The 60,948-nt window shown below is 35.2% G+C and overlaps 3 protein-coding genes and 1 long non-coding RNA gene across 5 annotated transcripts; 1 reads left to right on the forward strand and 3 right to left on the reverse strand.

Moving 5' to 3' along the window:
- Positions 1-2,594: 2,594 nt before the first annotated feature.
- LOC103868712 (cyclin-A3-2) lies at positions 2,595-5,833 on the forward strand. 2 transcript variants are annotated; one of them, XM_033292075.1, is made up of 8 exons: positions 2,595-2,916; positions 3,016-4,127; positions 4,315-4,547; positions 4,628-4,780; positions 4,874-4,907; positions 5,002-5,151; positions 5,236-5,370; positions 5,459-5,833. In XM_033292075.1, the coding sequence occupies exons 2-8, from the start codon at positions 3,831-3,833 to the stop codon at positions 5,528-5,530; spliced, it is 1,074 nt and encodes a 357-aa protein (XP_033147966.1). In that variant the 5' UTR covers positions 2,595-2,916; positions 3,016-3,830; the 3' UTR covers positions 5,531-5,833. The 2 variants fall into 2 exon arrangements, with proteins under 2 accessions (XP_033147966.1, XP_009145034.1); XM_009146786.3 differs by having other exon boundaries at positions 3,105-4,127.
- An 8,724-nt stretch (positions 5,834-14,557) lies between these two features.
- On the reverse strand, positions 14,558-16,082 carry LOC103868775. Its single transcript, XM_009146843.1, has 2 exons — positions 15,262-16,082; positions 14,558-15,173 (listed from the first exon to the last, which is right to left on the reverse strand). Exons 1-2 carry the CDS (start codon positions 16,080-16,082, stop codon positions 14,558-14,560), a joined length of 1,437 nt encoding a protein of 478 aa, XP_009145091.1.
- A 19,568-nt stretch (positions 16,083-35,650) lies between these two features.
- Positions 35,651-52,361, reverse strand: LOC103868713 (GDSL esterase/lipase At2g19050-like). Its single transcript, XM_009146787.2, has 5 exons — positions 51,351-52,361; positions 50,791-50,915; positions 48,003-48,230; positions 44,593-44,839; positions 35,651-39,488 (listed from the first exon to the last, which is right to left on the reverse strand). Exons 1-5 carry the CDS (start codon positions 51,670-51,672, stop codon positions 39,280-39,282), a joined length of 1,131 nt encoding a protein of 376 aa, XP_009145035.2. The 5' UTR covers positions 51,673-52,361; the 3' UTR covers positions 35,651-39,279.
- Positions 52,362-54,503: 2,142 nt separating this feature from the next.
- Positions 54,504-55,520, reverse strand: LOC117134176. Its single transcript, XR_004458346.1, has 2 exons — positions 55,119-55,520; positions 54,504-55,000 (listed from the first exon to the last, which is right to left on the reverse strand). It is a non-coding gene; the product is annotated as an uncharacterized LOC117134176 (long non-coding RNA).
- Positions 55,521-60,948: the final 5,428 nt, after the last annotated feature.

The following is a 60,948-nucleotide window of genomic DNA, read 5'->3' on the forward strand; positions in this document are numbered from 1 at the left end:
TCTGCAAGAATCGGACGATGGTCTGATCCCCATAACCTCATATAATTTACATTAGAGTGAGGAAATTTCTCATGCCAATCCGCATTCCTACTGCCCTATCTAGACGACAGCGACCAGTGTCCCGACCTGCTCTCTTCCCGACCCATGAGAGCCTGTCCCCCGTGAGGGGAAACTCTTAACATTTCACAGTCATTAAGCATCTGGTTAAAGGGCATAAACGAGCTATCTGTTCGTTGTCTCCCTCCTTCTTTCTCATTATGACCTGTGATTTCATTAAAATCTCCTATCATGAACCAAGGTCCATTTCTTGTTGTTGAGAAACGCGTAAGACGTTCCCAAACTTGATCTCGTCTTTCTAACACAAGATCCTCATAAACAAATGTCATATGGACTTTTATTCCAATAATGATTGTCTCAATGTCAATCATTATGTTATTCGAAAATAAAACATTAACTTGAAATTCATCCATAAAAATAAAGCTAAACTTCCGCTGAGTCCAAGTGGCTCAACAGTAAACACATGATCAAATCCTAAGTCGGCCTGAATGTTTTGCAACAGCAGCCTCCTGTTCTTCGTCTCAAAAGGAACAAGTCCTGGGCGACGCTTTTGACACATCTCCGTAAGGCGTCAAACTATGAGTCGTTCCCTAACCCTCGACAGTTCCAACTGATTGTCCGCATTAATGATGTTTGGATGTGTTTTTGGAACCCATCAAACATCCTTGTGTGATGAACTTATTCCTTGCCCTTTTTGAAGATCCATGTCGCTTTTTCCTTTCCTTCCCAGCATCTCCGTGGTTTGATCTATCAGTAGGCTTAGGTGATCTTTGTCGTGGAGAACCTCTACGGAGGACCTCAGCCTTCTTATTATGAAAACCCAAAGGAGCTCCCATTTTTTTACTCGCCTTTAGACTCTTGGAGATATTAAGGGAATCTCGTGTAGCCACCTTAGAAACCACATCACGTGATGAGTTACCATTCTCCATTTCCATAAGATCCATCCCCAAAAGATCATCATCATTGACCTCACAATCTATCATATGTTCATCTTGTGGCACAGTTAAGTCCATATCACTTAGGGCTCCTATTATGGCCTCATCACCACCAACCTTGGGCGCGAAGAGATTTTGATACACCTCTATCTCTTACAGTCACATTATCACTCATATGAAGTAAATGTCGAGAAGTTGGAGTGACAATCTCACTCGCAAGTTTCTTTCCATGGCGAGCATCTTTCCCATCCTCCTCACTATGTTGTGCTACGTGTTGATCATTACCGCTATTTCCGATTATATCTGAACCATCAGGGATGATCGTAGCTTGAGAACCCCGCTCTGGCTCTTCCCTCCTCATATTATACGAACCATTGTATTGCTTAGCACACCATCTCTGCTCAACGTTACGGTTATAAGGTTTTGAATATTGTCGTGAGCCACCATACGAATGTGTCCTTCCATTCCCATCTCTCCTTCGCATTATCCTATCAGAGTGACTGTATCGGTTAGCTCCATCCCGAGACCGAGCATGAAAAGTCGCACCTTCGTGATGACTTTGATTCACATGATAAGACTCTCTCAAGCCCTCGCGATCATCATATCCTCTTCGGTTATCAGCATGTCTCGCCATGTAAGCTGAGCGAGAGTGATAATCAGAAGCTCCTTTTTCTCCCAACAAAGGTTGGAGAGAAGACTGCTCTGGGAGCTGAACCTGAGCAAAGACACCAGTTCTCCCCTGATGTTGCCCTTGCGTTTGCGAGCTAACTGAATTAGTCGAACAATAGCCTTTCTCATGGGAAAGAGCGCCACACGTTGTACAATGCTTGAAAAGCATATCATATTTAATATCTATTGTAACCTCCTCTCCCTTAGGTGACTTAACTTTCCTTTTGAACTTAAGAGGAACCCGAGAGTCAATGTCAATTAGCATGCGTCCTTCCATTAGCTCAACTGTATCAACATGACCTAGCCTCACACCAATATTCATCAAGTTTTTGTCCGTACAGAGGTGCAGAGGGATACCAGTAAGAGTAACCCAAAATGTAATGATCCAGGGGTAGTCATCGTGGACTATCGGTTCCCATCGTACCAGTACAAACATACAATAGTTATAATGAAATGGACCCATCCTGAGAACCGAATTAAGATCCTCCTCAAATGAAAAGTTAAACAAAAACTTTCCATTCCCTAGATGCAGTGATACGATCCTCTAGTCCCCACTGATGAGGCATCGCCTGAATCAGTTTTTTAACGTTCTGTTTCTTTGGATTTATGATCTTGCCGATAAGAGACATACGATACTCTTTTATGACAAATGAATCATCCTGTTCAGTTAAAGAAAGAGCTGTACAAGCCTTCTTTTCTAAAGCAAAAAAAATATTGTTGTGTGAATCTCTTTCCTTTTTACTTGTTTTCTCATTTAATTTCTACAACTACATCAAAAAATTCTACAAACTAAATTCTGCAGTAAAATTTCTAGAGCTACAGTCCAACTAATCACCCCTATTATTATGTAGAAAATAATTGACCCGATTTCTCTCTCTATTTTTTCTACCTTCTCTCTAAAAGTTCTTAAACTAAAGTTGCATCTCCGGTAGCCGGTGGGCTTGTGCCGGTTACCAATCGTTTTTGTCCTTTTGTTTTTTCTGTAATATAGTTCTTCGCTAGGCGATCAAAACTTCCGCATGATTATCTACTTCGCAAGGCGAGCTTTTGAAGTGTTCCTCTCTAATCTAAATCAGAGTAGCTGCTGCGTATCAATCTCATTTTTCTCTGATTTGAGTGAGGATGAATAAAGTCTATGGTTATTTAATCGGAGTTTGTTCGCCTTCTCCTTCTTGGTTGTGACTCTTGCTCCATTAAGCTTGGAGGCTTTGATTCTCTATCGTTACTTGTTATTCATCCTTGCTTCTTAATCTAGGTAAGAATCAATCTTCACTTTTAGTTTTTAAGCAGAGTATCTCCAAGGGTTAAGAACCGAGACGAAAGTGAAAGTGAAAGTGATGGTGAGCCAGTGTAGATTTCAGATTAGTCGGAGTTTGTCTATGAAGATGTTCTGGCGAGACTTTATTACTGACTCGTTGAAGTTTTTTACTGGATTTACACTAGCGAGTTGAAAAAGAAGAAGCTTTCAGGCTGGCAGCGATGAAGAACGGAAAGGCAAGTAAGCAGTTCAAATCGGAGATGGAAATAGAAGACTTTTCCAGCTAGTTTCTGGTGAAGTCTCTGGTCGCACCACCACTGTCTCTAGAATGTTCGATGGTCACGGTAGGGACACGTGTACCTCATGCAAGGAGTTAGTAAACGATGTTAGCTTTGTATGATGACACGCGTTTTAATCTTATCTTTTAAACTAGGCCATCCTTGGGCTTTTAAGTATTTGGATCACGGAATTTGTAACTGCTTGTAAAAATTGGACTTTGACCCCTTTTTTTTTCAACGGTTTTGACCCTTAATACAAAGATGTCGATAAAAAAATAAAAGAAAATAATAGACGAAAGATGTTTTAAAAAGGTGAAATATGTTTTAGAAGTGGCACCACCATTAGCAATCTTGCCGGTAAAAACAAATTCAGAAACAAATCCGATGAAAATAATCCCGCCAAACAATTTTTGTACCTCACCAAAATTTTGTTACGACTCCCAAAACAAAACTAAAAACCGCACACTGAGCGCGAGAATTTCAACTCGAAAGTTTATCAGAAATGGCGCTTTTGCTCTCTCCTTTTACATCCCCCTCTCTCACCCTCACATCTTGCTCCCCACCAAATCTCAATCTCTCTCTCTCTCTCTCAATTACTTTCTCTTCTCTCGGAATCTCTCCAGTTCCTAAATCATGATGGAGAAAGAGATCTGTGTGAGGATGACGAGAGCTGCGGCCAAAAGAAAGGCTATGGCCACGGAGGAGGAACGGGTCACCAAGAAGAGAGTGGTCCTTGGTGAGCTTCCCAATGTAGCCAATCTCAATCAGAAAAGAGTGATTCCGCAGCCCACAAAGAGTCTTGTAGCTCCAGCAAAGCAGAGAAAGACTGCCCCGGTGGAGTCAGGATCTGACATTGATGCTCGATCTGATGATCCTAAGATGTGTGGGCCCTATGTCTCCGACATCTACGAGTATCTTCGTGAAATTGAGGTACAAAAAATATTCTCAACTCTCTGTTTGGACTTAAGCATAGATTAGTTTCACTTTGAAGTTGTGGGTTTGGTCTGAAGAGTCTCAATTCAAGATTTTCTTTAAATTGATGATGATTATTATTGGATTGCTATGTGAAGTTGAAAGAGCTTTTTTTTTTTTTTTTTGAATTGGTGAAATTGTTCAGGTGAAGCCAAAACAAAGACCATTACCTGATTATATTGAAAAGGTTCAGAAAGACGTAACACCAAGCATGAGAGGTGTTTTGGTGGATTGGTTAGTGGAAGTCGCTGAGGAGTACAAACTCCTGTCTGAAACTCTTCATCTCACTGTCTCTTACATTGATAGATTCTTGTCCTTGAAGACAGTCAACAAGCAGAGGCTTCAGCTTGTGGGAGTATCTGCAATGCTTATTGCCTCGTAAGTATCTCTTGTTGCTAGTCATTGTCTTTGTATGAAGCTTATGAGCTTATTCTTTTTCTTGTTATCGGAATGAGTAGGAAGTATGAAGAGATAAGTCCTCCTAAAGTGGAAGATTTCTGTTACATCACTGATAATACATTTTCAAAACAAGATGTGGTGAAGATGGAGGCAGGTATACTTCTTGCACTCCAGTTTGAACTTGGAAGACCTACAATCAGTTCATTTATAAGGTTAGATTGGTGATGAGACACTGTGCTTTCGATGGCTTGTATTGTATGATTCATTGTCCTCATTTTGTGTGTGTTTTGCCTTTTTATGCGCAGACGATTCACAAGGGTTGCACAAGAAGATTTCAAAGTAAGCTCAACATAAAAAAGATTTGAAACCTGCGCTTTGTAACTTGTAGAGAGTCAATTGCTAATAGTATTCTCCTTCCACGCCTTTGCTGCAGGTGCCACACTTGCAGCTGGAGCCACTCGCTTGCTATTTATCAGAACTGAGTCTATTAGATTACAAAGCTGTGAAGTTTGTGCCATCTATGTTGGCTGCTTCTGCTGTCTTTCTTGCTAGATTCATCATCCGTCCAAAACAGCATCCTTGGGTAAGCATTTTCTTCTCATTGTCTTACATTTAAGTCTCTTGAATTAGATACTAATTTTATTTTGTTTTGATTGATGTTTAACAGAATCAAATGTTAGAAGAATACACAAAGTACAAAGCGGCTGATCTACAAGTGTGTGTGGGAATCATACATGACTTGTATCTGAGCAGAAGAGGAGGTGCTTTACAAGCTGTAAGAGATAAATACAAGCACCACAAGGTAATCAACATTAAAGTGATAACAGCATTTTCAACAAGATCATTTGAATAAGCATTGTTGATCGTTAATGTTGTTCCTTTTGTTACAGTTCGAGTGTGTTGCGACCATGCCTGTTTCACCAGATCTGCCCGTTACCTATTGGGAGGATGTTACCATTTGATCTGAACCACTCTTTCTTTTGTCTGAACTTTGCTATCTTTGCCAAATGTTGCTGAGATCGATTTGACGAAAGGTATCTCAATACAATACTGAGTAGTCGGTCAGATAGTATACAGAATCTACAGCTGAAGCTGGTGTAGCAAAGAACTCTTCGAAGTGAAGTGAAGGCAGCAACAAATAATTTGTGTTTTGTAATATGAAGATGTGTAATTTTTCATTCAAGTATCACTTTATATACATAATTAGTATATGTATCCTTGGAATAATGCAGTACAACTACCGAATATGATTTACGTTATGCTTTTTTGGAATGAATTAGTTAGTATAAGAGAAGTAAACCAACCTTTAAGCTTGAACCAAGAAAAAAGCCATTTTGGGAACAAAGAAGAAGTACGACACATGCGTTACAACACGGAATCACACGGATTCTCTTTTTTATTTTTTATTTTTTTATCTAGAATACGCCGTGAACAAAGCCCAACCTGTGCACTTTCTTATCTTCAGAAGAAGTCGATAAACATATACATAGAAAATGGGTTACACCCCTCTGCAAAGCCCATAAAATAAAAGATCCGGCCCTTTAAGCAGCCCGAAACGCCAGTTGGACTGAGCGGCTTCCGACCAAAGCAAAGGAGACCCGACCACATCTGCGACCTTTCAAGCTAGAATGGCTAAATGATACTGGTGAGCAGTACGTGAGGGAGCAAGTCACAGTTCTTCTTGCCATTGGCCACTATGAGGACGAAGTCCTATGCAACGTCCTTCCCATGGACGCAAGCCACATTCTTCTAGGACAGCCATGGCAGTTCAACAAGAAAGCAATGTATGATGGTTACACCAACCGCCACTCCTTTATAAGGGAAATAAAATCACTCTGGTTCCTTTAATTCTTTTGGAGGTTCATCAAGATCAGATCCAGTTGAAGAAGATTCGAGGGAAAGAACCTAAATAGCCGAACCTGAGGTTTCTCCTAAGAATTCTAATTTCTTTATCGAGGAAAGTCAGGCAAGGAAGTCTTTGTATTCTCAGCAGCCATTTATTTTACCTATGTATAAAGAAACTCTAATGGCTTCTTCTGACCTTGCACCGGAGATTCCGAGTGATTTGATAGATGTTTTTCAGGAATTTTCTGATTTTTTTTTTCAGATGAGAATCCTAAGGGATTGCAACCGGTGAGATGCATAGAACATCAGATTGATTTTGTTCCAGGTGCTACTCTTCCAAACCGTCCAGCTTATCGAACTAACCCGGTGGAAACAAAGGAACTTCAAAGGCAGATTTGAGAGATTCTTGAGAAAGGCTACATTAGGGAAATACTTAGTCCTTTGTGCCGTGCTTCTTTTACTTGTACCTAAGAAGGATGGCTCATGGCGCATGTGTGTTGACTGCCATGCCATCAACAACATTACGGTAAAGTATAGGCATCCAATCCCTAGGTTTGATGACATGCTAGATGAGTTGCATGGTTCCTCTGTTTTCTCTAAATTTATTTGAAAAGTGGCTATCACAAAATTCGCATGAAAGAAGGTGATGAGTGGAAAACTGCATTCAAGACTAAACTAGGGTTGTATGAGTGGCTTGTCATGCCATTTGATCTTACTAATGCACCTAGCACATTCATGCCTTTGATAAATCATATCTTGCGGTCCTTTATTGACCATTTTGTTGTTGTCTACTTTGATGATATTCTTATCTACAACAAAAATTTTAATGATCATAAACTGCATTTGAAATCTGTTCTTGAAGTCATTAGAAGAGAAAGGTTGTTTGCAAATCTTGGTAAATGCTCTTTTGGAACAAATCACGTGGTTTTCTTAGGCTTTGTTGTAGGTGCTGATGGACTCAAAGTGGATGAAGATAAGATCAAAGCCATCCGTGACTGGCCTAGTCCATCGACCGTTGGTGACGTAAGAAAGTTTCATGGCTTATCTGGGTTCTACCGGAGGTTTGTCCAGAACTTCAGTACTATAGCAGCCCCACTCACAGAAGTGATCAAGAAGAATGTTGGGTTCACGTGGGAACAAGCTCAAGAGGAGGCATTCCAAATTCTTAAAGAGAAGTTAACTCAAGCTCCTTTGCTTACTCTTCCTGATTTCTCTAAGACTTTTGAGATTGAATGTGATGCCTCAGGCATGGGTATTGGTGCTGTTTTGATGCAGGAAAAGAAGTCCAATGCGTACTTCAGTGAGAAGCTTGGAGGAGCCACACTCAATTACCCCACTTACGACCAGGAGTTGTATGCTTTGGTAAGGGCTCTTCAAACTTGGCAGCATTACCTCTGGCCGAAGGAGTTTGTGATTCACAAAATTCACCAATCTTTGAAACACCTCAAGGGCTAGCAGAATTTGAATAAGAGACACACACGTTGGGTCAAGTTCATTGAGACCTTTCCTTACGTTATCAAGTACAAGGAAGGTAAGGAAAATGTGGTGGCTGATACCTTTTCTAGGAGGTATGTTCTTCTTTCAGTTATTGAGACTAAGTTGCTCGGTTTTTGAATTTATCAAGGATTTATATGCAACTGATCAGGATTTTAAAGACATTTTCAGAAAATGTTCCAAGACGCCTTCTCGAAAATATTATCAAATGTCTGGAATTTTATTATTTGATAACCGCTTGTGTATGCCCCCAATGTTCTTTGATGGATTTGTTTGTCAGGGAAGCACATGGAGGAGGCCTGATGGGACATTTCTGAATCAAAAAGACACACAAGGTGGTTCATGAGCAATTCTACTGGCCGAGCTGATGAGGGACATGGAACAGATTTGTGCCTGATGTGTGGTTTGCAAGAAAGCCAAATCAAAGGCATTAAACCAAGGTTTGTACTCAGCTCTACCCATTCCATCTCATCCTCGGGTTGACATATCTATAGATTTTGTTCTTGGATTGCCTAGGTTTAAAGCTGGTAGAGATTCTATCTTTGTGGTGGTTAATAGATTCTCTAAGATGGCCCATTTCATACCTTGTCATAAAACCGATGATGTTGTGCATGTTGCTGAACTATTCTTTAAAGATGTTGTTAGGTTGCACGGAATGCCTAGGACAGTTGTTTCAGTTAGAGATTCTAAGTTCCTAAGCTATTTTTGGAAGACTTTGTGTCTAAGCTAGGAACCAGGTTGTTGTTTTCTACCACTTGTCACCCACAGACCGACTGTCAAACTGAGGTTGTGAACCGGACCTTGTCAGCCTTGCTTAGGTCCTTGGTTAAGAAAATCTTAGGCTTTGGGAAGAATGTCGTTTCCCTTATGTAGAATTTCCATACAATCATTCCATGCATTCTTCTACTACGTTTTCTCTATTTGAGGTTATTTATGATTTCAATCCTTTGTCTCCACTTGATATTTTGCCTTTGCCTTTGAGTGAAAGAGTTAGTACAAATGGGAAAAGGAAGGCGGAGACTATTCAGAAGCTGCATGAGAAGATTTGTGCCAACATTGAAGCCAAGACAAAGATCTATATGAGAAAGGCAAACAAGAAGAGAAACAAGGTCGTTTTTGAGGAAGGTGATCTTGTTTGGGTTCACTTAAGGAAGGAACGGTTCCCGGAAGAGAGAAAGTCCAAACTCATGCCTCGAACTGATGGATCATTTCTGATCCTTAGGAAAACCAGTGAATATGCTTATCTGCTTGATTTGCAAGGTAAGTATGATATTTCTCCAAGTTTCAATTTTCTGATATATCTCCTTTTGTTGCAAATGATCCAGATTTGTGGACAAATCCTTTTGAAGAGGAAGGGAATGATGCGCCTCAGTACATAGATCCGAACCAGGATGGCGATCATGTTGCTCATCTCAGCCCAACCGAGGTTTCCCCTTCAGATCAGGCCGACCGTACCAACCATGCTGTCTACCGCAATGGAGCTAAGGATTGATCCACGACCTGACGATGGAACTGACCGACCCACATGAGTTATTTCCCGACCAACTCGTCAAGTTAAGACTGATATTCGAGCCAGACTTCACTTGGGACGTGTGTGGGAACCGAAATTCGCACCGTCGATTTCTCTTGAATTAGGAAAGTTAGGAAAGCCCCAATTTCCCAGAGGTCCCGAATATCTGCTAAACCACACGTCAAGCAATCAAGAACACAAAAAGACAGACGGGAAAAATATGAGAATCGAAAAGAGAAGGAAATTGGTCTTATTCCGAATCTGCATATGAGCGTTACAACAAGGTAAACGTCTTGGCTGCTAGAGCTGTCGGCGAAATCCCCTAGTTCTAGCACCTAAGATTGCAGAAAACCTAATTGAGTCGCATGTCGAATAACAAAAATAAAAATTTGCCTAAATCGTTCTAAGTATTGCTCTGAGTAAAAATTCTTGTGTCCTCTCGTCCCTTCAGCTTCCATACCCTTATATATTCCTTCTAAGGCAGTTTATCGCTTCGCGGGAAATATTCCATTTTTCTTCGATCTCTGTAGTTATCTTCGGAAATTTGACATTTATCTTCAGAAACTTGACATTTATTTTCTTTTGGGCGACAAATGATAAACCATCATAACGATTGCGCTTGGTTTCATAAAATCATAAGTAGGCTCTTTGCCGTGTTCTGGCCTTTTCTGGGCCGTTTTCTGACTTTGGCGTTTTTATGATTTTATAATAAGAATGCTTCAGAAACGACGTCAATTCCGAAGAACATTCAAATTCCTCGTATAGAGTAGGCAACCTTGGGTGTTCAGCTAACTATAGCTGTTTTATACGATCAATCTGAATGTTCTTCAAGAAAAAACGAGTTCTTGCGGTTTTTAAATCGTAAAGTTCCAATGATACCTCCGACCGAGACGAAACAATAATGAGTTCTATGCAATCTCGAGAGAGGAGTTACAAGGACGAGGTGAAGACGGAGTTCGATCGATCCAGCTCGGCGTTCGCCGAATCGGATTGGTCCAGCTCGGCGAACGGCCGAGCTTAATCCATGTTCGATCCAGCTCGGCAGTTCGCCGAGCTGAATCCGCATTCGATCCAGCTCGGCCATTTGCCGAACTAGACTTGGTCCAGCTCGGCGAACGGCCGAGCTGAATTCCACGGATCTAGCTTGTTAGATTCGACGAACTGATCATTAGACCTTTGATTGTTTTTTCCGTTCATTCTTGAGTTCCTTTTTGTTTTTATGGAAGAGAAGTTTTTATCGGAAGTTTTTCCGATGTTGATTTCGTCGTAACCGATTTTGACCCCAACAATTAGGCCCCCAGCTCGTTAGGATCGTGAGGTTCTTGCGAGTGGCTTAGACATGTTTTAATAAGTTAGACGGAATCGACTATCCGAGAATCCGAAGATGAATAGTGAATCTTTTTGCCTATAAATAGTTGGAGTAAGTTTTCAAATTCTTTACTTTCTCATTCCCACAAATTTTCTTCCAAAGAAAATTCTTTGCTCTCTTCTCTTCCTTTGAAAAAATCTCTTCCTTTTCCTCTTTTTTTTTTCTTTTTGAGAAGGAAAGATCATGCTTTCAAAGAGAAAATCTTCCACCAAGTCTCGTTGCGATCGTTCTGTTCCTAACGGTTCTAGCTCGCAGCATGTCAGGGTTGTGCCAAAGGTGGAATTCTCGGCCGACTCGATCGATCCTGAAGAGATCGATGCATACTGGACGGCTAAGGGTGAAGTGAAACCTCCCATTGCTGTGCTATGGGCTCCTCCCCCTTTTAAAACAAACCCTATGGCCGGCTATCCGAGCAGGAGTTGTCCAAATGGGCTTGCGGCCATTAGACGTTTCTGCAGGATTCCTGAATCAGTCGAGTTTCGCATCCCAGAAGGTGGGGAAGTTGCACAAAATCCGCCCGAAGGCCATTTCATGTGCTATGAGGTGTACTTGATGCAGTGTCATCTATGCTTCCCTATCCAGGAGCTTATCGTACAGCTTCTTAACCGTTTCAACTTGTCGATCAGCCAGGTTAATCCATGCGTTTTACATGTTGGAATCTTGCACCTCATACGAACTGGGAATCACCCTTGACGCTGATCATCTCGAGGCCTTAGTTGAGCCCCGATGGTCTACTTCACTCATAGTCCAAGTGAGGCCTCGTACGAACATGGCGATCATCTCGGAGTTCGTATCAAAATACCATTTTTGGAAGGAGCAGTTCTTCTTTGTCCGTGTTAGCGATGCCTCGGTGGAAGCGAGCGCCATCCCCATGTTTAGGACTTGATGGGAGAAAAAAGGTATTCTTGATTTCGAACGTTTGCTATCTTTGGTTTCGACGATGTCTGATCTTCACTTGTGTTTTTTGTTTTTTAGTGTCCGCGTCTTTCTATCCAGTGCCCGAGGGATTGCTCACCGTTCGAGAGTTATTACACGGACGTCCATGCTTCTGGGCGTACTTTTCCCCAAAGCGGGTCTGTTGTGCTGTCGCGCTCTACCGTTCTCAGTTTCAGCCGGACCTGCCGATCGAAGAAGGGTCGGAGTCTAGTATGGATGGATTTATTCCATATGTGCCTCAGACGAAGAGAGACAGGTCGAAGCCTCGCAATGACAAGCATCTTATGGTCGATGAAGACGTGGTTGACGGACAGCTTTCTCCTGATAACATACTCAAGGACTATCTTAACAGTTAAGCCGGTGGAAGCATCGGCGAGCAGTTTAACCTCGACGGGTTGTTTGAATTCGACTTTCCTCCAGCCGAGGGTGGATCCAAAGAAGTGCCAGATTTTTCCAAGGCGGCGAGGATGGTCAATGGGGTAGGTTCTCATCTTTGGAAATTCTCGGGTTTTGTTTGGCCCTAAGCTTTACTGATTTTAAGAATTCTCGCAGGGCTTTCTTATGATAAACCGAGCCCTCGATACGAACAAACAAGAGGCTCAGATGGCTCGATTCAAGGCTTAGGTGGCTGACAAAGAGATTGCTCGTTTGAACGATGAGTTGGAAAGTTCTCGTGGTCGTGAGAGAGAATCGTTTGAGAAGGAGGTCAACCATGCCTATAGGCGAGGGAAGAGAGAGATAGTGGAAGTTATGAAGAGCCTTCGTGATAAGTTCTCGCAAAAGTTTGGAGAGCTCTAGGGGTGCTACAATGCGCTCGCGAATTATCGCGAGTGTCATAGAACCGTGGGTGGTTTGTACCTTACGCAGCTTCCCGACTACTCGTTTACTAACGAGTATGCGAAGCAGACCGAGAATATGGCCAAGAAAGACGAGAAAGACAAAGATTTAAAAATTTCTGAGGTTGAGGAAGAGATTTGGGAGCAATGGGAATCAGTTCCCGTTTCTCCCGACACGGTGGAGGCCAAGACGGGAGATCCTGGAGAGGTGGGTGTAGTGGACAAGCTGGTGGCTCCGCTTAATGTGAACGACTATTCGATCGGAAGGTCGATCAGTGGGGACTTTGATCTTGGCGATTGACTGCAAGGTTCGCTGTGATTTGTTCGGAAAGTGTTCCCTTGACTTTGTAATTTGTTTCTGTTATTTGTATGTGTGCTGGCCCAGTATTGCCGTTTTTTTATGTAATTGGACTGGCCGAGTAAGTCCTTTTTCCGGCCTTGTGTTTGAACCATGCTTTTATAAAAAATGAGGTTTTTAAGGATGTTTGGATTTTTTGCTAAGTGTAAGGAGAAGGTTTCGAGTTGTCATCTCGTCCTTCACCTCTTTTTATTTTGGTGGATCATCGAACTCGTTGCTCATTGAATCTCTGAGTGTGCTTTTGGTTATGGACAAAGAGGCATGCTTTCAGGATCTTGTATCTTTTCGATATCATGCCTTGAGACGTTAGAGACCAGTATGATGGGTTTAGGGTAAGACCTAGGTTTACTTTCGGTTGAAGGCTTTTGCGATGACTAATCGGCTGTTGTTTAGCCTATTGCGATTTTAACCTGACTCTATTCCGCTTTAAAGTCCGCGATAAGTTCTCGGCTTATACGACTTGTATGGTAGGAATCGAGCATCTCTTCGAGGAAATTTTTTAAGTCTCCCGAAAGTGCTGACCCAAATTTTGGATTTCTTTTATAGCAGGCTATCTTATCCTAGTCGGATGTAAGAAGCCTATCCTTAGGATGGATCAAAATGTGTTTGTTTAGGACGGCTAATGTGCTATGCGGGGCCAGTCGACGAGCGTTTGTAATTTATAGTCGCGAACAGACTGAGAGCATGTTTCTGAAGATCTAAGCGACGTCTCACTTTTTTTTTGAAAATGTACTGTTAGTGATATTCTGAGTATCTGAGACCGGGGTCTTGTGTTCTGGTCGGGGGTTGGAACCGACGGTGGGACCGAAACAATTTTGCCTATGAGTTTTTGTGATGGAATCTGTTGATTCCGGCCATGCCTTAGTCGATGTGACGAAGTTTTTTGTTGGATAAGTTAGTGTGGAGTTGATCCATTTCGAGGTAGGATGATTTGTTGCGAGTTTCTGCTTTTTAGTTTCGTACAATAATCATTTTGCTCGTCTTTGGATGTTTCCCGAAAGTACAAGAAGATGTTTTCCAAAATAAGAGAGATATTAACAAAGTTTTATTGCCGAAAAAATTTCAAAAATATTGAGTACAAGGCAAATATTTCAGAATGCGAGAATATACGAGTATTCATATATGTACCCACTCCCCCCCCCCCTCCCCCCCCACTTTTGGAGAGGGTGGATACCTGAACGGCTATTGCGGGGATCAAGCCATCTCGTAGTTCTGCTTTTTGTGCGAGTGTGTTTACTCGGCTATTGCGCCAATCGCGTTAGTTGCAGGATCGACGACTTTTACCTGGTTTGTTTCCTCTGGTTGGGTAGAAGCGTTGGGCTTTGAAACTGGTTGTTCTTTGGCAGTTGCTTGAGTTGACGACTCTGGATCGATGACGACTCTGGATCGTCTTCTTTTGAAATGTTTTCAGTAGACCCTTGAGTTAGCTTTGCCCGTTTGGGTTTCACCATCGAGACGGTCGTGATATGCCGTAGTTTGTGTTCGGGCAGGAAGCAGCGTCTCGACTGTGTCTGGGATCCCCAGATTGCAGCAATTCCGTTATGAGTTGGGAATTTGATGCCTAAGTGATAAGTCGACGGGACTGCTTTCATAGCATTCAACCAAGGTGTGCCCATGATGACGTTGTAGATGGCTGGGTGGTCAACGACTGCGAAATCGATGATCTTCGTGACTTCTTTCACCGCAACGGGTAGTTTGATCGATCCGAGTCATAGATATCGTGCCCTCGAAACCGGTTAGCGGTTTGGGGGATGGTACGACTTCTCCTAGCTCGACGTTTATTCTTTTAAGAGTGTCGCGGAAGATGATGTTGACCGTGCTGCCAGTGTTGATGAGAACTCTTGTGACCTCGAGATCTTTTATCACGAGATCGATCACAAGCGGGTCGCGGTGGGGCTGATCGATCCCACCGGCCTCTTCTTCATCGAAAGTGATCACTCCTTTTGGGAAGTCTCTAGGCGCGGACCAGGTTAGCGAATTTTCGCTTGCCTCAGCCCTGCGCTCATAAGTTTTGATGGCGGAGATGGTATTGCTGCAGTACTGCGATCCTCCAATGATCATATTGACTATGCGGCGACTATTGTCATTGCCCTTCTCGTCATGCCTTCTTCCGCGCTTTTCTCCTGATTGGTTCTCTCGGAGAGAGTTCTCGGTTTGAGGAGTTTTATCGTTTCTCGGAGGACGGTCTGAGTCGCCGACGAGATCTTTTACGCTAGATACTTCGGCGAGTTCTCCTGCGAGCAGCTTTGCGGCACACCTGGCACCGAGAACCTTGCAGTTTATGGTCGAATGGCCGCGGGCCTGATGAAAGTCGCAGAAGGCGTTCTCATCGTAATTCGGATTACGAGTCCATGTGTTTCTGATCCGACCCGGGATCCTTCAATGAAGCTTTCATGAGCTTCTGTTTTTGCGATAAGATTTTTGTCTCTTCTTCGATGGTTATGTAGTCTGTGGCCTTATGGAGATCGTCTTGAATCATACGCGGCTTATCCAAGGTTATCCACTTCTTAAAGTTTGACTTGTACCAGAGCGTTTTACTGAGTGCGTCTACTGCCACTTTGTGGCTTATTCTGCTGACTCTAGCCATGACAATCTTAAATCGTTTTTTGAAGTCACAGAGAGGCTCGTCCTCTCCTTGGGACATGCTCCAAAGATTGACATCAGAGGTTTCTCGGTCTATGTACATAGAGTAATGCTTGAGAAACTCCGAGGCGAGTTTACGAAAGCTTCCAATGGAATTCCGCTTCAGGCGGGAGAACCATTCGAGCGCTGCTTCTTGGAGGTTTTCGATGAAGAGGCGGCATTCGCCGGCTCTCCCCATTGCGATCTGGAAAGCTTGCAGGTGTGCCTTTGGGTCGGTTGTTCCATCGTAAGGCTTGATCTTTCCAGGGTCCAAAACCCTAGTTCCGGTGATACGGGTGGTAAAAGGCAATTTTCGAGATTCCTCGAGCAGCAGATCGATATCGAGCGCGGTGCTAGTAGCGTGGTGAATCTGAGATTTCACCGCTCTGATTTCTGCAGACGTTTTCATGAGATGATCGTGGATCTGGGATTTCTTGCTAGCAGGTTTCCGATTTTGTCGGTGTTTGCCGCGAGTGTTCCGAGTATGCTCCTCCGCTAGTTCTTCATGTTCGTCCCAGAAGACAGCTTCTTCTTCTTCGGTCATAGGATTATCGAACTAGGAATCATTTTTAGTCGCACGACTCTTTGTACGACGCGGATGCACGTCTGCCTCGTCCGTAGGTTTGGACTGACTGCTAGAATCCACATCGACGCGCTCAGTTTCTCCGTCTTCCACGATGGGGGGGGGGAAGATCTCCCGTTTTTTTCCGTGTTGGCGCAGGGGTGGTTTCGTCGGGAATTTGCCCTGACGTTTCCCCTGCACGTTGCCGGACCAGTCCAAAGGAGTCGCGAAATCAAGTCTTCTTCCGCGGATTCGGGTTGTCCCGCGCGGATGGACGGCCCTGCTTCTTGCCGTTAGGTTTTCGACCTATTTAGCGAGAGAACTCATGACCTTGTCTCGTTCTTCTGACTTCTTTTTGAAAGTCGAGAACATTTTTTGAACCTCCTCGAACGCTGCGGTGTTGAGGTTAACCATTTTCTCGCTGCTGGAGTGCTTCCAACGTTGTCGTTGACGGCGTTGTCGTCGACGGCGTCGCCGTCACGAGTTTGTTTGTTGTTGAGATCGCCATCTGACATGTCCGATCGAACGTTGGTGGCTGAGAGTTAGATTTTTCCGTACCCCCCCCTCCTGCTAGCGCCAAACTGTGGGAACCAAAATTCGCACCGTCAAATTTCGTTAAATTAGGAAAGTTAGAAAAGCGCTAATTTCCCAGAGGTCCCGGATATCTGCTAAACCACACGTCAAGCAATCAAGAACACAAATAGACAAACAGGAAAAATATGAGATAAAGAGAACGAAATTGGCCTTATTTCGAATCTGCGTATGAGCATTACAACAAGTTAAAGACCTTGGCTGCTAGAGCTGTCGGTGAAATCCCCTAGTTCTAGCACCTAAGATTGCAGAAAACCTAATTTAGTTGCATCTCGTATAACCAAAACGAAAATTCTTGTGTCCTCTCGTCACTCCAGCTTCGATCCCCTTATATACTCCTTCTAAGGCGGTTTACCTTTTCCCTTTCTGCCCTCGGTCGAGTTTATCGCTTCGCGGAAATATTCCATGTTTCTTAGATCTCTGTAGTTATCTTCGGAAATTTGTCATTTTTCTTCGGAAATTTGACATTTATCTTCAGAAAGTTGACATTTATTTTCTTATGGGCGACAAAATGATAAACCGTCGTAACGACTGGGCTTGGTTTCATAAAATCATAAGTGGGCTCTTTGCCGTGTTCTTGCCCTTTCTAGGCCGTTTTCCGACTTTGGTGTTTTTATGATTATATAATAAGAATGCTTCCAAACGACGTCAATTCCGAAGAACATTCAAATTCCTCGTATAGTGTAGGAAACCTTGGGTATTCAGCTAACTGTTGCCGTTTTATACGATCAATTCGAATGTTCTTCGAGAAAAAATGAGTTCTTGCAGGTTTTAAATCGTAAAGTTCCAATGATACTTCCGATCGAGATGAAACAAGAATGAGTTCGATGCAATCTCGGGAGAGGAGTTACTGATATCACTCAAATTACCCTAAGAAGTGATTTATACTCTCTCAAATAAGAGGCTGAGTTGTAGTACTTAGGGATCGAATTTACATGGAGCTAGGGAACCTAATGGATCTAATATGATTTGTTAACTAGGAAGTTTTTAGAATTTAAAATGTAAATTTGCAGTTTTGGTTGAGCAAGTAATTGCTCGATTGATTGGTTGAGGTTTTGGTCTCAAAAGGAAATAGTTAGACTTAGGGTTTCTATTAAGGAAACTTGGAATTATAATCCTATAGATGCCTAATGAGTTGCATGCATGATAATGTAAAGCTCAACTGTCAATTCAACAAGTCCATCAGCTATCGCATGTTTGAACTCGTCTATTAACTAGATCTAATGACCCAAACAAATGTGTTCGATCAATAGCAGTGTCGATCGATAATCCTATAGGGGTATCGATCGATACACCTTTCGCTCCATCGATCGATTATCCAATATGAATATCGATCGACGCGCTTCTAGTTAAGCTTTATGCGCGGGTTGAATAAAGCTTACTAAGCTCACTAGATCAACTCTCGCCTTACTCTTAGCAAGAAACTTAGCTCATTTAGAATGTTTTCAAGATGAGAATGAAACTCTCGCTTTTATCTATCAATCCTAGGGCAAGTTCTAGGTAGCTAATCTAGAAACAAGCATTAATGAAAAATCCTAATGACAATTACCACAACTCAGCATTCTATAGTTGGGGCTAATCCCTGATAACCTATTTAAACCCTAAATCTAACAGTGGAACTACTCAGACATGGCCAAGCAATTCATGAAAGCAATTAGGTTAGAAAACTTCATAGAATAGTAAAATAGATATTAATGGAGTTCCAATCACAAATTATAACTTTGGATCTTCTCTCCAATCTATTACAATCCTAAAACCTTTTTCTGAAAGTAATAAAACGAAAAACATAGAAAAGCACACTTTGCCTCTAACATGGTGGCAAGGCTTATATAGTTAGGTTAAAACTCGTCAAGGGTAATCTTGTAAATTGGTGAAGACTTGGGCTTCAAGCCGGCTGTGACCAAACGGGCTTTCTGCGCGCTATGATGTCGATCGTTGTTAGAGTGTAAAAATCGATCGATATTCCTCCTCCAATATCGACCGATGGTCGAGCTCGATGGTCATCTCGGGTGCTTGCTCCAAATATCTCCAAAATGCTCCAAAATAATCACTTATCTCTAAATCACTCATGATCTTATAAATATAATAAATAGACTCTATAATATAATAATAGATAGTATAAACACGTATAAACCATTGACGAAAATGGGTCAAATCCATAGTCTATTAGTTACGAGGATGAGGTGAAGACGGAATTCGGTCGATCCAGCTCAGCCCACTAGAAGAAAACAACGGTATTCTGACGGACATTCCGATGGAAAATGAATACCTCGGAATATCCCGAGGAATTTCCAAGGAAATTCCGAGGAAACACAAAATTTGGTTTCCTCTGAATTTTCTCGGAATATACCGACGGAATTCCGAGGAAATATCATTCCGTCGGAATATTCTTATGGAATACCGAGGAAAATTGTATTCATCGGAAAAAATCGATGAATTCCGAGGAAATATTATAGACGTTAGAGAGCCGTTGGAGAGCCGTTGGGGGATTTTAAAAATTCCGAGGAAATTCCGACGAACTAGCCGTTGGCATCGGAATTCCGCCGGAATTTCCTCGGTCTGTCGGCAGGATTTCAACTATAAATACAAGCACCCCTCTTCCTCTTCATTCACTCCATATCTTCATCCTCCCTCTCACTCTCTTTACACACGAATTTGATTCATAAAAAACATGTCTTCTTCAAATTATTTTCGTTCTTGGATCGATCGACCTCATTTGGATCCGAACACGAGATTGCTTACGGAAGAATACCAACGAGGTATAACCGAATTCATGGGGTTAGTTCACCGACAACCGGAAGCAAAAACAGATATGTTAAGATGTCCTTGCTCTAATTGTAAAAATAAAAAGGTTATTAAAGAGTGGGATGTTTGGACTCATCTATATTTGAGTGGGTTTACACGAAGTTACAAAATTTGGTATCATCATGGGGAAACTGATTATGAACATGGTAGTACTAGTACTAGCGAACCTCAGCCAGCGGTTAGATTAGAAGAACCAATTAGAACGGATGTAGATTATGGTGTAGGTACTGAGCAGATGGTAAATGATCATTTTAGAGGGGAAGATTTACCCAACGCAGAAGCTAGGAGATTTTATGATATGTTGGATGCTGGAAAGCAACCATTGTACGAAGGTTGCAGAGATGGTCATTCAGCTTTATCATCTGCTACAAGATTGATGGGCATTAAAACGGATTATAATTTGGCTGAAGACTGTGTGGATGCGATTGCTGATTATGTAAAAGGTATTCTACCCGAAGATAATGTAGCTTCTGGCTCATACTACGAGGTTCAGAAACTCGTTGCTGGTCTTGGTTTATCGTATAAGGTAATAGATGTATGCAGAGACAACTGCATGATTTATTGGAGGGCGGATGAACAGCGGGTTCATGCAAATTTTGTGGGAAGCCTTGTTATAAAGATACGAGTGGAAGAGTTCCAGTGCCATATAAAAGGATGTGGTATTTGCCTTTGACGGAAAGGTTGCAGAGGTTGTATCTGTCTGAACGCACAGCGCAACCAATGAGATGGCATGCGGAGCACTCAACAGATGGTGAGATCAGACATCCTTCAGATGCAAAAGCGTGGAAGCATTTCCAATCAAAGTATCCCGACTTTGCGTATGAGACAAGAAATGTCTACCTTGGATTATGTACTGATGGCTTCAGCCCGTTTGGCAAGAGTGGAAGACAGTATTCTCTATGGCCAGTCATTCTTACACCATACAACCTACCCCCAAACTTGTGCTTGCGACGAGAGTTTTTGTTTCTCTAGATTCTCGTTTCCGGACCAGAGCATCCTAAGAGATCACTTGATGTGTTTCTTCAGCCACTAATATATGAGTTGCAACAACTATGGGCTCAAGGTGCTGAAACATACGATGTTTCGTATAAAGAAAACTTTCAAATGCGGGCAGTACTAATGTGGACAATAAGTGATTTTCCAGCATATGGTATGTTATCTGGATGGACAACGCATGGAAGGCTATCATGTCCATATTGTCAAGATAACACTGATGCTTTCCAACTAAAACACGGAAGGAAAACGTGTTGGTTTGACTGTCACAGGAGATTTCTACCACCAGATCATCCATATCGTAGAAGTAGGAATTTGTTTACGAAGAACAAGAGGGTGTTTGACAGTCCACCTCCAGAAATTTGTGGGAAAGATTTGAAGACACAACTGAGATTTTGGTGCAGAAAGGACGCCAGACGTCGGTGGACATGAGCGTTTTCCGGTAGATGGTGTTGGAGACCTACATAACTGGCACAAAAAAAGTATTTTCTGGGATCTGCCATACTGGGAGGATCATCTACTAAGGCATAATTTAGATGTCATGCATATTGAGAAGAACTTTTTTGACAATCTCATGAACACGATCCTTAATGTTCAAGGTAAAACAAAGGATAATTTGAATTCAAGACTGGATTTAGTCGATATATGTGCTCGTTCAGAACTTCATTTTGATGAGAATGGTAGGGCTCCTTTTCCCATATACCGACTTGATGCAGCGGGAAAGGATGCGTTCTTTGATTGGATTTCAAACGATGTGGAATTTCCAGACGGTTACGCATCTAATATGCGTAACTGTATCGACAGAAAGGAAGGAAAGTTTACTGGCTTGAAAAGCCACGATTGCCATGTAATGATGCAGCGCCTCCTTCCGTTTGCCTTCAAGGAACTATTACCACGAAATGTTCATGAAGCAATTGCAGGGATAAGTGGTTTCTTCCGCGATTTATGCACGAGATCAGTGACTCTTGAAGGTATTGAAAATTTGAAGACTAACATAGCCGTGATTCAGTGCAACCTTGAGAAGATATTTCCTCCCTCATTTTTTGATGTTATGGAGCATCTTGTTATTCACCTGGTAAGAGAATTGGAATTTGGTGGTCCTGTGCAGTATAGATGGATGTATCTGTATGAGCGGTATATGTTCCATTTGAAGAAGATGGTGAAAAATTTAAGTAGGGTGGAAGGTTCTATAGTCGCACAGATGATCAATGAAGAAACTTCAAACTTTCCCGAGTACTACTTTCCAGCAGAAGTTCAGACCAAAAACAGAAGACCTGCTCGGCATGATGATAGAGGCGAACGGGCAACATATCATGTTACGGTTCCAGACATTTTCACAGACGTTGGACGACTTAGCGGAAAACCAAAGGACCGTCGACTTACTGATCAGGAGCGCAGTCATTTGCAAATATATTTGCTCACCAACTGCGAAGATGTTCTTCAATATGAGAGGATTTTCATGGCAGAAAAGCGGTTCGAATATAGATACGCCACAGAGGCCGAACTAGAAGAAATGAAGCAGAGAGAATTTGGTGGATGGATGTTTACTTATGTGAGTGCTGGTTTGGCCAGAGGTGAAACATTTGATGATTGGATACGCGAGATGGTCGTTGGACCAAACTTTGTTGTGAAGTCATATCCGAGATTTTGTACTCGATGATATGCATTCACAACTCAGAAGAGGAGACGTTCGAGTACGACTTATGATGCTGGCGTTTGTTCTGCATCAGGAGATGATGTATACTACGGACACATACATGAGATTTTGGAAATCAAGTATTTGGGCATGGTTGGATTGCGCTGTACTGTTTTCTATTGTGATTGGCACGACAACACTCCAGATCGAGGTGTGAGAACAGATGCATTTGGTGTTACATCAGTAAATTTGAGACGGAAGCTGCAATATTATGATCCTTTCATTCTTGCTTCTCAGGCCGATCAGGTTTGTTATATCAAGTACCCCCGGGTAAGGAACAGAGATGATCCATGGGTTACTGTTACAAGACTCAACCCGAGAGGCCGAGTTCAGAGAAGTTCTGAGCTGGAAGACCCACTACAACCAAGCACATCCGGCAACTTAAGTGCAGCAGAAGATTTAGGTGGAGTTGGGCTTGTAGTCTATTTAACCGACTTCGGAGAGGAAGCCGCCGTTCACGTAGAGGATGAACCAGTGATTGGAGAGTTTCACCAAGATCCAGATTCAGATTCATCTGGTGATGATGACTCGGAAACAGACTAGCGTCGACCTTTTTTTTTTTAAATATAAATACCGAGGAAATTCCAAGGGCAAATAGGGTTTCCTCGGAATAGACCTTGTCGATTTAGGGATTTGATTATAGATTCCTTTTCCTCGGAATTTCCTCGGAAAATTCCGAGGAAATTCCGACGAAGATAGGGTTTTCCTCGGAATTCCCTCGGTATATTCCGAGGAAATTCCGAGGAACTAGGGGTTTTAAACCGAAAACAACGTTTTGCGGATTGAATAACACGTATATAACCTTCATTAAGTGTCTTAACCAGATTATGAAGTCAAAATTTGGTGTTTTACCCAATAACAAACACTTTTACGATTGCATGAACGAAAACCACACAACATAAGAGAAACACTTATACACTATAAATGGAATACTTACAATTATTTTTGAAATTTTGTTATTTCATGGTTTATGATCATCTATACAAAGAATCCTCAATGGTATGCATTATAATTATATAAGAAATGAAATACGGCGAAAAAATCGATGTTTTGAAACCCCAAACCCTGGTTCCTCAGAATTTCCTCGGTAATTACCGAGGAAATTCCGAGGAACTAGGGGTTTTAAACCGAAAACAACGTTTTGCGGATTGAATAACACGTATATAACCTTCATTAAGTGTCTTAACCAGATTATGAAGTCAAACTTTGGTGTTTTACCCAATAACAAACACTTTTACGATTGCATGAACGGAAACCACACAACATAAGAGAAACACTTATACACTTTAATAAACGGTAAAGGGAATACTTACAATTATTTTTGAAATTTTGTTATTTCATGGTTTATGATCATCTATACGAAGAATCGTCAATGGTATGCATTATAATTGTATAAGAAATGAAATACGGCGAAAAAAATCGATGTTTTGAAACCCCAAACCCTGGTTCCTCAGAATTTCCTCGGTAATTACCGAGGGTATTCCGAGGAAACCTGGTTCCTCGGAATATTTTCATTTAACCGGGTAAACCAAGCCGCCAAATATTTCGAGAAAATATAATTAATGATTTCCGAGGAAATTCCGACGGAAATGTAAAATATTTCCGACGGATAGTTTCCGTCAGACGCGTCATTTTATTAGGTCGAACCAGATCTTCTTCCCCATTTCTCTCTTCCTCTCCGCGCCGAACTCTCTCTCCCTCTCACGATTTCCGGCGACTCCACCCTTCTCTCTCGCGATTTCCGGCGAATCTGCCCTTATCCTCCCCCATAATCATGTATGAACCCTATCCACTCTCTTAGGTTAGATTTGTATGGTTTTTAAGTAGATTTGATGATTTTGGAATGAGATTTATAGATTTTTGTTAGGTTGAATGGTAGGATTGTGTAAAATCGAGTTTGATTATGTATTTCACTTGATTTGGATTTTTTTTTTGGTTTTTATTAAACTATTTATATTTTTGTGATTAAAAACTATTTTTTAACTATTTTTTATTTAAACTGTTTTTTTATTAAAATTATTAGAACTATTTTTTAAAAATGTTTTTTTTTTAATTTACATGTCTTATGATGATCAGACCCGGCCTCGACCGCGTCGTAGCCGGGGTGGTATGGGGAGCCAGTCTCGGGGTTCGTCCAGCCATGTTCAGGATTCCGTTTCGCCCCACAGCTCCTACCATACATCTCCCTCTCCATTACCCGCTCCTGCTGCTCCCGCTCCCGCTGCTGCACCGGCTCCTGCTCCTCCGGGTCCTCCGGGAGTGATGAGTGTTGCGGAGTTGGTTCGACAGCCCAGTCGTGACCATCTTCCCTATCTCACTGAGTATCCACATGGACAGGGTCAAACATGGTAATTAAACTTTTATTTTTTTCCTTAAAATTTGATTCATTATTAATAATTTGTTCTTTTTATTAGGTTCAACCGATCCGGGAACGGGATCAGCGCATGGATCAACCGTATGATGTACTCGGCCCTCGACAAGGGACATCCGACTTTCACTGACTTCCCTCCCGAGAAGCAGCATATGTGGTTTCGTCAGTTTGCGGTAAGTATTCTAATTCTTTACTTATATTTTTAATTTATTATAACTATTTTTTGTAATTATTAAACTATTTTCTATATTTATTAAACATTTTAAATATTATTAAAACTATTTTTTGTAATTATTAAACTATTTTTGGGATTTATTAAAACTATTTTTTTAATTATTAAACTATTTTTTATTTATTAAAATTTTTTTTTGTAATTATTAAACTATTTATATTTTTGTGCTTAAAAACTATTTTTAAACTATTTCAGCAAGAATTCAACTGGAATTCCGATGATACGCTCTCTATCTATCACCACTTCGTCCATAAAGTTATGGACAACTATGGGAAGCGGATGTACGAGTGGAAGAAGAAGTGGGAAGTAAACAAGGTAGTTTTTAATTTATTAAACAATTTTTTAATTTATTTAACTGTTTTCTTTTTTTTTTAATTAAAAGGTCCCAAAGTCGATGAACGACATGGTCTGGAAGGAGTTGTGTGCGCATTGGGATAAGGAAGAGACGAAAGAAACTTCTTCCACCAACTCCAACAACTGCAGGAGCGACCGTAAAGGGAAGGGCATCTACAAGCATAACTTGGGTGCTCAATCTATTGCCACTCTGGGGGATCGCATGGTAAGTTCAACCGCTTTTTCTTCAATTATTTAAGTTTCAAAATTTTATTTTTTGAGCATTTCTTCAAATTTCTAATGTTTGTTTAATTTATATTTTTTTCAAGGCGGAAGAAAATGAGGGCCATCCGGTTGATGATCTCGCCCTAATGAAAAGGGCGTATACCAACAAGAAGACCGGTCAGATTGATGATGGTCTTGTGAGGGACGTGGTCGACCTGGTCCAAAACTCAGGTGTATGACGAAGCGTCTCAGCTTCAAACCGATGATGACAATTCGACGGCTTCGACCAACTTGTCCCGGGTTCGAATCAACGAAATCGTTGAATCGGTAAGTTCTTTTTTTCAAAGTTCAATTCATTTATTTCTTGATTTTTATGTTATCATCTTTTTATATTATTTAAATTTGGTTAATTAATATTTCAGACGGTTCCAAAGAAGAAGGGACGTTTGGTCGGTTTGGGTCGTCGCTCCCGGTCGGCTGCTCCTTCTTCTGCACCACCGCCCTATGTTGATCCAGAAGTACTTACGGCTCAGCTGAAGGACAAGGATGATCGGATATCTGCGTTGGAGGCTCAGATGGCAGCTCAACAGGCGGGCTATGAGACACAGAAGAGACTGAACGAGCAAATGATGGAGATGATGAAGAGGATGTACCCGAACGAGGTGTTCCCGAACATTCAAGACCCGTAGATTTTTTTTTTTTCCAAAAACTCGGAATGTTTTATTTAACTTTGAATATTATCTAATATGTTTTCAGTTTTAATTTTAATTTTATATTTTCGAATTTAAATTTCAAAAATTTTAATTTTTTAAAAAAAAATTAATTTTTAAAAAAAATTAATTTTCCCGAAATTCCGAGGGAAAGAAGTTCCTCGTAATTTTCCGAGGGACATAAGTTCCTCGGAATTTTCCGAGGGAAGGAAGTTCCTCGGAATTTTCCGAGGGAAAGAAGTTCCTCGGAATTTTCCGAGGGAAAGATGTTCCTCGGAATTTTCCGAGGGCCAGGTTCCTCGGAAATTCCCGATGAACATTCCGAGGAATGTTTCGTCGAAACTTCCGAGGATTGGACCATAGGAATTCCATCGAAATATTCCAAGGAAGGCGTCCCTCGGTATATTCCGAGGAATCTTCCGACGAACTTGGTGTCCTCGGAGTTTCCTCGGAATTTAGTTTCCTCGGAATTCCGTCGGAAATTTCCGACGGAATTCCGAGGAAATATGAATTTCCGAGGAGATATTTCCGAGGACTTTTTTTGTCGGTATGTCCTCGGAATAGCGTTATTCCGATGACATGCCCACGATTTTTTCCCTCAGTATGCCGATGTTTTCTTGTAGTGGCCATTCACCAAACCAGCTCGGCGAACAGCCGAGCTGAATCTGCGTTCGATCCAGCTTGTCCGTTCGCCGAACTGGACTCGGTCCAGCTCGACCGTTCGCCAAACTGGACTTGGTCCAGCTCGGCAAACGGCCGAGCTGAATTCCACAGATGATCTAGCTTGTTCGATTCGACGAACTGATCATTAGACCTTTGATAGTTTCTTTCGTTCTTTCTTGACTTCTTTTTTTGTTTTTATGGAAGAGAAGTTTTTATCGGAAGTTTTTCCGACGTTGATTTCGTCGTAACCGATTTTGACCCCAAAAACGTGAAGAAACCGAAGACGACTGAAGCTTTTCACTTTTGGCCCTTTTGGTTTGTACTGCATGTCCCGATGATCGTTCCCGCGACCTTGCTGCCGTGTTTGACCCCATGATGGACTTCTCTCTCGTCCATTTCTCTAAGACAAGGATTCTTAAGCTTTCTGGAGACTTGGCCCATGCTGGGACACAACTCGTTCATGAAGGACACCCGGCGGGCCGTATGAATTGTCCAACACACGTCCTGATCCTTACCGCCATGGACCCATCTGGGTCGGATGAACCTGGACAGTAGGCGAATGGTCTCTTTGACCAGTCCGCAAGAAAACAAGAGTCTTTGAGTCTCTTTATTATTTTCAGTCAAATTTCTATTTCCTAGATTTGTTTTTCCACAATTTCTTTATGCCTTTTTTTGACTACATCTAGTATAAATATGTAAACATTCTTCATAAGTAACCAATCAATTTTTCCTTCTTTTTTGAGTTTATGTCCTTGTTGTTCGTTTAAGAACACTTTCATTGTTTCTTGGTGCGTAATATCCAAGTAAACAGCCTCTTTTTTGTTGGACTTGTGCGTCATATCAAGCAGCAACTGGAGTTGGGAATATCAACAGCCTTCCGCAACTGTTGTCTGATCCTTTAATCCATTATTTCTCACTCGATCCGTTCGAGAACATATCCGTTTACAATCCGGTTGAGTGATTCTTATTTAGGGCGTATCACAGAACATCTCGAAGCAGACTGCAACCAAAACCACATGCTAGTCACAAGCCCTATCAACACTCCATCAATGATAAGACCGACCCTAAGAAAAGTTTTCTCTACGTTCTAGACGAAGATGAGATGCCCAGATCAACGGTAGTCGTCTGAGAAAAGAGATGGAACCACTGGGACAGCATCACCGAGGAAAAATCGCAGACCCCCGCCGGTTCCTCTAGTTCAGTAGACTTGGACTTATTTTTCGTGTATCATCAAGTCAAGGGACACAATACGAAAGAGTGGAAGAAACTCCAGGAAGCCTTACTCGCAGCATTCAACAGCTGCAATGCGAACTTTGAACCACCAAAGCCAAGGCCAAAAACAACAAAAGCTGGAGCAAGAACAAAGAAAACAACTCCTAGAAGACCCAAGGCAGAGCCGCACATGGAGAATCCCAGCAGAACAACGAAAGGTCTGCCTCTCAGGACCGAGACGACATAACCGAGAAACAGAAAGCACGTTCAAGTAATCACCGCTAGGCCCGAGACCTCATCCGACGAAGAATCACAGCCGAGGGACCTACCCGATATCCTCAGTCGTATATCCATGCGACCGAGAAATGGCTTGAACGACTCGAAAGATATACGAACCACGATCAATAATGAAAAACAGAGAAAACTAGGCCGTCCCGATGTTCTCCCTGAACTAGAACACATGAGATGGACCCTGAGTTCGTCAATATTATAGGAAAGTCGCACTTTCAAGTTGACGATCTTAGGAACAAGCTCAACTCCAAAGTCGATGACTTAAGAAGCAAGCTTAACCAACCAAAAGCCTGGATGCACGAGAGCCCAATCAGTCAAACGTCAAAAACAGGACCGGCGATCTACAATCTCAACTACAAGCCAGAGGTTAGTAATACTACGATAACTATTTATATTCAAATATGAGTACTCAGCTAAACATATATGAGTTGTCTTTAATTTCAGCATATGGAATCATTTATGTTCTTGTGGCGAGAGAAAACAACTTTGCGTTGTTGGAAACCAAATCGTGTAGCTTTCATGACATGACATGTTGGTTCTGCTTGCGATTAAGCAATCATACTCGAATGTTTTGGCTAACAAAAGAGGATTTGTGAGGGATGAATTCATGTAAGCTTATGGGAATAGTGAGCTTTCACCTCAAGGACGAACAATAAAAGTTTGGGGAGTGGACATTGACCGTATTTACTTCCCATTTTTGTCAATGGTAATCACTGGATCTCCATGTGCATAGACATGAATAAAAGAAAAGTTGAGGTTTGAGATTGTTTTGGTGGTGATTATCGAAGCCTAGCTAAAGAAGTTGCTATCATGTACCGCAGATTGTGAAGGCGGTTTAGCCTTCAGCCACCATGAAGCATCTTACCGTGAACCCATAATCCGTCATCCATGTTCCAATGAAACGTAGACTAAACAAGACTTGCTGCGATTGTAGAGCATATTCCATAAAAATGTTGGAGTGTCATCTAGTTGGACTGGACATCTCTTTGGCTGATGATCAGAAAATCTTGGGTTGTCAATATAAGATAGCGATTTCTATTTGGCAGGCTGCGAATGATCCAGAATTGGTTGATCGTATGTCGAAGTATGAGCCACCTAAAGTCGATCCTTTTGATTATGTTGATATAGTTTGAAACTTGCCGTGTTTTCATCTTTGTGTACATAAATTTCTTTTAGTTTTTGGTTCACGTTTGTCTTAGTAGCATTTGAGTTTCAAATCACATTTTTCATTTATTCTAATTATTTTCTGTCTTTATAATAGTTTTGGTTTTGTTAAAAGACACAGCAGTGGTCATTGTGATTAAAAATTGTGCTGTTAAAAATTAAAAAAAAATGCAACAATAAATACTAGAACCTATGTTGTATGTCACATTAAATCCAGTAAGCGTCCACTGTGCTATCATGTTATATTGCCAATGTGCTTTACACAAGTGTTTTTAAACTAATATAAACACTTAATTTTTTTTTTTGTTGTAAAATACAAGTATTGATGCTCAAACCCCGGTTGGGAGGCTTTTTAAAATAGCGAGAAACCATTATGCTATATTACATTAGTTGTTTAGTTGTTTTGTCTTTGGTTAATATTCTTTTCTCTGGTTGTGATTACAATATATATTTTCTCCCATCTAAAAACTGAGTATTTCGTTTGTTTGAAAAGAAATAACAAGGCAACTTATAAACATTACATTAACAACCAAATAAATCTTAAACCAAAAACATACCTGAAACCGAAAAGTCAACAATAATCATTACCATGCTTAACTAAACTAATGACAACTAGATTGCAACATCACATGACCTTCTGTTGTGTCCTCCTTTACCACAACGACTACACTTGTACTCTTTTACCATTTGTTCTTTTTCTTCTTTTACCAGCACTTCTGTGTGTTTCAAGTGGTAGTACTTTTGAATGTTCACCACTTTAAGGAACACACCATTCATCTTTTGGGACATGTATATGATTAATGCTTTCTCCGTAAGCATTTCTCCAAGCAGTAGTCATGTATGATTCATCTATGAATGGATGTATCTCCATACCTCTTGAAAATAGCTGGAATAGCATCTCTGCAATGAATTTTTCCTAAATCATACTTTCTACTCGTACAAGTTCTTCTAGCCAAGTCAACGACACCATCATACTTGTCACCTTTAACAAGAGAGATGCACTCATTAATTGGAACACCTTATATCCTTTAGCTTGTTGTATCCTTCTATCAATATTTTTTCTCCACCTTTATTGTTAAAGGATCCTTATGTATTGAAGTTAACAATCTACAATCAAAAACCATTTTGTTAGCCTCTACCTTATACTGTCTAACGGAAGAATCACAGGATACTCCATAGAGGTTTTCAATACATAATTTATTGATTATGTTGGATTATTCTTCCTAATGTCATACCTGAATCAATGAAAGTGACAACTAGCCCATTTTCTCACATCTGCGCTCCGAAGGTATGTTCCAACAGTCGGACTCATTCTACAAATTTCATCTAAAATTTCCAAAAAATCGACAACCGTATATGCTTTTGAAGATCTTTCAACAAACCTTGATACTCCTCTTACCCTATAGTTTTTAACGACATTTCTTAGCAAATGATGGATGAAATTCCATGTCTAGCTTGTGGATAAACATTGCTGAGTGATTTGACAATTGATGAGTTTACATCTGAAACAAATGCTAAACCATGATCATCACCAATAACAACCTTCAACTACATGAAAAAACACTCCCACAAAATTGTCATTCTCTGAATCAAACAACAAAAAATGCAATTGGATAAAGATTAGAGTTACCATCTACAACCCCTGTTCGGAAATACGCTAGGCGCTAGTCGGGCGGCAATCCAGGGCCTAGCGATTTATCGAAAACTCGGGGATTAATCGGGGTATACGCGGGGACTAGTTTTATTATTATTTTATTTATTATAATATTTAAATTAGATATATAGTATAAATATAGTAGAATGTAATAGTTTTTGGTATGTTATTATCGAAATTTATATTTATTTTGTTTAACAAAGACTAATTATTAGCAAAGATGAGTGTCATATTTTTATTTTTTATTGAAACAATGTTTATATACAAGGAAATATATGCATAAACATCAAAACACGCCTTGGTCTGCTGGTGTTTGATGATGTTGATGTTGTATAAGGTACCGGGTTCAAACCTCGGGTATTTCTTATCCAATTTTAGGTAAAAAAAATTTAGAAACACACGAAACAGAGTCCCACATCGGTAAACTATAAAGAGTGAAGCTGATGTAGACCTGTAAGTAGTCATTCAGGGTTGGCTTCGAAAATTGCATCTAGGTTTCAATCTCAAGTCCACAAGAAGCCCAATAGTTTAAATTTGTTCGGCCTTTTAGGCGGTTAAAAATCGGTTTCAAATCGATTAATTGGTTATTTGACCGACTTGTTGGTCAACCGAGTAGTTGAGGCGAATTGGCCTTATTCGCTGCGGTTGCTTGCCGCTGAGCGCCGAGCCGGACGCCTACTCCGCTAGGCGTCCGAGTTTTAGAACAGGGTCTACAACTATAGCAAGGAGTAGAACTCCTTTGTATTTACTTTTAAGAAAATTATCATCTACTACAACCACCCTCCAAATTTCTTTGTAGAACCCTCTCACAGATTGACCAAATGAAAGAAACAAATACTTGAATCTACCATCAGTTTCAGTTTTGTAATGAGTATGCGTATTTTGGTATTTTACCAAAACTTTTCTCTGGCATTCCTCTTACTGCTGCAACTGCATACTCACGAGATTCCAAATCTTGGGAATAAGAGATTTCACAACCATGCTCGTTGCGCATAAACTCTATAATTTCGTTTGGTATTGGCCCTTCTTTAATACCTTCACATTTATGCATGATCCAGTTCCCAATTGTTTTCGCATAAGTTGTTTTTCCATATATGCTTTTAATTTGAAGGAGCACAAGTATGTTTGACCACACACTTATTGATTATGTAGCTTCTAAATCCAGTTAAACATTCTGCACGAAGACTCGAACGACAGTTGCGATCTTTACAGAAACCACTTCACCATCTTCTTGTCGATTTTACAACCTTCTAGTCAAAGTTATTACATAGCATAAATTTCCACAGTTAATTTCAGTAAGTCTTTACTTTTGAAAACTTGCTCCTTCTTTATGTAACCAGCCAACCAAAAGTCACCTTTCTTTCCATTGTATTCTTTGGTTTCTGAACCCAAGCCATCAGCACCACAATCACCGTGAAAGTTAATGTCTTTTGCTTTGCCTTTGAAATCATCATTCATATTTGACGAATGGAAAAATTCATCATGATTTTCCCTAAAATTACAATCATCTTGACTTGAGTTAGAAGGCTCCTTATTCAGATCAAATTTGTTGTTTCGATTCTCAATCATATCAACAAATGACACATATAAGTAGATTGACGACTTCTTCTTTGCATCTCTTATACATTAATTGAGAAACTACAATAATTTTTTGTAGCCACGTGTCATCATGAGAATGCAATTCAGAATTCTTAGAGAAATAGGTTGGTTCATCTTAACTTATATTATACTTTTTATTAAACTAACTATTAAATTGATAAATGGTATATAAAAGAATATTCTCGTACTTTCCTTAAATAAAAGCTACGGAATTGTCTAATATGGTTAACGTATATATGACAATTAAGGATTATGAATAATAAATATTTGATAATAATTTTTTTATCTTTGATCTTTTTTATTTAATTTTATATTATTAAAAAGTATTAAACAACCACATTAACCATATAATACACAATTAATTTTTGTCTTATATGTTATATTTTGTATTTTTAAAACGACTATAAATTACTAAAAACGTTAAATGTCTCACACTAAAATTTTGTGATCATTGGTTTAACTTTTTTCTTAACAACAAGATGCAAATGATCATAAATCTACGAATATGACGTCTCGTTTACTAGACATTCATATTATGTTAATATATTTCAAATTAAACTATATAACATTGAAAAATACTTAAATATGATAATTTCAAAATTTGTATTGGAAAAGTATTGAAACCTTAATATTTTAATTTTGAAATTTGCATTAAAAAAATCGCACATTAGAAATTTTGTGCTCATCACAAGAGTATTGTAACGCCCGAATCCGGCCTCTCGACAAGACTAGACCCGTTTGTTACTTAATCAATTTCTTTGTTTGTTTGATTCATTTTAAGTCTTTCATTTACTAAGTCATGTTTGAATCGGAGGTTCTAAAACAATGGAACAGATAGCACACCGGAATATAAATGTGTAAACAAATGTATTACTTAGAAACATGAGATCCAATACACAACTTCTTAACAGTTTCATAGACAATCACTAGTTCATCCCTAGCATTATCTACCCACACGTTACACAGCCTCTCACTGACCGAGCCTTCACGACTCCTTGGCTTGACCAGAACCATCCTTAGTTCCTGAAACCACAAGCAGGTACGCATTAATCATAACCGAGAATAGGACTGGTTGATCCTACAATGCTTGGCTTGGTTCCTAGAACATTGATAAACCTCAGACAATATACTTATAAAAAGATATGAACCTGCCTACCGAATCCTAAGTCATTCAACCAACCACCCCTTGACTTGGAACTAGATAGACAGTCTAGAATAGATAAACAGAACACACGAACAGTCCGGATCGTCCCGAAGACCAATCCATCCATCCGGATAGAATCTAGGTGCGACCGGCCTAGCTGAAGTCCGGCTCAATGGCCCAGCGGACTTCCTTACCTGATCCGGCCTTGGGCCTGGATCCAACGGCCGAGTAAGCCTCACGCCCAATCCGGTTAGGCCAATGGCCGATCAGACCTTGCGACTCTTACCCTGGCCTGGACGGACCGTGAACTTGCCTCAACGGACAAGACATGGTCTGATCCCTAAGGAACTGACACGACCTGCCTCAACAGGCACCGCTTGGTACACGCACCCCTTCGGCCTTTGGTACCTCTTGGTCCTCGTACCACTTGGTGCTCGTACCACTTGGCGTTCTTAACCCTTGGTTACTTACACCCTCTGGCAACTCACAACCGTTGGTAACTCATGACCTTTGACCACTCGTGCCTCTTGGGACATGCCCAACCGTTTAGCCCAACCGCCCAGTCTATGTTGCGATTCAAACCGACCGTCTAACCGACCAGCGTCTAGGTTAGCGGTTTGGTTATGTCCGGCCAAGTCTAGGAACGTGTTCCTTGGACTGAACCAACACAACCCTTCGTGCATAATCAGAAAGAAGAGAAAGGATCGGATAGAAACAAGAAGAGGAGAAGCGGTTAGGTCTAATGGACCGTCCAGAGCCGTGGTGCAGTCACAAGGACCATCCGTTCGGACTGATGCGGCCAAAGCCCACCACGTAACTTCTGAACCAGGTCAGGGTTCTCCATGCTCTTCTCCTGCTCTCGGTCTCCCATACTTGATCGGAGGTTGCTTCACAAACGATCAGATCGCCGGAAACCTAACCACCACACAATCGGCCTTGCTTTGGCCGGAAACTCTCTCTCTCTTTCTTTATCTCTCTCTACGATTTCTCTGAGTATTTTACTCTGGATTGGATGTATGAAATCGACAGAGAGGACCCCATATTTATAGAAAACGAGGGGGTAAGTCTTGCCCCACGAACAGGCATGACTGGCCAGCGGATGGGCACAATCGGCCAAGGGTTACACCCTCTCGGCCGCATGCGTCCCTTCGCCAATACCACATGGGTTTGGGTCGGACAGAGGCCCAAGGCCTTACCCAACTCCTCTGGACTTAGCCCACGGCCTTGTCCCAAGCCCCAACGGTCCATGACCTCATGGCCGAACCCCCATGGCCCGTCACCGGCCCGGACCCGGACCATCAGACCGAAACCCGAACAGTCCGTCCAGCTGAGATGAGCTGACCCCCAGCTGCCTCAGCTGAGTGAGCTAGTAGTCCAGCTAGTGTAGCTGACCTGGTAGTGTCCGAGCTGGAGTGAGCTTAACCTAACTCCGTTGAGCTGGTCGAGCTACCCGTTCCATTTTTCCAGCTACCGTCTTGCTCGGTCTAGCTGACTCTCGACTTGTGTAAGGTTAAGTCTTAGTTTCCTTACGTCCTTAACCTTCTTATCCGGCCATGGAACGCTTGCCCTATGTCTTAAGACTGGCTAGTACGTCTCCTCGAACCATGGCCGTCCCAATGATCCTATTCAGGATCCGGGATGTTACAAGTATGAATTCTAAATAATAAATATTTATATTAAAATATACTATATATCTATGTTCATTTTATTGAAATTTAGTTATATACCATATAAAATAAATAAAATTATTGTTTTGATTTATTTACTAAAAGGTATCTTAAATAAACAAGATGTATTGTTTTGATTTATGTGTTTACTCTAATTTAATTATATACATAATACGTAAATGAATACAAATAAATAATAATAGATAAAAATTATTTTTATATATAACATTCATCCCGCGTAATTGTGCGGGTCTTAAGCTAGTATCTAATAAAGCTGCTAACTTGTCGATAATTGGAAATAACAATCGGGGGAACTCCTAAGTTACTAGTCAAAGAATTTGGAAAATAACTAAACTTAGCACTAAGAATCCTCTGGTCCATTCCAAATTCCTCCAAAACCATCATCTTCAATTGCTCTAACATTTTACTCGCTTCCAAGGGGAATTCTACCTCTTTTTTCGTTATCAACAATGAACCGCCACTCGTTCTTTGCATCCCTTCTCCAAACACCACATGCTACATAGATATGAACCATTTGATTTGATAAGAAAGAGATAGTGAAGAAGAAAAAACGACAAAGATCGTTGAATTAAAAAAAGGGATGGATTCAAAGCCATTTAATTTAAATTTCGCCAAGAACAAATAAATTTGACTAAAATTAGCTAAAATTACTTCCTAAATTTTCTCAGATTTAAAAACATAAAATACACGAAAATATAGAATACACATTCTAAATAGAATAAATCACAGACATAATGTTACAATATAAATTCTAACTTTTTTAGAATGTAGCGTAAAGGTAAAAATAGATGTTTTTATCTACGATATATGATAAACTAAAGGATAGAACAAAGGTAAATATTTTCTAGATTTTTTTTACAACAAAATAAGAAGCCTACAATATATATTCTATGTAAAAATAACAAATTGGTTTGGTTAGAACTGAGGTAGACCTATTCTATATTTAGATAGATATAATACAAATACTTACTTTTATAAAATGTTGAATACAAGTTAGAACGTCTATTTTATCCTTGTAAAAAGGGTTATAATACATATTCTAACAAATTTAGATAAACACATCCAAATTTTTTTGGAATTCAATTTTTCATATTTTCCATATCCTCATGATTGTATTGATTTTTTTCATATTTTTCTGAACTCTATATGATGTTTAATAATTATTTTCATTATGATGAGGGAAATTATGTCCAAAACTGAGAAATTAATGCAAAGGTATAAAGGGACAAAAATATTCACATTATGGCCTATATTACGAGTTTCTCTTTTTTTATTCCGCCTTTTCACAATCTATCTCCTCACAAAGAAAGTAGACCAAGGTGATTCTCCGGCAATCACTCCGGTGTTTTCACTGACGCCCTCTCCAGTGTTGTCTTTGCCGGGTATCACAGCTCCTTCTTCTTCGTCTTCATCCGAGTTTTCTCTCTCAAAAGAGATATGGTAGAAGAAGAAAGGAAGAAGATTGTTGAACAAAAAAATTGAATTCAGCGTGATTCAATACAACTCTCATCAAAAACAAGATAAGTTTGAATAATATCAGTTAGGATTGTTTCCTAGATTTTCTCTAATTAAAAAACATAGAATATACAAAAATATAGAATGCACATTGTAAAAAAGAAGATAAACAAAAGGTTAGAATACATATTATAAAAAGATAAAAAATAGAGAAAATGTTAGAATTTAAATTCCACCATGTTTAAAACATAGCATACAAGTATGAACTCACTGTTTTATCTACAATACATAACAGAGTAAAAGATTGAACACAAGTTAACAGTTTCTAGGTATTTCCATAATAAAGTAAAAATCCTACAATATATATTATATTTTATAAATAGCAAAACCCTTTAGTTAGAACTGAGATAGACATATTCTATATTTGGATAGATTATAGAGAAGACTTTACAATATTAATTATAATTATAAACATATAAAATAAATTAGAACGTCTGTTTTATCTTTGTAAAAAAGGTTATAATATACATCCTACCAAATTTAGATAAATATATCAAAATTATTTTTGGATTTCAGGTATTGTACATTAAAATATGTAAAATATTCTTATAATGGTATTGCTATTTCATATTTTTGATACTAGGTGATTTTCCCTTGCTCATGCACGGACATAAATATTTATAAAGTAATATGCTATAATAACTGATTGATATTTACTTTTAGTTTTAAATTAATTTATAATTTATATTAATAATATTATATTACTTTAATTATACATCTAATTTTAGATATTTTATATTTAATCGGTTTTGTAGTTTTACAGTCAATTTAATTATCATTTAGACATATTGGATTCTATCTATTTCTTTGAATTAAACTATAATATTTTTTTATTTTAAATATATTATTTTTTGATTAATTTTCTTATTTGTATTTAGTTTTTTTGATCAATTTAATTATCATTTGGACATATTGGATTCTATCTATTTCTTTGAATTCAACTATAATATTTTTTATTTTAAATATATATATTTTTTTAATTAATTTTCTTATTTGTATTTAGGTTGGTTGTTGTTTTAGATATGTAAGTATATTTTAGTAAGATTATGTATAACTTAAGATATATTATTCTTAGAGTGAAATAAAAAAACATAAACTAAAGTGTATGATTCCAAATTACATAAATTAATATAATGATAATATTTGAAAGTCTCATGCATATATAAAATTTTATAAAAGAACTAAATTGTAACAAAGAGTTAATATTTTATTTTTCATTTGTTAATATGTTTTAAGTCATCCTACAATTTATATATTCTTACTGTAGTTCTATCTATGGTTTTAGATATAAAATGGATTAGTCGAGTCACTCATGTTGTAGTTATTCGATCAAAAGGTGTTTATTATTAAAATTTATTTTTAGTTTTTTAATATCTCTTAAAATATGCAGTAAAAATGTGATTGTTTTGAGAAATTTTATTATATAAGTAAAATATAATTTATATTTTTTGCTGTAATTGAAAAATATTATAGTCAACTAAGAAAATAGATAAATATATAAAAACAAATTCTATTACTTTGAAAATATATATATTTGTTTTGTTTAAAATTATGTTTTAAAAGATAAATATTTCTTTTTTCTAATATCAAGATTATTTGTGTGATCTCTCTTTAATGAAATCACATTATGTACAAATATTTGTTTTCATCTAAGAATATATAGATATAATGAAGGAAAGTGTTTTCTTACTTCAAAATTAAAAAAAAAAAAAATTTCTTTTTTCTAATATCAAGATCATTTGTGTGATCTCTCTTTAATGAAATCACATTATATACAAATATTTGTTTTCATCTAAGAATATATAGATATAAGGAAAGTGTTTTATTACTTCACAATTAAAAAAAATCTTTTAAATGAGATATTAGTATTTTGTGAATTTTCCTTTTATTATGAAATCATATTATATATACATATATTTTCGTTTTTATTTTTTTTAACTTTATAAATATTTCCTTTCTGTTTTATATTGTTATTTAGAAAATTTTAAAAAGGAAATAATAGTATTTAAAATATAATTATTTTTAATTCATTAAGGGTATCATAATAATCAACCACCGTGAAAATTAACGTGGGCAAGACACCTAAGAAATTGACTTCTCAAATAATATTATAGAGATATATATATATATATAATTTTTAATAATTATTTTTGTTATCATCAGAGCAATTATGTCCAAAACTGATCAATTAATACAAATGTATAAAGAGACAAAAGTATTATCACTATGGCTTATTTTACCAATATCTCCCAAATATATATATGTGCGAATGATGTTTTCGAGTATATTTTCCCTATAGTACTGCAAGTAAGGCAAGGCTATAAGGAAAAGCAGTGACTCCAGCAAACGCAGAATTTGCCACAAACATGTTGGCCGCCTCAGTGCTGTGGACTTTGTCCCAGTACACGTACCTTCTTCGAAACTCACAAACCGGTTTATTTGCCGCACATAGTTCTGCCCCTGATTCGACCGTACAACAACTCTTCTGTGTTTCCGTAAACCCTACAAACATGTAAATTTTTTTTTTTTTGGTGTAAAATTTTACGCGTGACTGTTATTTTTTTTGTTTATATATACGCAAGTTAAATTTATAGGAACCTAATCCAATAAAAGAATTTGTGATTTTACTGCAACCAAAACGGATCAAATATTAGTTTAAAAAAAACGGATCAAATATTTGTAAATTTGTAGTAAAATGAAGATTTATATTTTTATGAAACTTTTCGAAAAAGCTTTCGTAAAACTGCAGAATTAGTAGGCGTTTAGGAAGGATTCATAATTTTCCCAAAAGAGGTTATTGTGGTTTTACGAAACTTAATATTATTACAAAATATAAATATTTTCTAGAATGCCTTATTAAAAAATATTTTTTAGCATTTATTAAATCAAACTCACACAAATCCAAGAGTAAATACATTTTTTTATTGCTTTAGAAAACTTAACTCAAAAACTAAAACTCTCTCAAATCTCATAAGTATATACTACATCATGGTACCTCCTTATACAACAATCATAATTTCCTAAACTCATTAGAAAACACATATTTTTTTTCCTAATCTTAAACTTATTAGGATAACTTATAACCTAAGTTATCTTCAAGCTTAAGTCAACATTCTCCTCCATAGTTTGAAATCTCCTTTCTTCACATCTTGAACTTCAATGAGATCTCTCATCTCCTTGAATTTGATTCTTCCAAGTGATTTAGTTAATATGTCGGCCTTATGTTCCTTGCCAGCGACGAAATCAATGTCCACAAAACCTTCTTCAACAAATTCTCTAATAAAATGATATTTCTTGTGTTTGTGTTTACTTCTTCCATAAACACCGGGTTTTTGGTATGAATAGTGACTGATTTATTGTATGTACGAATCACTGCTTTGTTAGCTTCCTTATCTGTGATTTCTTCAAGCAACTCTTGCAGCCATAACGCTTGCTTTGCATTCTCCGTTGCTGCCATAAACTCAACTTCACATGAGGATAGTGCAACTGTATCATGCTTTTGTGAGCACCAAGTAACAGGACATTCGTTAAGATAAAAAAATGTGTCCCGTCATGCTTCTATCGTCGTCAAGATCTACACTATAACTACTGTCGCTGTAGCCTATGAGTCCTCTCTTGGTTTCACACTTAAAGTACAGTCCAAGTGCGCAAGTTCCTCGCAGATACCGTAGCACTTGTTTGAAAGCCACACCATGTGATACCTTCGGTTCATGCATGTATCAACTAAACACTCTAACGCAATGGCTTCTATCAGGTCGAGTATGGATCAAATATCGTAGACAACCAATGTTTCTCCTAAAATCCTTCTCATTGGTTCCTTCTCATAGGAACATGAACCATATTGCAATAACTCATACCCGCTTCCTTTAGTATCTTACTTGCATACCTCTCTTGATGCAAAAATATACCATCTTTAAGTTGAGTTACTTCAATACCGAGGTAATAACTGAGCTTATACCAAGATCACTCAGCTCAAATTTGGTTGCCATCTCAACCTTAAATTCTTGTGTAACCTCTAAGCTCGAACCTATAACAAGTAGATCATCTACATAGACTGCAACCAAAATAACACTCCCCTTTGATTCCTTTCTGAACAGCAACGGCTCCTTGTAGCACTTAGAGAAGTTTAGTTCTTTAAGAATCGCCTTTAGCTTGATGGTCCAAGCCCTAGGTGCTTGTCTCAAACCATAGAGAGCTTTATGCAACTTATACACCTTGTTCTCACCACCTTTGATCTTGAAACCCTCAGGTTGTGAAACATAAGCTTCTTCACTCAAGTCTCCATGAAGAAACGTTATTTTAACGTCGAGATGGTGGATTTTCCATCCATTAGAAGTGGCAAACGCAATGATAACCCGGACTGTTTCTATTCTTGCTACTGGAGAAAACACTTCTTCAAAATCAATGCCATGACATTGCACATAGCCCTTAGCGACGAGCATGGCTTTGTATTTGATAATACTCCCATCTGCATTGCGGTTTATCTAAAAAACCCAATTCAAACCAATCGCTTTGCAACCGAAACGAAGCTCAACCAGAGTCCACGTCTTCTTTTTCTTTATCAAAGAAATTTCATCTTTAGAGGCGTCTCGCCTAACGTTATTTCTTTTTGCCGCATTCCAGTCCCATGGTTCTTCATCAAAAGAAGTATCCTCTCAGTTTCTGCTACTTCAGCCAACAAAATATAATCCTCGAGGTAGCTAGATCTCGTGGTTACTCTTGTCAACCTTCTCAACTGAGTCGGACACTCCGTTTCAGGGTTCTCTGTTTCTTCATAAGACTCTTCTTCGTTGCATTCACCATCGCTACCTTGCTCGCTATCATTACCTTCTTCATCTGTTTTATCTTGCCTCTCCTCTTCGTAACCGTGCACCGGAAAGTTAGTGCTCCTTGTTCTTCGGTAGACTCTTTTCCTATTATATTCCAACTTTTATGTTCATCAAAGATTACGTCCCTGCTTACTATCACTTTGCGAAGCTTTTGGATCAAATAACCAATACACTTTTGATCAGGGTTTTGTTCCAAGGTGCACTAATGCTTGCGACCAATCATCAAGCTTCTTGAGATATGGTGCTTCTATCTTGGCTTAGCAGACACAACCGAATACGCGTAGGTTCTCCATGTTCGGTTTCTTTTTTTTTTAAGCTTTCATATGGAGTTTTCTCTTTCAGCTTACGGGTTGCAATTCTATTGATGAGATATGTTGAGTGTCTTACCGCTTCTCCCCGTAGGTAGTTTGGAATACTCACATGCTTCATTATGCTTCTAGTCATCTCCATTAAAGTTTTGTTGCATCGTCCAACAACTCCGTTCTGCTGTGGCGAGTAAGGTGCCGTTAGATGTCTCTTTATTCCATGGCTTTCGCAGAAGCTCTGAAACTCGTAAGAAGTGAACTCACCACCTCTATCCGTCCGCAAAGTTTTGATGGTAGACCCTGTCTCTTTTTAAAATAATCTGCTTAAAGCTTTTAAACTTCTCAAAAGCTTCACTTTTCTCCTTCATCAAGATTGACCACATGTACCGAGAAAGACCATCAATCAAAACAAATATAAAACTATTTCTTGTTGTTGTTGATGGTGTTATCGGTCCACAAATATCTCCATGGATCAGCTCAAGGATATGTGAGGCTCAATATGTTGTTGCCTTTGGAAATGATATTCTTGTTTATTTTCACATAAGACAAGACGCGAAAGTATCTTTATCAATATCGATCATAGGCATTCTCTTGATTACTTCCTTGTTCATCATCGATCTCATAGTACAAGACCAACATGTCCAATTCTTGTGTGCCAAGTATCTAAATCACTGAGGTTTGTGGCATGAAGACGTCTAGTGCTCTCTACCTCCATGGTGACTTTGTATAGTCGATTTTGTTTTACCTAATTGACGTTACTAACAAGTTACACTCTCGATCATATAAGGTTAGGTAGTCTAACGTCGAACGTCGCAACTAGATTCTGTAGCATGTCCAAAGCTTATGATATTACTCTTAAAGTTTGGTATAAAGTATAAATCATCTAAAGCTTTGCGCTTCCATCTTTGGTTGTGAAGAGAATAGATCTTTTTACTTTTATATCGATACGAGAATCGTCAGCAAACCTCACTTTCCCCGTAATCTTCTCATCTATCCGCGTAAAATAGCTTTGATTCTCAATCATATGATTACTTTCTCCGTTGTCCAAGTACCATATGTTATCAATCTCGGAGTGTGCCTCAAACTTGCGTGGCATGACTTTCTCTTCATTGAGGTATACTACCTCGTGCATCATCAACTCCTCTGCTTCATGTGTGCTGTCAGTCTCACCCGCTTGTGTCTCCTGTAGTTTGAGAAATCGATCAGGATAATCAATGACATAGTGACCGGTTTTATCACACCAATAACAGACTACTCTTGACATGTCCCTTCTTCCTTGTCTCCAGTCACGTTGATTGTTATAATTCCCACGTCCTCTTCCTCTATTTCCAAACCGTACTCCCCGTCCTCTTCCTCTACCGTAGCTATTATGTTGTGTCGGAGAATCTATGTTAGCGTACATGAGCTTCCCTTGATCTTCTTGTTGATCTTCATCTTGGATTTTTTCTTCATAAGCTTTTAACCTTCCAACAATATCATTGAAACTCGTTGTGTTTAGGTTAAGGACTTGCTCGAGCGCAGCGATTATACGAATGTATTTCTTTCGGGGGAGGTTGTTTAGAAATTTCTTCACAAGTTTAGATTCATCAATAACTTCTCCCAAAGCTGCCGATTTTGAGGAAGCTTATGCAAGTTTTTCTGAGAAATTGTCAATGGTGTCAGTTTCTTTCATCTTCATCTGACTGAAGTCATCCATTAAGGTCTGAAGTCGAGCTTCTCGAATCCTATCCACTCCTACATGTCATGCCTTGATTGCTTTCCAAACTTCTTTGGATGTATCGAGGTTGCCAACTTGTAGGATTAGAGAATCAGGTAGCAATTCGAATAGAAAGCCTTTGCCATATCACTCTTGTCTCTATTGGTTGTGCCTGGTTCTATCGAGTCCAACACTTTATGTACCTTTAGTGCAACTTTCATTCGCATGCTCCATACTGTGTAGTTTGTAGTATTGAGAATCGGACATTGTATATTTGAAGGACTGATCTCCTTCGCCTTGGTCGTCACGGTTAGATCCCCCATAACTCTCTTCTCAACAAAGCTTTTTTAGTTCTCTTCTCTCGGTTTGTTTATTGATCTCAATAAAGCTCTGATACCAATTATTGAAATCAAACTGACACAAATCCAAGAGTAAGAACACACCTTCTCATTGCTTTAGAAAACTTAACTCAAAAACTAAAGCCCTCTCAAATCTCATAAGTTATACCACATCATAGTATCTCTTTATATAACAATCATAATTTCTAAACTCATTAGAAAATACTTTCTTTTTCCTAATCCTAAACTCATTAGAATAACTTATAACCTAAGTTATCTTTCAAGCTTAAGCTTAATTGTCAACAACATTACCATATGTTTTTAGTTCGGCAAAGAAAACACACAACCAACAAAATCAGTTTAGCAACAAAAAGAATTCGCAAAACGGATTTCCTCTTGGATCAAAATGTTGAGCTCAATATATTTAAATCTACTTACCTAAGGCCTCATACGCAAGAGGAGTTTGACTGGTGAAGATATCAACGTAAGTGATCTTAGCATCGTTGAAGTTTGTGTTAAACTCACTGACCAGATCTTTGAGGTTCTTGTTGAATGATTCAACAGCTTTGTTCACTTCAGCAGCGCAGCCTAGACCACCACCATGGGAGGCGATCATTCGCGGCGTGCATCCGAGCTTACTGACCCCAAACAACCCCACCTTCCTTGCTCCTTGGACATATAATAACTGTACATAAATAAAGTCTCGTAATATATCTGTTTTTAAAAAAGATACATATTAATCTTATTATATAAAGTTTGGTTCTTCAAAGTTGCTAATTAACATGATCGCGACATATGTCAATAATATATTTAAGATTGTGACATGCGTTAATTTATCTCATAATTAAAAACATATTTCTAAGATATTAACAAAAACAAATTTATTAAAAATCTTATTATATATATTATTTAATAGTAATTTTTTTTTAAGATCCTACTCAAAAGATAATTGCAAAAGATTATTTGATAATAATTTTTCTTCTAATATTGTGACATATGTTTAAATATACAATGATTAAAAGTATATATATTAAGATAATAAAACGATTTTTGAAAAAAACTACTTAAAAATTATTCAATAGTAAAAACGATTTAAAAAATATTTAGTAGTAATTGTTTTAGAAATTTTCCTTTTTTCAAAATCCTAAAAAAATAGATTTGAAAACAAATTATTTAATATAATTTTTCACTTATTTTTAAGAAAAATCCTTTTTATTATTTTAGTATATGTATTTTTGATTATGATATAGTTTAACATATAAATGTTTTTAGAAAAATAATGACCATGTGTAACAATCATGTTAATCATCAATTTTGAAGAACCAATCTCAATATAATATTTTATAATTATATTTTCATTAAAAATAAGATAAAATTATATAAAATAAAAATATATACAGTAAAATAATAAATTATTGGTACAAATCGTTTTTGGTATAGGATTTGTATAAACGAAAAGTAATATAACTTATTTAAAAAAACATAGATTTTAATAAAGGAAAATTAACATTAAACAATTTTTTACAATTTTTTTTAATAGTATTAATAAAAAATCAGATTTTAATAAAAGAAAATTAACACTAAAAAGGATAATTACTATTAATAACTTTTACAGTCTTTTATTATTATTATTACTATTACTATTATTGTTATAATTGTTATTATTATTATTATTATTATTATTATTATTATTATTATTATTATTTTTCATTATAATGTTTGTTTTAAAAGATACTAAAGATAGAGAATTATAAAAGATAAACATTAAATTTTAAGAAAAAAGCTTAAACAAAAATGAATCGTAAAATCCTATGAGTACAATAAATTATTTAATAATAACATGAAGAAAAACTAATTTTAAAATAAATAATATTACTTTTTTAAAAGCATAATTAATAGAAAATTGTAAAAATAATCTTATTGTTTTCTTATAAGTAAATAAATTTCCTTTATAATAGATAATTGTATGTTAAAAAATTATGACAAAATAGCTACAAATATTTCATATATATATTTAGGTTTAAGCTTCCACATATTATTTTTACAAAAAACAATAGTATTTACATGAAAAGTATTATATGAGTATTTTCTTTTAATTTCTTGATACAACTCAACATTTTATTATCCTTATTATATCTTATGATGCTACTATAACTTTTAATTTTGATGTTATTGGCGTAGATGAGTATGTGTGAATATGATAAATATGTGTTTGTATGTATAAGACAAAATAAATAAATAATTAAACAGAATTTTTCTATTAAAAATAAAATAGTTGTATAAAAATCTAAAAGAAAAAAAATAATTAATTTCTTTTTAAAAGTCCAAATAAAATAAAAACGTAAAAGTAATCTTATTTTTCTTATAATTAACTAACTTTACTTTTTTAATAATTCTGTGCTATAAATATAAACTAAAATTAACTTTACATATTTCACCTGATATGATTGTGATATGTGTCAATTAAAAAATTAGATTGTGAATATGTCAATAAAAACTTTCATTATGTGAAAATAACTTCTTATTTTCCTAAAAGCATAATAAAAGAGATTTCCAATAGAAAATTATTTTCCAATCTTACCAATTAAAAACTTTTCTTTTTGTTTAAATCGCGACTAAAGAGAATTGTAAAATTTTATTTGATAATAATGTTTACTTCAATTAACAAGAAAAATTGTAAAAATATTAATGATATTGAAAAAAAAACAAATTTTAAAATTTGCAACTTTTAAAAATAGTTAATATTAACTGAAAATAGTTATTTGATAGAAATTTTATTTATTTTTAAATCTTAGACGAAATATAATTCTAAAAGATTATGTAATATTAATTTCCTTTTCTAAAATCCTACAAAACTGCAAAATAATATTTGATAGTTGTTTTCCTTTTTTAAAAAAAAATCCTAAACAAAAGAAATTTGTATAATATTTTTAAGTCCTAACCAAAAGAGAATTGTAAAAATTTATTTGATATTATTTTTAAGAGAGTATTTGATGATGAACATGTTGATAACAATTATTTAACTAACAAAATAAGTGTAAAATTAGTAGATACGAATTGTAAAATAGCAATTTTAAAAATATTTATTAATAACTAAAAATAATTATTTGATAGCAATATTTTTTCTGAAAATTCTAAAGAGGAGATAATTGTAAGGTTATATGACAGTAATTTACCTTTTTTAAAATCTTAATCAAAATTGTAAAAGAGTATTTAATATTTTTATTTTATTTTTTAATTGTAAATAAAAAAGTAATTTATAAAATATAATGTTTTTCTTTTTAAAAGAATCATAGCAAAATAAAACTTTAAAGACATATTTAATAAAATATTAAATTAGTACATAAGAGCATGTATAATGTTGTCATTGATTCGATTGGTGTATTTAATTTTCATTTCTTTTTACTTTTCATTTCTTATTTTGGATTGTGTTCAGTTTAAGTATTTATGTATATTATTTTCTCTAATCCTTGGTATAAAGTTTATAACAACTCATCTATACACCATGATTATAAAATACAAATATTAACTTGAACTTATGTGTGAAAATGAGTTTTAATTACAAAATAAATCTCAAACAACATATACAAAAAAAAAATCATAATACTATAATAAAAAGATTTATTATTTTATTGTTTTTATTAAATTAAAACATCAAACAAAACCCGTTGCAACGGGCTCATATCTTGTTATGAATAAAATTTATATAAACACTTCTACTTATTTTTAGGTTTTGTAAAATTAATAAACTATTTATTATGTAATTTGTTTTAATAAAATCAGATTTGAGGGTCTATAATTCTCTTATTATTTTTCTTTTTAAACCTTGGCATTATAAAGTATATTACCTTTAAATAAGAGCGATAACGTCCAATGAGGAATTCAGCATATTGATCGTAAGTGAACGTGCGACTAGTATTGTACTTATCACCTTGCATGAAATAATTGTTGAGATAATCATTGCTTCCAATATTAATTGTGTATAGGCATTTCTCCAGCTTCTTGGATGGCACATTCGCCGTCATTATAATCGTCCGATGATTCTTTATTTGCTTTTCAAAACTGATTTTATCGCCCTATGAGACAAAAATACTATTATGCATAATAATTAAGCGTTCTAAACCGAAACAATACCAAATATTGTAGTTCTCGAAAAAAAAAATACTGTAAACGAGTCATATTTAATTAGGCTCCCAGCAAGAAAATAATAATCAATAAAAAAGACAAATGGTTACTTCCCATGAAAGAATTTTTTTTTTGAACATCCCTTGAAAGAAATTAATAAATTGTTCTTTTTAGTCACCTATAACATGTATATAGTATTATTTTATATCTGATCCTTGTAATTCATGTTGCCTATTTGGAGCCTTAGAATAGATTAAGGCTTCCTTAAGGTGATCAGCACATGATTAGTTAACTTAAAATTCTTTAAGGTGCACAAAAAGTTACGTTTGCTGGAAAGAAAACTCGTCGATTAATATTAACTAGGTGATTTTCCCGTGTTTATGCACGGGTATAAATATTTACAAAATAAATATATTATAATAATTAATTGTTATTTATTTTTAATTTTAAATTAATTTATAATTTGTATGCATAATTTGTATTAATAATACTATATTAAAATTATGATTAATTTTCTTATTTTTATTTATGTTGATTGCTGGCTTAGATATGTAAATATATTTGAGGAAGATTATGTATAACTTAAGATATATTGGTCTTAGAATGAAATAGAAAATAAACTAAGTGTCTAATTCCAAATTATGTAAATTAATATAACGATAATATTCTACAGTCTCATGCATATATATAAATTTTACAAAAGAACTAAATTATTTTATTTTCATATGTTAATATGTTTTGAGTCATCCTATAATTTACATTTATAAAATAAATTATTGTTATAAAATTATATATTCTTATTGCAGTTAAATATGTGATTTTAGATATAAGTTGGATTAGTCGAGTAACTCATGTTGTGAGTATATTGAGTTATATATATTTTTTCAAATTCAAACTGAAGTATAATTGTTTTTATTATTATAAGTAAAATCAAATTAATTTTATTTATCGTTTAAATATGAATGTAATTTCATAATATTTATCAAATTATATGTTGATTTGTTTTAAAAAAGATTAGAAAATAAAGTGATGATCAATATGAAGTTACATATATAAATAACTAATACATTTTTGGAACCTTATAAACACATATAAATATTTACAATAATTAAACTGAAATGGTAAACTGAAATTTATTTTGAATAATCTTAGAAATGAGAATTCAAATTTGCTTTGGTATTTTAATTATAGTCATATTAAGTTCCACAAATATAAAAAATAAAATTTAAAAGCAAATGTAATATTTTGAAAACAAATATTTTAATAATGATAAAAATATAATATATCTACCTCGTTAAAGTATGTAGTGTTATGTTATTTAAAAATACTTTGTAATTATTTGATCAAAAGATGTTTATTGTTAATTCTTTTTTTAATATCTCTTAAAAATAAGCAGTTTAAAAAAATTGTCTGATTGTATTTTAAAAATCATACTATATAAGAAAAATATATAATTTATAGATTTTTTTGCTGTAATTGAAAGATATTATATTCAACTAAATATATGAAAAATAAATAAAACATTTCAATATTACTAATTATAAACTATTTCTAGTCAATTAAATATATGTTAGTTCATGTTACTTAATTATTTTATGTAATCATCTAAGAAAATAGATAGATATATAAAAAATATTTCTTTTATTTTGAAAATATATATTTTTGTATTGTACAAAATTATGTATTAAAAAATAATATATTTTTTTCTAATATCAAGATTATGTGTGTGAATGTTGTTTTATGAAATCACATTATATGCAAATATATATTTTCATCTAAGAAAATATAGATATAAAGAAATATTTTGTTACTTCCAAAGTATTTTTATGTTACTTAAAATATTTTTTAAATGAAATATTTCTATTTGTGAACTTTTTTTTAATGAAATCATAATATATATACATATATTTTCGTTTTTAAATTTGCTTTTTAAACTTTATAAACGTTTTCTTTTTTATTATATATGTTATTTGATTTTTTTTTAAAAGGAAACTAAACAAAAAATTCAATAATATAAATGTATCATTTTTAATTCATTAAAAATATCATCGTAATCAACCATCATGAGAATTAATATGAGCACGACACATACGAAACTGACTTCTCAAATAATATTATAGAGATTTACCTAAAAGTCTATAATTATATGATAATTTTCATATATTTGCTCGTATATTAACCCGGGATTCATAACATTTGAACTAGTCTTTTTCGAAGCCAGATCGATTTGAGCCTCAAACTTTCACTACACAAAGTCCTTATTTAAAACTATATACAAACATCATAGCTAATAATTGAGAACAAATGATCACCACACATATTTTCAAATCAATTAAACTATTAGTAAAGTCTGAAGATGAAACTGAATTTCGTTTAGGAAATCTACTTAATTACTCTAGCTTGTGTCACATTTGGCCAATATGTAGTAGTATTAATGAAAATGAAACACTTGAGGAAAAAGCATGAAAATAAATTCAAGTTAATCTCTCTTGCTTTTAAGTAAGTTCTTACCAAATGGTAGCTAGTCTCTTCGAGAATTCCGGCAGCACCAGAAGCGTAGTTTATACCAGTGTGAGCTTGTTGAGGAGATGCTCCAGCAAAAGGTGGAATGTAATCACTGAATCCCATTAGTTCAGCTAAAAACATAAACCAAACTCATATTACACAAGTATTCATTATGAATAATACGCACAAGAATTTTTCTACAAAAAAAATGATACAGAATAAATTTTAAATTTCCTTAAAAAAACTGAATCTTGATACACAATATACATACAAAACTTTATCTATCTACTAAAATAGTATATTTACCTATCTACTAAAAAAACTAAAATAGTATATTATTCAGAAGTAGTGGCTATTTTGCATATTATCATTATCTAGTTATAATGTTTCCGTTTCTTTTTATATATACCATTATTACTGATGTATTATTCGTTAAAAACGTCAGCTAGAGACACACATCCATTAGAATCTTCCAGTTACTAAAAAACTTGTAATTTTTGGCTGTTTCTATGAGCAGATTCATCGACAACATATTGGCACAGAAATAAACCAGGCCGAGGACTAACCGATAAAGTCGGGAATATTACGGCCATTGCTAAACCGGCCGGTAGGACCTCTAGCAAAATCAATACCATAAGGTGAGTAATTAACTTTGACGGTAGTATTCAAGTCATTGTTGTTACCGTTGTCGAAGACTGAGTCTCCGAAAACGAAATAGCAAGGCACTAGCTGTGTACGAGCCTCCTCGGCCATTATAAGCGCCATTGCCGCAATAACCCACAACAATGCCTTGAAAATTACCTCGGCCATTTTTGAAAAGCAAATACTAGAAAACTGAAAATGGCAACGTTGAAGAAAAGAGAGAAGACTCTTTATATAAGCATACATAGGGGGAGAAAGATATAATTAAAATTATATTTCAAGTCTATTCAACAGAAGAGGTAGGATGTTTTCTTCCACAAAATAATAATAATTAAGGGATGTTAATTAATTTACCTTTTTAATAGTCAATTTGTATGTGATATTTTTATTTATCTTGAAAGATCTTTTCAATAGTCAACTTGTCCGTGAGTTGGAATGATAAAAAAATATAAGTAATCTGAACAAGAAAACCCTTGATATGTTTTATCGATTATATATTAACTGAGAAACATTACAACATTGTTTTGTAGTCACGTATCACTGTGAGAATGAAATTCCGAATTCTTAGATAAATAGGTTAGTTCAATCTTAACTTATATTATACATTTTATTAAATTAACTATTAATTTGATATATATTATACAAAAGAATATTCTCGCACTTTCCTTAAACAAAATCTACGAAATTGCCTAATATGGTTACCGTATATATGACAATTAAAGATTATGAATAATAAATATTTGATAATAATTTTTGTATCTTAACTTTTTTTTTTAATTTTATAGTATTATAATATATTAAACAACCACATTATAACCATATAATAATAAAATATTTTTTTTCTTATATGTTATATTTTGAATTTTTAAAATGATTATAAATTATTAAAAACGTTAAATGTCCCACACTAAAATTTTGTGATCAATGGTTTAAATTTTTTGTTAATAACAAGATACAAATGATCATAAATCGTATGAATATGAAGTCTCATTTACTAGATATTTATATTATATATTAATATAGTTTAAAATTAAACTATATGACATAGAAAAATACTTAAATATGATAATTTTTAAAGAGTATTTGTACTCCCTACACACAACTTCCCCTTTATTTGCACTCTATACTTTATTTCCCTTCAATTTTTTTCCCCCTATTACTACCATTTTCCCTCAATTCAATGGTATCCCACTCTTTTTAGTATATTGAGCTAATTTGCTCTTTTTTAAATTTGTATTGAAAAAGTATTGTAACCTTAATATTTAAATTTTGATATTTGCATTAAAAAATCGCACATTAGAAATTTTGCATTTATCACATGAGTATGAATTTTCAATAATAAATATTTATATTAAAATATATTATATATCTATGTCCATGTCATTGAAATTTAGTTATATACCATATAAAATAAATAAATGATTGTTTTGAATTATTTATTAAAAGAATATCGTAAATAAACAAGAAGTATTGTTTTGATTTATGTGTTTAGTCTAATTTAATTATATACATAATACGTAAATGAATATAAATAAATAATAATAAATAAACATTATTTTTATATATAACATTTATTTTGCGCAATTGTGCGGATCTGAAGCTAGTAATTAATATTTAGCAATCATTTTCAATTTGAGTTTGATCGGTGGAGCCGGATTACACCCCGTTCCAGATCCGATTTAGGATCTCACCCAGAATACGATAAAAATCCAAATTCGATCATCATCAAAGTCCAAAAAAAGGAAATATAGGCACACGAAGATCAAAACCACCCCGAACTCAAAGAGTTAAACACGCCAAGCTCAAAAGAGTCAACTGAAAAAGTAAATAAATCAAGTGCATTAAAGATTTTCATCAAAGCGTCCGGTCCAAGCCAGAGATCATTCCACAGTTACTATCCGCCAAGAAAATCTATAACAGATGAAGAAAGAGCCAAAGACAAAAAAACTCTGAATTCTTGATGGCTAAACTATACTCTAATTAGTAATTACATATAATCTCCATTGTTATCAAGCGCTCCATGTATCCGTCTTTAAATCATCAATCAAATTTCCATTTTTAGTCAATCGTAGTTCTTTTTTTTTTCTATTTTAAGCTTAACTAGATTTTTCACCCGCACATCCGTGCGGGTAGATTTTCATTTTATAAATATATAACATATACCATCGCAAAACTTTCAAAGATATAGTTTAGATTTTAGTGTTATATATTATGTAGATCTATAATGTTATTAGTTATGTTTCTTATTCGATATTATTAATGTATAATGATTTGTTTTATACATTTTACTTTATTATTAATTGTTATTATATATTAATATATTTTCGACTTTGGTAAAATAAATTCATAGTATGAAATAAACAAATTGAGAATCTCCTTCATTTTTTTCTAATTTTTACAGACTGAATACAATACATTTTAAAATTTTATTTATTTACTATAGAATTGATATTTTCTTAGCATAATTTATATTTCTATATTATTTATTTTAGTATATTGTGGTATTTTATAAGTAAATAGATTATAATAATACTATATTATTAATTATGAAATCAATCGTTGCAATAATTTAAAAATATTTTATAATTTTATTTATCTCAGTATGGAATGATCTTTGGATCCCATCCACTTGCCCGAGACCAGCAAACAAAAATGTTCATAACAGTTATCCGGACCTTACAGTGGATTCCTTTATTCATTAGGATTCCTGCACTTGGAATTTACAGGCACTTAGGACTTTGGTTGATCCCAACAACGTGAAATTGATTGAAAGTATTCCTCTGAGTAGAAATCAGTTGGAAGACAGGAATGGTTGGCATTTCACTAATAATGGGAGATATACAGTTCAATCAGGGTATCAAGTCGAAAGGATATATCCTGACAAGGAAAAACCACCAGAATTTTATGGCACCAATGTGGATATACTCAAGGCATTCTGTTGGAAAGTGAAGTGTCCTCCAAAGATACGACATTTTCTATGGCAATTACTGACAGGTTGTATAGCAGTGACAAAGAATTTAAAATCAAGAGGAATAAAAGGAGATAAAGTCTGTGTACGGTGTGGAAATCCAGAGGAATCAATAAATCATGTTTTCTTTGAGTGTCCGCCGGCACGACAAGTGTTGACATTATCTAAGATTCCATCAAATCCAAACTATTTTCCTACTGGCTCTCTATTCGCTAATATGGATCACTTATTTTGGAGAATCAACCCGAAAATGGATGATCATCAGTTTGCATGGATATTATGGTACATTTAGAAGGGTATGAATAATAAAGTTTTCAGCAATATAGATATTGATCCGAGAGAGACGGTTAATCTAGCAGAATTGGAATCAACACTTTGGACTAAGGCACATATTATCAATACACCAAGGGTGGCACCTGAAGTACAAAACAGATCAAACATAGAGACCACAGGAAGATGGTGTTTTACGGATGGTTCTTGGAAAGATAAAGATTCGTTCTCAGGACAACGCTGGCTCAGTACTCTTCCGGGGTTTGAGGGTCTATTATGGGCAAGGAATGTAAGGGCAAGTCTCTCACCTCTTCATGTAGAGATGGAGGCATTAATCTGGGAAATGGAATGTATGAAAAACTTAAGACAGTACAGGGTCACGTTTGCAACGGATTGTTCTCAACTGATGAAGATGGTTTCGGAACCAGAGGAATGGCCAGTATTTGAAAGTTACCTGGAGGATATTAAGCATTTGAGAAGAAGCTTCACCAACTCGGAAATCGTTCATGTTTCTAGGACGGAGAATACAATGGTGGATCGGTTGGCACGCAGTGCTTGGATACAACCGTCGTTCATCGTACACATGGATGCAGAGTTGCCACTTTGATTTACAGAGTCTGCATGAGGCTGTAAATGCTTTTTGCTGTCAAAAAAAAAATTATTAAGGTTTTGTTAGATTTTTTCCAACATATCTTGTTATAAGTAGAAATAAAATTTAAATTTACAGTTAAAATTTATTTATTAATATCTATATAATTTATAAGATTTTTTAGAAATGTTATATATTAAATATATTAACTTAAATAATCAAATATATGTAATTGATGAAATAGACCTAGTATGATTTTTTTATGGTATTTCTTTTAATAAAGAAGATATAGAATATAATTATAAAATTTAAAAAATAGCATACCCTTTTATTTTATTTTGTTTTATAATAAAATCTTTTTTTTAATTAATGTATAATAGTATATTTTATTAATTACGAAATTAATCAATGGTATTAATTTAAATAAAATATTTTAAATTTTTAGAAAGATTTTGTTAGATTTTTTCTCAAAATTTTGTTATAACTAAAAATAAAATTTAAATTTACAGTTAAAATTGATTTATTATTAATATTTTATATATTTAATAAATTAATGTAAATAATTAAATAAATATAATTAATGAAATGGACCTAATAAAGCTAGTATGACTTTTTTTATGGTAGATAAAAATGGTACTTCTCTTTTAATAGAGAAGATTGTTTGACAAATTTATTTATTCATAAATTATTTTCCAATGAACTTTAGGATTGATCAATGTATATTTCTCTTTGTTGTGTTTTATTTTATTTAAATGTGTGTAGATCACATCTTATCAGAAAAGAAAGATTTATGTAAATGACTACGCATTGGACATTTGGCCATGTTAGTTAATATTTTGAGAACTTGTACAATGAGCTGTATGTAGTTTGTTTATTTGTATAAAGTTCACACACGTCATGAACCCCATAAAACTAGGGATTTAGTTGCATTGTTTTTCTTTTAATATGCAAAGAAGCAACAAACACTTGATTCTGGTTAAGACGTGAAGGCAAGATAGTCATCTCAGCTGAAGAATGAAATTCATAAGCTGTAGCTGTTACCTTTCTTGTAATAGAGAATAATTGAATATTAAAAAAAAAATGTTCATGGCTCCATATAGGTGATGATTGGTTTGACTATAAAAATTTGGTTGTAGAAGTTTAGCTGTGGACAAATCGGTTGTAGCTGTAATGTTGTTACTGTAGATTTTTTTGCAGATACCTTTGATGTAGTTAAATTTGTTGTAGCTGAAATTATAGGCCGTAGATATTTTAAAGTAAAATTTGTGAATTTTGTGATGTATATAAGATAATAGTTTTATACATTGATTGTATTTTATTGACAACTAGGTTGACGGTTTGCACGCCTATGCGGACTTTAATATGACTAGATTTTTTAGCCGCGCTACGCGCGCATAAGATATTATATGTATTTCTCAATTCTAAAAAAATAATATATAATATTGTATTATATTATTTAAAGAATATAAAATAAGACTACATAACATAAATATATATTTTAGATTTCTTTGTGAAAATCATTATGTTGTTTGATTGTTGTACTTGATTCACATATTTGCATAGATATTTGTGATAGATGAATAACTATATTTTTATTATCAGTAAATAATATATATTTATTATATAATATAAGTAAAATGAAATTATTAACTTTTTAAACAAACTTGTCTCATGTTGGGGACTCGGTTATAGACATATCATATTCGAAGGAGACATTTTTACAGTTATTAATCTTCTTAATATTCAAGAAACAAATCTGAATATCAAAACTATATCTCATACGATCTCTTTGTCGAATAACTGCTCTGAAGAAATTGAATTTAGACATCTAAAAGGACTGGAAATGGATGTGCAGATGTGTTATCTAAGTCAGCTTTATAAAGTACTATTCATAGTTCATATATCATTTATGTGTCCATCCTATTTTTTTGTCCATCATTTCTTAAACATTTTGAAATAACTGATGCTAATTAATAATAAACTTTTGGCTGGGAAAAAAAATATCAAATTTGTCTAAATATCGCTTAAATATTTTATTAATATTGTCTAAGAAGCTTTCAAGTGATATCATAGTTTAATTTTTATTAGTTTTTTTTGTTGTAAACTTTTAGAGTTTTTTGTATTTAAGATTTTTTTTCATATTAAGTTTCTACTTCTTTCACAGAATTGTATATATATATATATATATATATGTCATAAAAATTACCTACAAATCAGTTTTACTTATTTGTTATTATTTTTTAATGAAAATACATGTTTTAAATAATTTAATTTAAAATAAAATTATATATTAATTTGCTGTATTCTAACAATTTGATTGATTTAATTAATTTGCTTTAGTGGATAACTTAAAAAGTTTTCATATGAATCGGGGAAAGCAAGCTTATGTTGTTATATTATATTTATTTTTGTATATAAAATCTATATATAATGCTAGTGTAATAAAGAAAGAACATTCTTTTTTGTAACTTCAAAGAGATATATTATTACAATTTGAAATTAATCAAAATTGAATAAAATGGTAATTAAATATTTGTAAATCTAATTGTTTTTTATTTTGTTTAGTTGGATTCTCATGAAAAGAAATCGATAGGTTAAGCAAATGTTTCAAAATTTGTTGTGTTATTGTTTTGTCTATAAATTACAAAATTTATTGAATTGATATATTTAATTATTGCATCCTTAAATAATATTTTATTAAGACATTGGAGAACTATGTTTTGAGTTGGTTTATCAAAATTGTACAAAAATCTATGTTTTTTCATATTTGTCACGAAAATTTATATGTTAAACTTACTTTTACAAAATTCTTAACTTTGTCACGAAAACAAAAATCTATGATTTTTCATATTTGTCAATGTTCTCACACTTTCAAAGAATATATTAGCTTAGTCACTTACTTACTTTCTTTTACAAAACAAAAGAGTTTGTGAGTACATACTTAATGATTCTTGTATATGTGTCGAAGAAAGTTTCAATGGCTTAGTGGTAACCGCCCTATATTTATGTCATACTAACCCGGGTTCGATCCTTTCCTTCGCATTGTTTTTTCATTTTTTACGAAAAAATGAAAAATTAAATGAGACGACGTGGCAACTTCGGGCTCTCTGATTAGTTGATTTTCCTATCCTACGTAGTCAGCCTATCTGAGGCTTATATTCTCCTTTTATTACTTATATATATATATATATATATATATTTGTAGTTTTGATAAATACAGTTTTATGATTCAGCATTTTTGGCTTTCTAAATATTATTTACTTCTTTTTTTTTCAAAATATTATTTACTTTTTATTCAACATTGATGTTTAAAGTTATATTATATATATGTATGCAATAAATAATTCATACATGTTGATAAATAGTAATCAAATGTTTGTATCAGATTTTTTTCCACTTAATTTGATGTTTACATTTCTATGATTCCTCATGAAGAGTTGTTTATATTATTTGTATATTACGTGTTTTATTATACATCTCGTATGACAACCAGTATATCACGTAGGATATGATATTACCAATCATGAAGAATCATATTATGTTTATATCATGTATGTGTATAAGTATAAAGTTAATTAATCTGATATATCAAAATTCGAGTTATTTAATTGTTAATTAGTCTCACGAGTGTTACCGCAATGAGCCAATCTTATCACGCAAATAAAGGTAGAAATGATTAGATTTCAATTTGCATATGTTTAAATGGCAAACTCATGTACTCAACAAAACTTTAGATATGTTATATTATAAGTTAGTCTATAGTAAGGAGGTTTTTAAAGGACAATCACTTTTCACCACGTTCGACCATAAAAGGACTATCCATGTTGGATCGAATTCGAATTTAGCACATTGCCTACTGTCTGTAATCATGACTTTTTCTGAACATTGAAAACAATTTAAATCTTTTAAAGACTATGCTAAGGTTGACAAAAAAAGAATATACTGGGTATGAATGTGATGCAGTATAAATGCAGAAGAAACACAGGAGAAATAGAATGCAGTTTAATCTGCATTTTTTGTCCATTCATCTTTAATATGCAGAATAAATAAACTGCAGTTTTATCTGCATGCAGAACATTTTACAGGTAAAAAAAATTGTCCTGCAAACACATCAAAAAAGAGGCTGATCAAAAACAGAGGCCCAATGGGTGATTTTCTTTTTTCTTTTATTTTTGTTTTCTTCTTTTGTCTTTTTTCCTATAAATACTACACATAACTTCATTTTTTTATTTATAAACTAAAAAGTTCTATAATATTTTAAAAAACACCTATATACATGTTTACTTGACATATTCATAATTTAACCAAAATTTTCTGTATAAAGTATTTTACACATTATTTTAGTATGCTATAAAATATATAAATATACTAATTAATCTAATTAGAACATAACAAAAAAATATGAAACTCAAACTACACCAAAATTTACAAAAACTGAACGGGTACTCTTTTTAAAATTTGAAAAATAAAAATGGTTCGACCCCTCTGAATTACTTGAATATTTGCCGGGCATATACAGTTTTAAATCGAACTTTCATGGGTTTTTTGTTTTTGTTGTTTTTTTTTTGCTTTAAACTCGAAGTAAATTAGAACTATTTTTAATTCAGCTATGTTTTGGGTTTAATAAAAAAAAACTGACATGAGTCCGACATTAATTATTTGAAACTACAAGTACTACACATAACTTCACTTTTTCATTCATAAACCCCAAAATTATTTTAAATATTAAGTTTTTGGTTTTATTTGTTCGTTTTAATATATATTAACTTTAAGATATTTGTTTATAAAAATATGTAAAGTGATATAAGTTTTAGATAAATATAAAAACATATATGTTACTAGTTGATTTACTGTAAATATATTATGTACAACTAAAAATACTATATATTTAAAAAAATTAATTGTATGTTGTAATTAACTTAATTTTATATAATGTTCAAATTTTCATTGTATTTAATTTAATAATAATATTTATTTTTATATATAAGAATTTGTATTTTTTTGTTTAGATATTTATTTACATATATTAAATCATTCGTTCAATGTTTTGAAAACCGTACCAGACCGGCCGGTTTGTCGGTCGGACCGTGACTCGCTCTTCTAACCGGTTTTGAGTTTTGCTAATAACCGGATTTGAGTTAAACCGGTAAACCAATCCAAACCGGTCAAACTTATTAAAATTGGTGATCCGGTTTGATTTTAAAGGCCGCTTTCTGAAATTCAAATTACATAAAATTGCCAAATTAAAAAAAAAAATAAAAAAATCAAGTTTTATAAATATCTATCTAAAATAAATTAGCTTTCGTTGTATTTTTATATTATTTTAAAAAATTATTTTATTTTCATATCATTTTTAGATTCTAACAATGATATAAAGATTATAAAAATAATTTTATAGTTATGCATGTATATATAGTTATTTAATTTAAAATTAACTTAAAATATAAAATTCGGTTGAACCGGTTGGACCGTATGACCATTGATCCAATTGCAATACTAAGTCAATGTCTAATCTGGATTTCAAAACATTTCATTCAATAAAATATGATGATTCGGTAAATTAGTTTAACGAGTTTGATCTGCATTTGTTCTGCATGATCTGCATGATCTGTATTTGTTCTGCTTGATCTGCATTATCTGGTTATCTGCATATTTTGATCTGCATTACCCATTCGAAGCCTATATGTTAAATAGA

The sequence above is a fragment of the Brassica rapa genome, chromosome A05 (assembly GCF_000309985.2).
Source record: "Brassica rapa cultivar Chiifu-401-42 chromosome A05, CAAS_Brap_v3.01, whole genome shotgun sequence".
NCBI classification, from domain to species: Eukaryota; Viridiplantae; Streptophyta; class Magnoliopsida; order Brassicales; family Brassicaceae; genus Brassica; species Brassica rapa.

Bases quoted from the DNA above. Each gene is read 5' to 3' on its own strand.
- LOC103868712 (XM_033292075.1), top strand. From the start codon at position 3,831: ATGATGGAGAAAGAGATCTGTGTGAGGATGACGAGAGCTGCGGCCAAA. The intron at 4,548-4,627 runs GTAAGTATCTCT...CGGAATGAGTAG, and splicing joins TCTGCAATGCTTATTGCCTC to GAAGTATGAAGAGATAAGTC. The intron at 5,371-5,458 runs GTAATCAACATT...CTTTTGTTACAG, and splicing joins ATAAATACAAGCACCACAAG to TTCGAGTGTGTTGCGACCAT.
- LOC103868775 (XM_009146843.1), bottom strand. From the start codon at position 16,082: ATGACCGAAGAAGAAGAAGCTGTCTTCTGGGACGAACATGAAGAACTA. The intron at 15,174-15,261 runs GTAATCCGAATT...TCTCGGTGCCAG, and splicing joins GATCAGAAACACATGGACTC to GTGTGCCGCAAAGCTGCTCG.
- LOC103868713 (XM_009146787.2), bottom strand. From the start codon at position 51,672: ATGTATGCTTATATAAAGAGTCTTCTCTCTTTTCTTCAACGTTGCCAT. The intron at 50,916-51,350 runs GTTAGTCCTCGG...TTATGTTTTTAG, and splicing joins TAATATTCCCGACTTTATCG to CTGAACTAATGGGATTCAGT. The intron at 48,231-50,790 runs GTAAGAACTTAC...TTTGTCTCATAG, and splicing joins AAGAGACTAGCTACCATTTG to GGCGATAAAATCAGTTTTGA.